Below are 72,089 nucleotides of genomic sequence, written 5' to 3' on the forward strand. Positions count from 1 at the left end.
ATATGCATCTATCAATACATCTTACACATAATACGATCATATCTAATAGCACAATATCGTAGAATAAGGATCCACCACATAAGTATTACAAATATGGCCATAATTATGTGAGACGGCTCATATGGCACTGAGAACTATGAAGAACATGAGAGAAATGGATCAAGCTTCTGCCACAAACCCGTAGTTCATAGGTGGACTACTCTCCCTTGATCATGGTGATGATGATGATGACGAAGACATTGGAGAAGGTGGATATCCCTTGGGCGGTGATCCCGGTGAAGTTCCCCTCTCCAATCTTCTCTGTTGCAGCCTCTGTTTTCGTGTTTCTGTCTTTCTGCGGCGCTCTCCTCCCGAGAACTCTTCGGGGACATATATATAGTGATTTTTAGGTCCAAATACATCGGTGGGCGAAAATATCACGCGATTTTGACGATCGACGGCCGAAAGAGCACAGGTGGCGCACCCTAACTGTTTGGACACGCCACCTGATGTATTTTGGGCCTCAGGCCCATCTAGGTTCGCATCCAGGTCCCAGGGTGCTTCTACCGATGAAAAAATGACGCTCCAAAAATCTTAGGTCAATTTGACTCCGTATAGGTCTTTAAAAATAAAAAATACACAAAACATGATTTTCCTGTTCTGTAGAGTTATAAACTAAATAAAAATGATCATTGGTAGATCCCCGTAAATCAATGTAAAACATGGTATTATCATCATATATGTTGCAAATATGTGGAAATTCAACATGATAAAGGATAAAATTCATGTATGCATTTGAGATGCATTAGCAACAAGCTTCAAGCATAATGTCTCGAGATACCTAACCACATAGACAACACAAACACACATGTATGATGGGTTAGTTCACAAAATATAATTGACAAGGTTTACCCAACCACAAGATCATATGATCCGAAGTGGTACAACATTTATGCTTCATGTGTTAACCAACTTGAATTCATTCTTCACTCTTAGTCTTGGTCAATCTTGTATCTCCTCATGCTCTAACATAACATCTTGAAATACATAAAGAACTCTTTATTTGATTGCATGCTCTAAACCTTAGTCATCCATGAAACTATCATGACACCAGCTTAGAGGCAAATCTTGAATTCTTCTATTGAAACCAAACACTCAAGGTCTTGATCATATAATATTCTTCTAATACCCAAGGTATATCTTTAGCTTCATGGCATCTACACTTGAATCCAACACATGAACTACAAGATATATTTATAGAAAATTCCTTAATATAAACTCAATAAAATATTAGTCCATAAGAATTACCACTAATTACCAAAATCACACATAGGAACAATGTACCTTACAATAGTTGACGTTATTATTTCTAGTCGTGACCAAATTTAATGATATGAATGGTGACTAGATTGACGCATGAGCAATTTCTTATACGTATCAGGTTGATGTGGCCATTTGACAATGGAACCCTGAGCCTGACATACATGACACACTCATGGATGGGACCTACTTTAGGATACTCCTTCCGTCAATAAATAAATGACTTAATTTTATCTACATATAGTTGTATTTAGATATGTTTCAGTATGTAGATACATCTATATCTAAAAAAATTGAATCACTTATTTTTTAACAGAGCGAGTAGTAGTTACTAACGTGTCACTTACATATGACTCATGGACGTGGTTTACTTTAGAGATAGGAGGTATCAAGGGGTCACTTACATGTGAGACCCAGTTCCCGATTAAAAAGTCAAAGTTTTTGTTTCAACAAGACCGCCATGGTCCAAACTTATATTGAAAGCCACTTTATTTTCATTTTAGCACTGGCCACAATATTTTGTTTTATCCGTAAAAATATGTAACGACCATTGAAGACGAGCATATAGATGTGTATTTTTTGACATTTAAGAAATTATATTTTGGCATGCAGGAACATATACTCCAAGCAGACAATCTATATTTTCGAAACAATTATATATATTCAAGAATATAAAAACATCAACCAGACGTCTGCGAAATGGCACTACATCTTTGTTGGGCCAAGGCCTCGTGTATTCTTCTCTACTTTTTTTTTTCTCTCTTACCCTTCCGATGACCCATATAGACCGTATGAGATATGGCATAGAGAGAAAACCGGCGAATCATATACATCAGTTGGTGCTTACCAAGCACCGCACACCCTGGTCGGGTACAGGGCTCAGCCAATTTACATTTTTTTTCTTCTTTTTTTATTGTTTTGTTCTTATTTTTTCCTTTTATTTTAATTTCCCAAATTTGAAAAAAGTTCAAATTTAAAATTATTTAAATTTGAAAAAACTTCAAATTTTAAAAATGTTTTGATTTGATAATTCTGTAAATTAAAAATTCAAATATAAAAATGTTCGGATTTTTATTTTATTTTAAATTTTTAGAAAATTTTAAAATTGTTTAAATATATAAAATTCAATAATGATTTTTTTTTGAAATTATTTAGATTTTTGAATCTTTTAAATTTTCAAATTTTACAAAAGAACAACAAAAAAATGAAAAAATAAATCATTTACCTGATGCTGTTGGGCCGCGGCCTAGCAAGCCATCTTAGTCGTGTGGGGTGTGCGGTGCACGTACGGCACCACACTGATCGGTATATAGGAGCCCCCTTGGGGTCTAAACGGGATATTTCGGATTTTGACGGCTTTTGGAAAATAAAAAAGGAATAAAAACTTAAATAAATTAGCTAATAACACTAGGGGTACATAAAAGGCCACATCGTGTCGCTCTCTTTCCACAAGCCGCCGCTTTCGATGGTTTTGTACTGCCTTTCTTTACCTCAACTCTAGAAATAAAAAATACTCCACCATCCGTTGCCACTTATTACAAGAAAAACAACTGCCCTATCTATGTTATCTATGAAAAAACACTTTGTCTGCCATACTTCTATTTTAGCCGATCGCGCTATCCTCAATCCGAACATTGTAACTGCAGTGTAATGCTATTGCCATATTAACTCTAGAAACAAAAATACTTCCCCATCTCCGCAAATTATAACAGAAAAACAACTACCCTCTCTATAGTATCTATGGAAAAGCTTGGCCATATGTCGCCTCTTACAGCCGACGCTTGTTGTCCTGGCTCGGGGCACCGCAATTGCAGTGTAATGCTATTGCCATATTATTTTATTTTTTCCATCGTCTGACGATCGTCTAGTGATTTTTGTCTATACTACCCACCTTTTCTCGTGCGTGACGATCATCTACGAGCGCATGAATAAAATAATTTCAAACAATAACGCTAGAGTATCGATTCTACGTTAGTTCAACAATGCTTTCGCGCTAGCTTCCATAGTATTTCAACAACCCAGATATCATAGTATTTTCACAATATTTTAGCAAACAATATAACTACCAAGGACGCTACATGTCGCCGCGCTAAGCTTCCTAGCTCAGGTTAAAATCAATGAAAATTCATGCGCGATGAGCCATTTTGGATCTTCACACATTGTCCAAAGTGCAACCTTTTTTCGTGGTACCTTGTATTGTACACATAGAATGACTCCTTGCATTGTTTTGGAGTTTTCGGACCCTTTTACCCCCTCCTTGCATTGCCTAGAGAAAGTAGACAAGGTGAAAAGATGACTACATCTTCAATGGAGCACCATACCACCTCCCTCCTTCCCAGTTGAGGACCAGACGAATTACTCCCGATTTGGAGGCCCAATTGATCAATATTGGGAATTTTCTACTAGATACTAACTCTATTTAAAAGTAAGTGTCTCAGTTTTGTCTAGATTCATGTATCTAGACACATTTTAACTGTATATATATTCTTATCTAGAAAAAAATTAAGACACTTATTTTTAGACGGAAAGAGTAACTAAGAACATAAAGGAAAGTAGCTAGGGTTGCTCATGGCAATAATTCATTCGATGGCCCTTTCTTGCCCCTACATGGGACATTAGTAGCCTCTTATATCTTTAAGCAATTATCAAGGTTTGACGATAACGTGTAATTAAACAATAGTAGCTAATACTAGTGGCGGGCCAGAAATTGAGTTGAGGGAGGACGAATATGTAAAGTCTACCTTTTTTAAGCCACAGAAGGAAGTCTATACATCTCGTATTCATGAAATAAAAGTTCAAAAACAAGAAAAGGCATAGAAACGACTTGAAACCTACTAACATGGACTCCTAGCACTTGGCTTCCGCAACTGGGTGCCACTATATGATCTCTATATACCATGAGTTATCTATAACATGTGACAAATTTAGGATGTAAATCTTAGCACAAATATAATAATAGTTCTAACTTTTCATAAAATAATACCATACCATTAAGTTGTACTTATCCTAGGAAGACGGAACTGTCGAGGTAGATGACCTGTAACATCCCAAAAATTTGTAAAATTTTGGAATGTAAAACTAAATAAATTTAGTTGATTGAATTGTTTGTCTTTGTTGAAATTTCACAAGGAATTAAAACTTTTTAAGTTTAATTTAAAAGCCCTTCCCAAAACAAGTATTCAGAAATGATTTGCTTTCAAAGTATTTCCAAACCAAACATATTTCTATTTCATGGTTCTGAAATCATATAAGATTTTATTTTGAGACAAAAGGGCCAAACCTTATTTTGGAATATCAATGCCCAAGTAGCCATATAAAGCGGTATATTTATAATAACTATTTTTGTAATTTGGTTTTTGACCAAAATTAGTTTTATAAAGTCAATTGAGTCGCTTCGACGTCAATATCAAAATCCACGTTGAAATAAAAGCAGCGAAATGTTTTTAGTTTCAGGAAATACTTTAATTACTTGATTTCATAAAATCCAAAGTACGTCTTTAATTTTCCTAATATTCTATTAGGCCAAATGCATAAAAATATATCTTTGTATTTTTATTTAGACGGAAACAGTATTCCATAATGTCCAGGTACTGTACTAGGAAATGTATGTTTTTTTATGAACTTTGTTTGAATCAATTTAGGGACCTGAATCTAAGACTAGAAAACAAAACAGAAAAGAAATTAAGAGGCAAAAAAAAAAAAAAAGACTGGCCAAGAGTCAATCGGGCAGAGCAACCAGCTTCTTCTCACGTGCGGATACGCGCGCGCGGCCAAGCCAGCCACGTAGTGCTGCAGCACCTGGTCACCACTCACCTCTCTCTTCGTTTTTTTCTGACCCGTGGGGCCCGCGATCGTCATCTACCTCTGGACGTGAGTCCAGGACGCGTACGTTCTTCGATCTGCCCAGGAAAATAGCTCGATTTCGCCAGAATTCGTTGCCCCCTTCCCCGAAAATCCTCCTATAAATACCCACATATCTTCTCTGTTTGTGCCCCTCCGAAACCCTAATTTTTGGTGCCGCCCAATTTAGCCGCCGGAGCCCCGCCTACCGCCGCAGTATTCCGTCGATTCGGACGAAAATTCGTAAGCCCCGCCGCCCAATCTTTGATCCAACTTTCTTCCTGTGAACTCGCGCATCATCTGAACCTCCTGGTTTGTTTTATCGTGCAACAAATCGACGACTCGGTTGATTTCGAAGTTCGCCGCCGTCGGGAGCGCCTCCATTCGCCTTTCGCCGCCGCATGAGACCGCGCCAGGACGCTACGACTACGCAGACGACCTTACCGTGACCCTCTGCATGCCGTTCCCTACCTATACTGGCCGCTGGACCACTCGCAGCGTCGCCGACATCCTCGACCGAGACGGCCGCGCGCCGTGTTTTGCCTGCGAGACTGCGACTAGTCCGACTCCCCACGGTGAGCTGCTGCTACCTTCCACTCTTTATGGTCAGATTGTGATCCAACAGCTAAAAATAGATCAAAGTATCAGCCATGCAACCAACTTACACGTTTCCGATCTATGGATCGTTGCGTTTGGTGCTAGCTCATCAACATAAGAAAATTTGTATATTTCAAATCTCTCAATTTAGAGATCGGTTCTCAATGATTCTTCTTGCATTGAGTTTATAATTAAATTATCTACGATTTTCGTGTAGAGATTTTTTCCATCCGATAAACTTTTCCGGACAACTTTTCGTGCAACATCAAAATTTAACTGCGACATGTTTAATCTTGTAAAATTCATAACTAATGTTTGGAAACTCGGATTCTAACAAATAATATGTCGTTGAACTCACAAAAATGAGGAGAACACAGTGGTGCAATAAAATTTGACTTTTGTACTGTTCTCGAATATTCAAATTTAAATATGCTAGTTTGAGTACTTTAGACATAATTCAAATTCTACAAATTCAAATCAAATGATTCCTCTTGCAAATGGAATTTATTAATGTCCCCTGTCCAGTAACATCATTGCTTAAAACTTTTAAAAGTATTTGCAAGTATTCAAATCTAAATATGAGGATTTGAGTAATTTTGGCATAGCTTAAACTCTATAAATCTTTTTAAGATGATTCCTTTTGCAACTAAATCACATTGGAACTCTCCATCCAGTAGCACACATGTTTAGTTTAGTTGATCATAATCACTTCCCATGGTTTTAGATTTGAAGTAATATCCTTCTATGTGTCATACGACACAATCCATAAACCCTACTTGATCATATCTTTCTTTTGAATATGTGCTACTCATCAATATCCATCGAAACCATTATCATAATTAATTTTTGTAAACCTTGAGGTTGAAGATTAAACTCATAATTCCATTTTGCCAAAGTGAATCATATGATCATACTGAAGGAGATATGCCCTAGAGGCAATAATAAAGTGGTTATTATTTATATCTTAATGTTTATGATAAATGTTTATATATCATGCTAGTATTGTATTAACCGAAACATTAGTACATGTGTGATATGTAGACAAACAAGAAGTCCCTAGTATGCCTCTTAAACTAGCTTGTTGATTAATGGATGATTAGTTTCATAATCATGAACATTGGATGTTATTAATAACAAGGTTATGTCATTGTGTGAATGATGTAATGGACACACCCAATTAAGCGTAGCATAAGATCTCGTCATTAAGTTATTTGCTATAAGCTTTTGATACATAGTTACCTAGTCCTTATGACCATGAGATCATGTAAATCACTTATACCGGAAAGGTACTTTGATTACACCAAACACCACTGCGTAAATGGGTGGCTATAAAGGTGGGATTAAGTATCCGGAAAGTATGAGTTGAGGCATATGGATCAACAGTGGGATTTGTCCATCCCGATGACGGATAGATATACTCTGGGCCCTCTCGGTGGAATGTCGTCTAAATGTCTTGCAAGCATATGAATGAGTTCATAAGAGACCACATACCACGGTACGAGTAAAGAGTACTTGTCAGGAGACGAGGTTGAACAAAGTATAGAGTGATACCGAAGATCAAACCTCGGACAAGTAAAATATCGCGAGACAAAGGGAATTGGTAATATATGTGAATGGTTCATTCGATCACTAAAGTCATCGTTGAATATGTGGGAGCCATTATGGATCTCCAGATCCCGCTATTGGTTATTGGTCGGAGTGAGTACTCAACCATGTCCGCATAGTTCTCGAACCGTAGGGTGACACACTTAAAGTTGGATGTTGAAATGGTAGTACTTGAATATGGAATGGAGTTCGAATATTTGTTCGGAGTCCGGATGAGATCCCGGACATCACGAGGAGTTAGGAATGGTCAGGAGAATAAGATTCATATATAGGATGTCATTTTATGTGAAATAAAATGTCGCGGAAGGTTCTATGGAAGGTTCTAGAAGGTTCTAGAAAAGTCCGGAAGAAACCACCAAGGAAGGTGGAGTCCACATGGGACTCCACCTCCATGGCCGGCCAGCCCTAGATGGGGTGGAGTCCCAAGTGGACTCCACCATAGGGGGCCGGCCACCTCACATGGGAGGTGGAAATCCCACCTTTGGGTGGGAGTCCTAGTTGGGCTAGGTTTCCCCTCTTATGGAAGGTTTTGGTTTCGGTCTTATTCGAAGACTTGGACACCAACACTTGGGATCCACCTATATAATGAGGGGCCAAGGGAGGGGGCGGCCACCCCAAGACCACAAGCTGGCCGCCCCCTTGAGTGGCCGGCCACCCCCTCCCAAACCCTAGCCGCCCTCTCCTCCATAACTCCCGCGTAGCTTTAGCGAAGCTCCGCCGACTTCTCCACCACCACCGAGCACCACGCCGTCGCCGTCGGATTCAAGAGGAGCTACTACTTCCGCTGCCCGCTGGAACGGGGAGGTGGACGTCGTCTGCATAATCAACCGAACGTGTGACCGAGTACGGAGTGGAGGCACGTTCGTGGCGCCGTAACCGATCGTGATCAAGATCTTCTACGCGCTTTTGCAAGCGGCAAGTGATCGTCTACCGCAGCAACAAGAGCCTCCTCTTGTAGGCTTTGGAATCTCTTCAAGGGTGAGACTCGATACCCCCTCGTTGCTACCGTCTTCTAGATTGCATCTTGGCTTGGATTGCGTGTTCGCGGTAGGAAAATTTTTGTTTTCTATGCAACGTTATCCTACAAAGTGGTATCGAGCCGTGTCTATGCATAGATGGTTGCACGAGTAGAACACAATGGTTTGTGGGCGTTGATGCTCTTGTTATCTTTAGTTTGAGTACTTTGCATCTTTGTGGCATAGTGGGATGAAGCGGCTCGGACTAACTTTACATGACCGCGTTCATGAGACTTGTTCCTCGTTCGACATGCAACTTGTATTGCATAAGAGGCTTTGCGGGTGTCTGTCTCTCCTACTATAGTGAAGATTCAATTTACTCTTCTATTGAAAACATTAGTATCAACGTTGTGGTTCATGTTCGTAGGTAGATTAGATCTCTCTCGAAAACCCTAAACCACGTAAAATATGCAAACCAAATTAGAGACGTCTAACTTGTTTTTGCAGGGTTTGGTGATGTGATATGGCCATAATGTGATGATGAATATGTATGAGATGATCATTATTGTATTGTGGCAACCGGCAGGAGCCTTATGGTTGTCTTTAAATTTCATGTTGAGTAGTATTTCAAAGTAGTTGTAATAGTTGCTACATGGAGGACAATCATGAAGACGGCGCCATTGACCTTGACGCTACGCCGACGATGATGGAGATCATGCCCGAAGATGATGGAGATCATGTCCGTGCTTTGGAGATGAAGATCAAAGGCGCAAGAACAAAAGGGCCATATCATATCACATATGAACTGCATGTGATGTTAATCCTTTTATGCATATTATTTTGCTTAGATCGCGACGGTAGCATTATAAGATGATCCCTCACTAAAATCTCAAGATAATAAAGTGTTCATCCTTAGTAGCACCGTTACCAAGTCTTGTCGTTTCGAAGCATCTCGTGATGATCGGGTGTGATAGATTCAATAAGTACATACAACGGGTGCAAGACAGTTTTGCACATGCGGATACTAAGGTGGCCTTGACGAGCCTAGCATGTACAGACATGGTCTCGGAACACGTGATACCGAAAGGTAGAGCATGAATCATATGGTTGATATGATGAACACTTTGAATGTTCGCCATTGAAATCACACCTTTTCTCGTGATGATCGGGTTTAGGTGCGGTGGATTTGGTTCGTGTAATCACTAAGACAATGCGAGGGATATTGTTTTGAGTGGGAGTTCACTTAGTTTTTTAATTATGTTGAATTAAAATTTGAACTCAATTTGTCATAAACTTAGTCTAAACTATTGCAAATATATGTTGTAGAGATGGCGTCCCCAATCAATTTTAATCAGTTCCTAGAGAAAGAGAAACTTAAGAGCAACGGTAGCAACTTCACCGATCGGTTCCGTCATGTGAGGATCTTCCTCTCGGCGGAAATCTGCAATATGTGCTTGATGCACCGCTAGGTGACCCTCTATGAAACCGAAACCGATGAAGTAAAAGGCTGTTTACGAGACTCGGAAAATTAGGTACTCTCAAGTTCGATGTGCCATCCTATGCGATGCAGAATCCGATCTTCAAAAACGTTTTGAGCACCACGATCCTCATGAGTTGATGAAAGAGCTGAAAGCTATTTTTGAGACTCATGCGGCCGTGGAATGCTATGAAGCATCGAAACAATTCTTCAGTTGCATGATGGAAGAAGGCAGCTCCGTTAGTGAGCACATACTCGCCATGACCGGGCATGCGAAGAAACTCGATGACTTGGGAATAGTGATTCCTAACAGATGGGGATTAATCGTGTCCTTCAATCACCGCCACCAAGTTACAAGAACTTTGTGATGAACTACAATATGCGAGAACATGAACAAGGAGTTACTGAACTCTTTGGCATGCTAAAAGCTGCGAGATTGAGATCAAGAAAGAGCACCAAGTGTTGATGGTCAACAAGACCACCAGTTTCAAGAAACAGGGCAAGTCTAAGGGAAAATTCAAGAAGGGTGGCAAGAAAGCTGCCACGCCTCCTATGAAACCTAAGAACGGCCCTAAGCACGATGCTGAGTGCTATTATCGCAAGGAGAAGGGACACCGGAAGCGTAATTGCTCCAAGTATCCGGCTGATACGAAGAGCGGCCTTGTCAAGAAGAAGAAAGAAGGTATATCTGATATACATGTTATAGATGTTCATTTCATCGGTTCTCGTTCTAGTACACGGGTATTTGATCTTGGTTCGGTTGCTCATATTTGTAACTCGAAACAGAACTAAAGAATAAACGACAACCGCTGAAAGATGAAGTGACGATGCGCGTTGGAAACGGATCCAAGGTCAATGTGATCGCAGTCGGCACACTTCCTCTACATCTACCTTCGGGATTAGTTTTAAGCCTAAATAATTGCTATTATGTACTGCGTTGAGCATGAACATTATATCTGGATCTTGTTTAATGCAAGACGGTTATTCATTCAAGTCTGAGAATAATGGTTGTTCTATTTTTATGAATAATATCTTTTATGGTCGAGCACCACAAAAGAATGGCTTATTTGTTAGATCTCGATAGTAGTGATACGCATATACATAACATTGATGCTAAGCGAATTAAACTTAATGATAATTCTACTTATATGTAATCGCTTGTCGTCTTGGTCATATTGGAGTGAAACGCATGAAGAAACTCCATTCTGGTGGATTTCTTGAATCACTTGACTTTGAGTCACTTGATCGATGCGAAGCATGTCTAAGGGGAAAGATGACAAAGACTCCATTTTGGGGTATAATGGAGCGCGCTCCTGAGGTATTGGAAATCATACATACCGATGTATGTGGACCAATGAGCGTAGCATCGCGCGGTGGTTATCGTTATGTTCTAACCTTCACGAGATGATCTGAGTAGATATGGGTATATCTATTTCATGAAACATAAATCCGAAACTTTTGAGAAGTTTAAGGAATTTCAAAGTGAAGTAGAAAATCAACGTAACAAGAAGATTAAATTTCTACGATCTGATCGTGGAGGTGAATATCTGAGTTATGAGTTTGGCATGCATTTAAAGAAATGCGGAATACTTTCACAATTGACACCGCCGGGAACACCTCAACGTAACGGTGTGTCGAACGTCGTAATCGAACTCTCTTAGATATGGTTCGTTCTATGATGTCTCTTGCGATTTGCCGTTATCATTTTGGAGTTATGCATTAGAGACAGCCGCATTCACTTTAAATAGAGCACCATCAAAATCCGTAGTAACGACACCGTATGAATTATGGTTTGATTCGAAACCTTAGCTGACGGTCGTGAAAGTTTGGGGTTGCGAAGCCTATGTAAAGAAGTTACAACCGGACAAGCTAGAACCCAAAGCGGAGAAATGCGTCTTCATAGGATACCCTAAGGAAACTATAGGGTACACTTTCTATCACAGATCCGAAGGCAAAATCTTTGTTGCTAAGAACGGAACCTTTCTTGAGAAAGAATTTCTCACTAAAGAAGTGACTGGAAGAAAAGTAGAACTTCGATGAGATTGATGAATCTATACTCGTTGATCGAGTAGCGCGATCGGAAGTTGTACTGCACCGCCTACACCGGCAACAGAGGAAGCTAATGATAATGATCATGAAACTTCGAACGAGGAAACTACTGAACCTCGCAGATCGACAAGGGAACGTGCCACTCCTGATTGGTATGATCCTTGTCTAAATGTCATGATTGTGGATAACAATGATGAGGATCCTGCGACGTATGAAGAAGCGATGATGAGCCCAGATTCCAACAAATGGCAAGAAGCCATGAAATCCGAAATGGGATCCATGTATGATAACAAAGTATGGACTTTGGTAGACTTACGATAGCCGAAAGGCTGTCGAGAATAAATGGATCTTCAAGAGAAAAACAGATGCTGATGGTAATATTACTGTCTATAAAGCTCGACTTGTCGCAAAGGGTTTCCGACAAATTCAAGGAGTTGACTACGATGAGACTTTCTCACCTGTAGCGAAGCTAAAATCTGTGAAGATTTTGTTAGCAATAGCTGCATTTTTCGATTATGAGATTTGGCAGATGGATGTCAAAACGGCGTTCCTTAATGGAGACATTGAGGAAGAGTTGTATATGGTACAACCCAAAGGTTTTGTCGATCCTAAAAATGTCTTGACAAAGTATGCAAACTTCAGCGTTCAATCTATGGACTGAAGCAAGCATCAAGAAGTTGGAACCGACGCTTTGATAAGGTGATCAAAGACTTCGGGTTTATACAGTGTCATGGAGAGGCCTGTATTTACAAGAAAGTGAGTGGGAGCTCTGTAGCATTCCTGATATTATATGTAGATGACATATTATTGATCGGGAATGATATAGAACTATTAAGCAGTGTTAAGGGTTATTTGAATAATAGTTTTTCAATGAAAGACCTTGGTGAAGCATCATATATATTAGGCATCAAGATTTATAGAGATAGATCAAGACGCCTAATAGGGCTATCACGAGTACATATCTGGACAAGATTCTAAAGAAGTTTAGAATGGACGAAAGTAAGAAAGGGTTCTTACCTATGTTACCAGGCAAGGTATTGAGTAAGACTCAAGGACCGGCTACTACGAGAAGAAAGAGAAAGGATGAGTAACATCCCCTATGCCTCGCGAGGATCTATCATGTATGCCATGCTATGTACTAGACCGGATATAGCACATGCAGTTAGTTTGACTAGCAGATATCAAAGTGATCCAGGAATGGAACAACTGGACAGCGGTCAAAAATATCACGAAGTACTTGAAAAGAACTAAGGATATGTTTCTTTGTTATGGAGGTGACCAAGAGCTCGTTGTAAACGGTTACACCGATGCAAGTTGGAACACCGATCCCGATGACTCTAAGTCACAATGCAGGTACGTGTTTATATTGAATGGTGCTGCGATAAGCTGGGCAAGCTCGAAGCGGTGCACGGTGGCGAAGTCTTCAACAGAATCGAGTACATAGCGGCTTCGGAGGCTTCATCGAAGCGGTATGGATGAAGAGGTTCATTGTAGAGCTCGGTGTGGTTCCTAGTGCATTGGACCCATTAATCATTTCTTGTGATAACATGGGTGCCATCGCCAATGCACAAGAGCCAAGGTCACACAAGAGGCTGAAGCATATCAAGCTGCGTTACCACTCGATTCGCGAGTACATCGAAGATGGAGAAGTAAAGATTTGCAAAGTACACACCGATCCGAATGTAGCAGATCCGTTGACTAAAGCTCTCCCTAGGGCAAAGCATGACCAACACCAGAATACCATGGGTGTTAGGTATATTACAATGTAATCTAGATTATTGACTCTAGTGCAAGTGGGAGATCAAGGAGATATGCCCTAGAGGCAATAATAAAGTGGTTATTATTTATATCTTAATGTTTATGATAAATGTTTATATATCATGCTAGTATTGTATTAACCGAAACATTAGTACATGTGTGATATGTAGACAAACAAGAAGTCCCTAGTATGCCTCTTAAACTAGCTTGTTGATTAATGGATGATTAGTTTCATAATCATGAACATTGGATGTTATTAATAACAAGGTTATGTCATTGTGTGAATGATGTAATGGACACACCCAATTAAGCGTAGCATAAGATCTCGTCATTAAGTTATTTGCTATAAGCTTTTGATACATAGTTACCTAGTCCTTATGACCATGAGATCATGTAAATCACTTATACCGGAAAGGTACTTTGATTACACCAAACACCACTGCGTAAATGGGTGGCTATAAAGGTGGGATTAAGTATCAGGAAAGTATGAGGTGAGGCATATGGATCAACGGTGGGATTTGTCCATCGAGATGACGTATTGATTTTCTCTGGTCCCTCTCGGTGGAATGTCGTCTAAATGTCTTGCAAGCATATGAATGAGTTCATAAGAGACCACATACCACGGTACGAGGAAAGAGTACTTGTCAGGAGACGAGGTTGAACAAAGTATAGAGTGATACCGACGATCAAACCTCGGACAAGTAAAATATCGCGAGACAAAGGGAATTGGTAATATATGTGAATGGTTCATTCGATCACTAAAGTCATCGTTGAATATGTGGGAGCCATTATGGATCTCCAGATCCCGCTATTGGTTATTGGTCGGAGTGAGTACTCAACCATGTCCGCATAGTTCTCGAACCGTAGGGTGACACACTTAAAGTTGGATGTTGAAATGGTAGTACTTGAATATGGAATGGAGTTCGAATATTTGTTCGGAGTCCCGGATGAGATCCGGACATCACGAGGAGTTCCGGAATGGTGGGAGAATAAGATTCATATATAGGATGTCATTTTATGTGAAATAAAATGTCGCGGAAGGTTCTATGGAAGGTTCTAGAAGGTTCTAGAAAAGTCCGGAAGAAACCACCAAGGAAGGTGGAGTCCACATGGGACTCCACCTCCATGGCCGGCCAGCCCTAGATGGGGTGGAGTCCCAAGTGGACTCCACCATAGGGGGCCGGCCACCCCCCACATGGGAGGTGGAAATCCCACCTTTGGGTGGGAGTCCTAGTTGGGCTAGGTTTCCCCCTCTTATGGAAGGTTTTGGTTTCGGGTCTTATTCGAAGACTTGGACACCAACACTTGGGATCCACCTATATAATGAGGGGCCAAGGGAGGGGGCCGGCCACCCCAAGACCACAAGCTGGCCGCCCCCCTTGAGTGGCCGGCCACCCCCTCCCAAACCCTAGCCGCCCCCTCTCCTCCATAACTCCCGCGTAGCTTTAGCGAAGCTCCGCCGGACTTCTCCACCACCACCGACACCACGCCGTCGTACTGTCGGATTCAAGAGGAGCTACTACTTCCGCTGCCCGCTGGAACGGGGAGGTGGACGTCGTCTTCATCAACAACCGAACGTGTGACCGAGTACGGAGGTGCTGCCCGTTCGTGGCGCCGAAACCGATCGTGATCAAGATCTTCTACGCGCTTTTGCAAGCGGCAAGTGATCGTCTACCGCAGCAACAAGAGCCTCCTCTTGTAGGCTTTGGAATCTCTTCAAGGGTGAGACTCGATACCCCCTCGTTGCTACCGTCTTCTAGATTGCATCTTGGCTTGGATTGCGTGTTCGCGGTAGGAATTTTTTTGTTTTCTATGCAACGTTATCCTACACATACTCATTTACCAAAATCATTTAGATATTTTCATCATGCCCAAGATCATATCTATCCTAATTATATTCGACTAGCTCACAATATTCAAACTACACATGAGTTATTTGAGTAAATTGTGACAAATCTTATTTATAAATTTTCCCTTGTGCAAATGTTGTGGAGGCACTCTACTACATAGCACATGTGTTGAAACCTTGACATTCCTTACAATCTTTTATGCGCATCTTGAATACCATTCATGCCTATCCAATCTCATGTCATTCGATCATATTTATTAAGCTTGGACTATTCAAATTACAAATGTGTCATTGGAGTAATTTAATATATCATTAGTCCATACCCAAGCCTTTGTGTAACTTGAGCTATCGTGATAAGTGTTGTCACACTTAAACTTAATAGCATCTAAGTTTTCACCATGTGGAATCTATGTGATTCTTATCACATGGACCATCCCAATTTTGTCTATTCCTTTGTAACCAATATGTCTTTTCCTATTGGTCATTGATGGTACTTCTCCTTCTAAGTAATTGAGCTCATCATTCAATATCTCAAATTCATATCTTGCAAGCCATACCTCTGCCATACCTTCAATTTCACAATTAACCATAAATTTAATAAAAACTAAAATAAAATGAATAACAAGTCTTTCTAATTTGTTGCCTTGCTTGATTTTGTTGTTGTTTGAATGTGTGTTTATGTTCTGTTACTTTTATGTTATAGTTGTACGGAGAGATACGCGTTTTGATTGAGAGAAGAGCAGAATTCTTCAGATACCAAAAAGGCAAGTGTCACACACCGTCTTGTCCTACTATTTTTCTATGCACCTTATAGTTATTTTCAGTAGCTATTCATGTGTAGGATTGTTTTAAATATATATATTGCTATGCTATGATCACCTGTTAGAACAACCACATGTTCAACACTTGTTCTTTGTCGCTACCGTATTGTAGTATGCTTAGCATTGCTATTGTAGATGTGTGGTTGGGATTTCATGATGTGATATGTGGTATTGTGAAAGTATGGTTTTATGTAATAAAACAACCTAAAATAATGAATCATCTGGGTGGAAGTGGTAATGCTTGGTTTATGTTGAGTGGTTGCACCGGGGTCATTTCTATGGCAGCACCGTGTGCATCACACTTGAGGTTGGCCACCCAGGAACAAAGAGATTAGCCAGGTGTTCCTGTTTTAGTAGCTTCCAGTACAACCACATGCTATATGGGCTCTGGCTAGATTGAGTAGGTTGCGAGAACTCGACCCAATGTACAGAGGGTGGTAGGTGTTGATAGGACGGAGCGCGTCCATTGTGGTTGAGGTATTGCTTCTGAAAGGTCTTGTCCTAGTCGACATCTGTCCATTGAGCAAATTGCGCATCATGGAAGAAGAACAGACTAGGTCATGTGGGGAATGTGTACAGCCTCTCGAGAGTGTCAAACTAAGTACTTAGCCGTGTCCCCGGTTATGGACATTATGAGCAACTAGAGTCTGGAACTGTTTGGAGGATCTCATCATTCCAATTTCATAATAAAACTTGATGGGGCAAACAATGGGTTTAGGAGCATGCAAAGCTAGGTTGTCTTGTGTTTACATGGGCCTATGCTAGCATGTCCGTAGATTTTTAGAAGCATATGAAGCTAACCGTCTTGCAACGGCATGGGTTATGCTAATATGTTCCTAGACGATGTTTCTGAAAAATAAAAATTGTTTATAAAAGATAGGGAAACTATTGCTTTTCGCAAAAGATGCTAAACTCCACCTGCCAAATGAGCACGTAGTTGTTAGGCGCCATTTATATATCCACCAAATAGTGACATTTGCTAATACAATTCCAAATGTATTGACCCTGCGTGGCTGCAACGTTTTATGTTGCAGATATTCCGATGAACGAGTGAGGTTCGATGGTTAGGGTTACGAGTCTATACTCGACATGCTCGCCTGTGGCACATGAAGACGAAGGACTCCATGCTGATATGTTTTGTTGTAAACTCTGATATAATGCTAGCTTCGGGCTATGCAATTTATAATGTTTACTTTGTAATTACTGGATCATGCGATGTAATGAAGACCTTTGTTTCTTGGTATTACATCTTAAACTGTGTGTGCTAGCGATTGATCCAGGGACTAGCACTATTATGCACAGAGATTCAATTCTTACCGGGTTGAATCGCTGCAGATGGTATCAGAGCATTGTGTTGACTGTAGGTTCGTGACCCTAGGTTTGGAATAGTAATAGGAAGACCTTAGGATGAATTTTTTTATCTAGTCCAGTTTTTATTAAAAAGGTCTTGCATTTTTGAACTTCTTGTATTCTCATCTACTTCACCTTCAAAGAATTTCCTCTTACCTTAGATGGCCTAACTTTTGAAATCTATCAAGGAAGGACTGATGATGACCACATACCTTAAGTGTGAAGACCGATGCTTCATATGTTATTATTCGACTCAACATGATGCAACTTCATGGAAGGCCAACGAAGAACCTGGAGAATACTTTGATGCATACTTGACAACTCGAAAGATACACCATAATAGTAGAAGAAGTTGAAGCATTGGAGACAAAAATAGAATAGACCACCACTTATTAGACCAACGATATTACAATAACGTTATGATCATACTAACTTGTGGTATGACCATAATAGATTTTGTTTTTGTTTGAACTAGTTTGCTTGATGTGATGAATGCTTGATAGATTTTGTTTGTAAGATGAATTGCGTTGATCTGCTATTTTGCGGGTAGGAATTATCTTTAGATCTTTTCCATCTATTCTCATCTATACTCAACCCAACAAGTGTTTTCTTGACAAATCGTCATGAACACAACCCTAGCAAAAATCAACCTTGATGTTCCCTATCTAGATGAAGAAACAAAGAGTGCGAGATACGCAAAACCCTAGTTAAGGATCGATTGAAATGTTTTCAAAATAGTTTAATAATGGGGATTGAAATATTGATTCGATTCTCCATGGATTTTTTTATCAAACTTGTGAGGTTGACCAAGTGTTAGAATACGAGATTCAATAAATCATATACGGAGTAATGATTTGGGTGCAGGATGGATTGATCACCATTCCTACTACTCTTATTATTCGCTTTCGTAATGCTGACTTTGCGAATCTAGAGAGATATACCTACAAAATAGATGTCGACGAATAAGCCTAAACCCTAGGGTGAATTAATATTATACCCTTATAGTAGGCAAGTGCTGCCAAGCGTAGGACTACAATGAGAATGAACATCCAACTACTAGATGAGGAACAGTGGAAGACCGTCGATGACACCGACAAGTTAAAAATATGAAGGATGCCTTAAATTACTCTCACCTTGATCATCTATTTGACCCAAAGAGTGGCCCCTTAGTAGAAAAAAATAGTTCAACAACCAACCATTTGGATTAGAAGCCTAACCATGAGTAAAAGCCTACTCAAGTCACTTTAAAGAGATATGGTATTCACTATATGTGAATAAACAACAACCTATTGGGTATTAAATTATAAGCCATAGATGTTCCTAAAAATGACCTGGTGTATGTCATATCCTAGGATGTGCCAAGTAATAACCAAGGTAAGCTTAGCCTAAACCCGAGACCTAAGACTAGCTACAAAATTTTCTTTTAAGGGTGGTAGCCCACCTCAACATATCGCAAACCCATCTTTCTTGCTAGCTTTTCTCGAATCTCGAGGACGAGATTCCTTTTAAGGGTGGTAGTCTGTAACATCCCAAAAATTTGTAAAATTTTGGAATGTAAAACTAAATAAATTTAGTTGATTGAATTGTTTGTCTTTGTTGAAATTTCACAAGGAATTAAAACTTTTTAAGTTTAATTTAAAAGCCCTTCCCAAAACAAGTATTCAGAAATGATTTGCTTTCAAAGTATTTCCAAACCAAACATATTTCTATTTCATGGTTCTGAAATCATATAAGATTTTATTTTGAGACAAAAGGGCCAAACCTTATTTTGGAATATCAATGCCCAAGTAGCCATATAAAGCGGTATATTTATAATAACTATTTTTGTAATTTGGTTTTTGACCAAAATTAGTTTTATAAAGTCAATTGAGTCGCTTCGACGTCAATATCAAAATCCACGTTGAAATAAAAGCAGCGAAATGTTTTTAGTTTCAGGAAATACTTTAATTACTTGATTTCATAAAATCCAAAGTACGTCTTTAATTTTCCTAATATTCTATTAGGCCAAATGCATAAAAATATATCTTTGTATTTTTATTTAGACGGAAACAGTATTCCATAATGTCCAGGTACTGTACTAGGAAATGTATGTTTTTTTATGAACTTTGTTTGAATCAATTTAGGGACCTGAATCTAAGACTAGAAAACAAAACAGAAAAGAAATTAAGAGGCAAAAAAAAAAAAAAAGACTGGCCAAGAGTCAATCGGGCAGAGCAACCAGCTTCTTCTCACGTGCGGATACGCGCGCGCGGCCAAGCCAGCCACGTAGTGCTGCAGCACCTGGTCACCACTCACCTCTCTCTTCGTTTTTTTCTGACCCGTGGGGCCCGCGATCGTCATCTACCTCTGGACGTGAGTCCAGGACGCGTACGTTCTTCGATCTGCCCAGGAAAATAGCTCGATTTCGCCAGAATTCGTTGCCCCCTTCCCCGAAAATCCTCCTATAAATACCCACATATCTTCTCTGTTTGTGCCCCTCCGAAACCCTAATTTTTGGTGCCGCCCAATTTAGCCGCCGGAGCCCCGCCTACCGCCGCAGTATTCCGTCGATTCGGACGAAAATTCGTAAGCCCCGCCGCCCAATCTTTGATCCAACTTTCTTCCTGTGAACTCGCGCATCATCTGAACCTCCTGGTTTGTTTTATCGTGCAACAAATCGACGACTCGGTTGATTTCGAAGTTCGCCGCCGTCGGGAGCGCCTCCATTCGCCTTTCGCCGCCGCATGAGACCGCGCCAGGACGCTACGACTACGCAGACGACCTTACCGTGACCCTCTGCATGCCGTTCCCTACCTATACTGGCCGCTGGACCACTCGCAGCGTCGCCGACATCCTCGACCGAGACGGCCGCGCGCCGTGTTTTGCCTGCGAGACTGCGACTAGTCCGACTCCCCACGGTGAGCTGCTGCTACCTTCCACTCTTTATGGTCAGATTGTGATCCAACAGCTAAAAATAGATCAAAGTATCAGCCATGCAACCAACTTACACGTTTCCGATCTATGGATCGTTGCGTTTGGTGCTAGCTCATCAACATAAGAAAATTTGTATATTTCAAATCTCTCAATTTAGAGATCGGTTCTCAATGATTCTTCTTGCATTGAGTTTATAATTAAATTATCTACGATTTTCGTGTAGAGATTTTTTCCATCCGATAAACTTTTCCGGACAACTTTTCGTGCAACATCAAAATTTAACTGCGACATGTTTAATCTTGTAAAATTCATAACTAATGTTTGGAAACTCGGATTCTAACAAATAATATGTCGTTGAACTCACAAAAATGAGGAGAACACAGTGGTGCAATAAAATTTGACTTTTGTACTGTTCTCGAATATTCAAATTTAAATATGCTAGTTTGAGTACTTTAGACATAATTCAAATTCTACAAATTCAAATCAAATGATTCCTCTTGCAAATGGAATTTATTAATGTCCCCTGTCCAGTAACATCATTGCTTAAAACTTTTAAAAGTATTTGCAAGTATTCAAATCTAAATATGAGGATTTGAGTAATTTTGGCATAGCTTAAACTCTATAAATCTTTTTAAGATGATTCCTTTTGCAACTAAATCACATTGGAACTCTCCATCCAGTAGCACACATGTTTAGTTTAGTTGATCATAATCACTTCCCATGGTTTTAGATTTGAAGTAATATCCTTCTATGTGTCATACGACACAATCCATAAACCCTACTTGATCATATCTTTCTTTTGAATATGTGCTACTCATCAATATCCATCGAAACCATTATCATAATTAATTTTTGTAAACCTTGAGGTTGAAGATTAAACTCATAATTCCATTTTGCCAAAGTGAATCATATGATCATACTCATTTACCAAAATCATTTAGATATTTTCATCATGCCCAAGATCATATCTATCCTAATTATATTCGACTAGCTCACAATATTCAAACTACACATGAGTTATTTGAGTAAATTGTGACAAATCTTATTTATAAATTTTCCCTTGTGCAAATGTTGTGGAGGCACTCTACTACATAGCACATGTGTTGAAACCTTGACATTCCTTACAATCTTTTATGCGCATCTTGAATACCATTCATGCCTATCCAATCTCATGTCATTCGATCATATTTATTAAGCTTGGACTATTCAAATTACAAATGTGTCATTGGAGTAATTTAATATATCATTAGTCCATACCCAAGCCTTTGTGTAACTTGAGCTATCGTGATAAGTGTTGTCACACTTAAACTTAATAGCATCTAAGTTTTCACCATGTGGAATCTATGTGATTCTTATCACATGGACCATCCCAATTTTGTCTATTCCTTTGTAACCAATATGTCTTTTCCTATTGGTCATTGATGGTACTTCTCCTTCTAAGTAATTGAGCTCATCATTCAATATCTCAAATTCATATCTTGCAAGCCATACCTCTGCCATACCTTCAATTTCACAATTAACCATAAATTTAATAAAAACTAAAATAAAATGAATAACAAGTCTTTCTAATTTGTTGCCTTGCTTGATTTTGTTGTTGTTTGAATGTGTGTTTATGTTCTGTTACTTTTATGTTATAGTTGTACGGAGAGATACGCGTTTTGATTGAGAGAAGAGCAGAATTCTTCAGATACCAAAAAGGCAAGTGTCATACACCGTCTTGTCCTACTATTTTTCTATGCACCTTGTAGTTATTTTCAGTAGCTATTCATGTGTAGGATTGTTTTAAATATATATATTGCTATGCTATGATCACCTGTTAGAACAACCACATGTTCAACACTTGTTCTTTGTCGCTACCGTATTGTAGTATGCTTAGCATTGCTATTGTAGATGTGTGGTTGGGATTTCATGATGTGATATGTGGTATTGTGAAAGTATGGTTTTATGTAATAAAACAACCTAAAATAATGAATCATCTGGGTGGAAGTGGTAATGCTTGGTTTATGTTGAGTGGTTGCACCGGGGTCATTTCTATGGCAGCACCGTGTGCATCACACTTGAGGTTGGCCACCCAGGAACAAAGAGATTAGCCAGGTGTTCCTGTTTTAGTAGCTTCCAGTACAACCACATGCTATATGGGCTCTGGCTAGATTGAGTAGGTTGCGAGAACTCGACCCAATGTACAGAGGGTGGTAGGTGTTGATAGGACGGAGCGCGTCCATTGTGGTTGAGGTATTGCTTCTGAAAGGTCTTGTCCTAGTCGACATCTGTCCATTGAGCAAATTGCGCATCATGGAAGAAGAACAGACTAGGTCATGTGGGGAATGTGTACAGCCTCTCGAGAGTGTCAAACTAAGTACTTAGCCGTGTCCCCGGTTATGGACATTATGAGCAACTAGAGTCTGGAACTGTTTGGAGGATCTCATCATTCCAATTTCATAATAAAACTTGATGGGGCAAACAATGGGTTTAGGAGCATGCAAAGCTAGGTTGTCTTGTGTTTACATGGGCCTATGCTAGCATGTCCGTAGATTTTTAGAAGCATATGAAGCTAACCGTCTTGCAACGGCATGGGTTATGCTAATATGTTCCTAGACGATGTTTCTGAAAAATAAAAATTGTTTATAAAAGATAGGGAAACTATTGCTTTTCGCAAAAGATGCTAAACTCCACCTGCCAAATGAGCACGTAGTTGTTAGGCGCCATTTATATATCCACCAAATAGTGACATTTGCCAATACAATTCCAAATGTATTGACCCTGCGTGGCTGCAACGTTTTATGTTGCAGATATTCCGATGAACGAGTGAGGTTCGATGGTTAGGGTTACGAGTCTATACTCGACATGCTCGCCTGTGGCACATGAAGACGAAGGACTCCATGCTGATATGTTTTGTTGTAAACTCTGATATAATGCTAGCTTCGGGCTATGCAATTTATAATGTTTACTTTGTAATTACTGGATCATACGATGTAATAAAGACCTTTATTTCTTGGTATTACATCTTAAACTGTGTGTGCTAGCGATTGATCCAGGGACTAGCACTATTATGCACAGAGATTCAATTCTTACCGGGTTGAATCGCTTCATGACCTTGCCGATCTTTGTAGGAAAGAAAACGTAGCATAATATTGTTGTCATCAATTTTTGTAAATGACTCATTCTCAACATAGTAAATCATTAAATCATTGAACCAGTCATCACCTATTTTGTTTCAAAGATCTGTCTTTATGATATTCATGGACGAGAAAACTCTTTTAACTGATGCTTTTACCACCGGTAACATCAATGCAGGTGTAACGAGGCAATATACTAATGGGAAGATCAAATAATTAATGTCCGGTTTGAAGCAAATTTTTTTTTTGCGAATAGGACACTGGCATTAAAAGAAACAGCGAACAGTACAAAGCAGCTCAAGAAAAACGAAAATTACAACGAGATCCTTGAGAAGCCCTTCATCTTCAAACTCCAGACCGTGTCGACGGCGCGCCGCCGCTGCCGCTCCTCCCTGAGCTAGCCTGACGTTGTTGATTGCGGACGGAAAGTCGCCGAACGGGTCGAAAAGACCACATCCGTCCCGGAGACGAAGAAGTAGGATGAACTGCCGATGAAGCTCCTTGACGATCCGAAGATCCCCACAGCCAGACGAAATCCTCGAAGACCACACCATACCCACAAGCTTATCGACGTAGCCGTCGAGATGGGGTTGCCGGGGAAATATTATTGCACGAGGCGCCGCCACCACCACCTGAGCGCCGCCCGTTGAGCGTCCACAGGGTTTGTGTTCCGGTTTGAAGCAATTTGAGAGCAAGACCACTCAAACTACCACAAGCTACAAAATTAGGACTTCTCATATTATGAGTCAAAGTTTGAGGCTATTTTGTTTTTTGAGGCCCGTGTATGGGCAAGAAAGGACCATCGAATGAATTATTGCAATGAGCAACCCTCCCTAGGTACTTCCCATTTTATTTTTTGAGGCAAATTTTGACTAATAATATGATCAATCAAATACAAATCGAGTCATTCAAAATTATATTAACCAATGCACATTTCAATGAACTTTTCAATAGTATATTTTTAAATTAAATATAACTTATATTTAGTTAACGAAATCATCAGTTAAAATTTAACACGGAAAACAATATATTATGGCCTTTTATTAATGAACGGAATGAGCATGCTCTAGGCCGTCCCACGTCACCACAATCCAAGCTGGAGGGGAGAGAAGAAAGGAGAGAAGGGAGGCCCGCTGCGGGCTCTAGCGCCGCGCCGCGCTTCTCTCTTCTCCACCGCGCGCACCTGGCCACAAATGGCTTCTTGCGCACCAAATCGAAGAAGTCTCTAAATCGCCCCCAAATCGTCACCTCCCAAACCCTTGCCGGGGCAGCACCAAGGAGATGGGCAAGCAGTCCTAAAGGACGCGTGCACTAGAGCCTCTGAAGGTCCCTCCGGCGGCACCCCATCTCGTCCCGCCGACTGCACCTCACCTCGTCCTGCCGCTGCCTCATCCTATCCCGTCGTTCTTCCCTTCCAGTCTGCAGCAACCAAGTGCGGCAGGTGCTGCGACTCGAGGCCCTTGCTGGGCACCACCTGCTCTGCATCTACTTGGTTAATGCTTGGGAGTATTGACGACTCCGATCTGGAAGCATGGTACGAGTTCTTAATTGATTATGCATCTACGGTTAGCATGCTAGTTGCTACACTTGTTTCCCTGCTTATCTCAACTCTAAACATAAGATAGCCATGCGTGGTGTCATTTCTGTGTACATTCCGGAGGTGTTGTGCTTTTGTATGATAATATATACTGGCAGCTATTGACATACTGAAATTTGTGAGAATGGTCAGAGGTGGACAAAAGCACAGTTTAAGTACAATGCAGTCCACATTTTAAGTACAATGCAGTCCAGATAACCATGCAGGAAGTGCAAAAAATCATGTAGTCAAAGGTCTCATAGACTCATGTAATGTTTAAGTGTCAATGTGCTGGTTCTATTGTCAACCAGTTTGCTGCTTATCGTTATGAACGGCTTGTTTGCTGGAGATCCTGTTTGTTATGTAATATTTAAGTGTGGGTGAATCAGTTTGTCTTGTTATATGCTGATAGCTGAATGCCATATATATCTACGTTGTTTGAAATGACCACGAGGTTGCAGTTTATGGTGGATCCTAATAGATGATATATACCTGCCAGCATTAACTATTTAAATATTCACTATAGCCAATCTAATAGCCAGCCTATTGTACAAGTGGGCTTTTATGAAGGCTTTAGGTGACATGGCACTAGTGTAGAGGGAGCAGCCGGCTCTTCTATTTACCATGCTCTAACATGTCGGACGGTCAATAGTGATGCCAGCACAGATCTTGGCCGTCCGCTTCGCTTAATCAATCTATATGCCTGTGGACGATGTACTTATTAACTGAAGAATATAACACCAGGCGATGCAGGTATCTAGAGTAGAGATCTGACAACGCCTACCCCTCACGGGGATGGCGGCGATGGTGCGTTTGATCGGCGGCGGCCACAGTTGACTTTCCCCCGCTCAATACTCTCTCGCCGCCGCCCCGACGCCATGGTCACTGGCCCGCCACCTAGACGCCAAGGTAACGCCCTCCCCTCTTCCCTCTCATCTACTGGTTGTGCCAGGATGCATCAGACTTCATCTGTAAGGTCCTCATTTGGATGTGAGAATATTGAATGGCATCATGTAACTTAAGTAGGAAGTGATTTCAGATCTCTTACGTGTTGTGCGTTCAGATTTGCACATGTAAACTAATCCTTTGCATAAATAACAATCAACAACAGAATTTGTCTCATGAGGGTTTTTTTTTCTGATACTGTAAGGGAGCGAGGTATAAGTTGTACCTGACTAATCTCCAACATTATGATCAAGGTTCTCAAAATATAAATGCCATATATTTTTCTTCTGTTAATGAGGGAATTTCTTCCCTTGTTTTAATAATCCTTAACACAACACAACAAGTGCAGATGTCTAAAATGCTGTTATATGCAAACTGATGTCAATATGATAATGTTTTGCTACCTAGTGTTTTTCATACTCGAAGTTGTTACTCCCGAACCATGTATGTAAAATGTAACATGTGAATTGAGAATAGTATGGATCTAAGATGTGGATAAATGCTCTAGTCACCTAATTGATTGAAAAGATGATATGTTCATTGTGCTTCACATTTCACACTACCACATCTCAAGATTTTGATTTGATCAATGCATCCATATTGTAATTAAAGGGCGTTTATAAGAATATTTCCTCCACAGTTTTGGGGGTAGTTCAAGGCCTTAATGTGATGGCTTTTGTTTGTGGTTCTACTGAAAGGTATGCATGTTCTTTAGTCTCTAGCTAATTGAAAAACTTGCATGTGTTGTGCCATATTATCTCCACCGAAGTTTCTGCATGCCAACGTTTGATTTGTTGTTTCCAGATGCTGGACGGGCAAGAGAGAATGCTGGACGTTTCACAGAGTGAGAAGAGACCAAGCCTTTGAAGCAGAATACCCTCCCTCCTACCTGAAGCGGTGCAGCAGTTCCACAGAAACCTAGCCAACATCAGCGACCGCAGCATATTCAGGTTGGACAGAGTCAGCAAATTCAGCGGACGGTGGTTACCCAAGGTCCTTAGGTTCGTCCTCAAAATCCTCATAATCAACACAATGGGGCTTCTACAAGCAGTGAGGCATCATTGATTGAGCAAGTATTGGATCCTAGGTATGCTGGTTTGATCTGTTTCAATTGCGGAGAGCCGGGTCACTTTGTGGGAAATTGTGTTAAGTCTAAAGTCTGTTTCATTTGCAATGTACCTGGCCATCCAGTCAACAATTGTACTGAGTGGGTTAACTTGCCTCCTGCTGCCACTTTTTTTGGTAGCGCTGCTCGCGGTCTAGGATTTTTTCATGTGGAGGTTCCCACCGCATCAGAAATTCTGGCTTGGTTACAATTAAAACCAGAACAGTTTGCTTTATCTGAATTGGAACAGAAATTGTCGGGAATTTTCTGTACACAGAAGCTTTGAAGTGGATCAGAACTCTTTTGTAGTATGGTTTCCACCTTGAAAGAATGTAACAGAGTTGATGTATCTCCCCACCTTTGCTTTGGAAGAGGGATGAGAGACAGTGAAGATAACTCAATGGGAAGGTAACATTGATGCTTTCAGTGATTTGGAACAAGCGTGGGTGCTGATTGAAGGGATCTCTCCTAAATGGTGCTCTTGGGATTATGACTGACGTGGGCTTGGCAAGTTTGTTCAAGAGTTTCTATGAGACCCAACAAAAGTTCCTCTTGAGAGGTTAGTGGAAATGAAGAAAAAGTTATACGTGTTAGCTTTCAAAGTGGAAGGGTTACTCAAACTGGTGAAGACGCCTATTTCGGAGAAGATGAGAAAGATGAAGATGTTACTTTCGATGAGCTGGATGATGGGAATGATCCGAACACGCACAGGAACAGACTGGAAACCAAGGAGATACAACCTATACGTCTTTGGGCATTGGGGAACAATCAAACCGCACCAGTTCTGCTGCCTTGCAATACCACCCAGGGGTTCTGCTGGATGCCTGAACTCAACCAACTTCAGGCGATGGGGTTGTGTCTGCATCCAAGTTGAGGAAGAGGTGGAAATAACTAACTGCTGAGAGCTTGGGGTTGATGTCTGATGAAGCTTTCTCTCATGTTTTTGGAGCCGCTGACATTATGGAGTGTCCCCATGGCTGATGATGTTCACATGCCAAATGAAGATCAGCCTGATACGGAGATAACAAGTGCATGCACCCAAAACCTGGACTCAACTAAAGAAATGTATCCGATGAATTCGACAAGGGTCTTGCCTCAAGTTGAGAACATTGATGCAATTAACGATGGTAATGTCTGTAAGAAGGATTGTGCGATAAGTGGAATGGTTCAGTCTAGCATCCTTGTTGTGACACCAAATGATGGCCTGCAACAGGTGGAGATGGGGGGATTGTTTCCCTGAATTCTTCTGTCGGAATGGTGCCGAGCTATGCTTAGTCTGAAGCACCAAATAAAAAATCCATCAATTACAGCTATTGCTCTGCTCTGTTAGGCGAATTGCAGCAACAAGATTCAGATGAGGATGAGAAGGGCGATGAAGAAATGGAATGCTTAGATGCAGTAACAATTGAAAGGCTTAACCTAGAGGCAGTTAGGGTTAATCTGCTACCTCTACTGCAGAAGGCAATGGAAGACAGTGAAGAAGCAAAGATTAAATCTCCTCCAAAGAAGAAATGGTGGCCTGTTTTGGCCACCAAAAGAAGTTCAAGATTCCAGGGAAATGCTACTATCATGGAGAAAGCTGAGGCTTATTTGATGAAAAAGAATCTGGAAATCTCTCGCACCTTTAAAGGTAATTCGTTTGCAACCCTATCTCATGAATATTTATTTGCAGTTGCTGATGTGGTTAGAGCTGATATTGGTAATGATAATCAGGATAGAAATGCTGTTATTCAAGCCTTCGTTGACCAAGAACTTTCAAATTGTTACGACTTTGCTTCCGATAATCCGTAAATTGTTTTACCTACCAGACATAAACAATGTGAATGATTCTTATACTGCTGCTAATAGCAAAATCAGAACAGACATTTGTGAAGATGAGTCTAATGTACCATGGACTACCGTTACTAGAAAGAAAAATGGCCTTAAGGCAAGAGCAAACGTAATTGGTACTATTATTAAATGATAGGATATATTATAAATGTAAGAGGCATGGGTAAAACTGGTAGTCATTCAAATTGCTGATGCACTTGCAGAACAAAAAGTTGACTTTGTGGGTCTGCAAAAGACTGAAAAAGAAAATATTTCTGATGCATGTTTAAACATGCTGGCTGGTAATACTGAGTTTGTGTGGTCATATCTACCAGCTAATGCAGCAGCTGGGGGATTCTAGTAGGTTTCATAAGTGAAAATTTTGAGGTAATTGGCTTTACAGCTAAGAAATTTTGCCTTATTTCTGTTACTCCCTCCGATCCATATTAGTTGATTCAACTTTGTGTAGATTCGTATGTATCTAGTTAAGTTTGTAGACTACATGCATGTGTATCTAAATAAAGTGGAGTCAACCAATATGGGTCGGAGGGAGTACTAAAAACAAAAGGATTGTTTTGTGTGGTGTCTCATCATAGTCTATGGATCTGCTTATGCAGAACATAAACTAGACTTTATTTCTGTACTTCATGATATCATGGATTTGGATGATTATCCTACTTTAGTAGGAGGGGATTTTAATTTGGTAAGGAATGCTTCAGAGAAGAGTAATGGTAATGTTAATCGCCATTGGTCTTTCCTTTTCAACGACTGGATCAATAAACACGGCCTTATCAACTTTAAAATATGTAATAAGAGTTTTACTTGGGCGAATAATCAAGATACCTTGATTATGGCGGCCATTGATAGGATTTTAGCGTGCACAAATTGGGAGTGTCATTTCCCTTTGACAACTGTGAAGGCCCTTCCGAGAGTGGGCAGTGACCATACTCCTTTGTTGCTATACACCGGGGAAAACTCCCCTCCTTTAGAAAGGATGTTCCGTTTTGAAAAGTGGTGGATTTCTTTTTTTTTGGAATGCTCATTGCCCGCACAATGTTGCCATTGAGGCGTGGCAATTTAAGAGCAGACATCTAAGGAAACATCTTAGGGGCTGGAACTCTAATGAAGAAGCAACCATTAAAAAGAAGAAAAAACAGTTGATTGAGGAGTTTGATATCCTCGATATTTTTTCCGAGAAGAATATGCTATCGACTGCTGAAAAAGAATGACTTGAAGTCATTACTGGCGAGTTGGCTGATATCAGGAAAATGGAAGGAATTAAAATGTGGCAAAGGTCTAGGGAAAGAAATATAGTTGAAGGAGACTGTAATACGATGTTTTTCCATGCAAAAGCAAACCAAAGGCGTAGAAAAACTAATTTGGTAGTATTAGATGGTCCGGATGGTCCAGTTTACACAACGAAAGAGATGTTGGGAATAGCAACTGGGTAATACAAAAAGCTTTTTGGGTTTGAACCCAGGGCCAATATTTCACTATCACATGACTTTTGGGACATACATGATAAGGTTACTCAGGCGGAAAATCAGATTTTAGAAAAAGAGTTTTCTGAGGAAGAGATAAAAGAGGCGGTGTTCGGTTCTTATGCAGCCGGAGCACCGGGCCCTGATGGCTTCTCTTTTTTGTTTTCCAAAAATTCTGGCATGTCATTAAAGATGATGTCATGGCTTTAGCCAGAAATTTCCATAGAGGCACCTTGGATGTAAAGTGTCTGAATTTCTCTATTGTTACTCTTATTCCAAAATAAGCTGAGGTTAAAGATATGAAAAAATTATGTCCTATTAGCCTTGGAAACTGTGTGCTTAAATTTATAGCCTATTAGCCTTTTATCTATTGCCAGATTATGGATTGCTCCTAATAACCATGGTCATATTAACATGATTTCGTCGGCCACCTTGTGGTGCCTTTGGACTTACCGTAATGAGATATGTTTTCAGGGCAGGAGATGGAAAAACATAAGGGATGTATGGGATAGATTGATCTCGACCATACATCGGTGGGCAATACTATGCAAGCCTGCTCTGGAAGACACCCTGAAGTAATGCATCCGGGATATGGAGCGCAAGCGGGAGGAACTCCTTTGGATAGCCTGGTACTAGTTCTCTCAGGAGGCGAGTGGATGATGGCCGAGCTACAGCGCCAACTGCTTCTAACTAACTGGTTCTCCCCTCCAGTCACCTTCTCCAACCCAGTCCAGGCCGGTAGCAGATCCAAGCGCAAGGCGTCCTGATGAAGAGTAAAAGAAACTTGGGCTCTGCTAAGCTTTCTAGTTTATGTTTTGGTTTGTTGTTCCTGGCTCTTTAAGGCAGTAAGCTTGGTTTGTGATAAATGAGAGAGGTAACGGGCTTTGTTCCCTGAACTGTGACAAGCTTTGGTAGTTTTTAGCTGGTACAACTTGTTGTCTACCCACCTTTTTTTCTTCCTTTTCTTTTTGTTCTACTTTCTGCAAAACAGACCTTTGTTACTTCTGTTGATTTCATATAATGGAATCGGGGGGGGGGGGGGGGGGGGAACCCCGATTATTCTAAAAAAAGAAACCTAGCCCAGCCCAAAGAATCGCAGGTTTTGAAGATGGGCTCGACGTATAGCTGCTTCTTTGTGATCTAGGTGATGCTTTTTTCTTTTCTTGTTTCTTTGCTGGAGTGGTCTAGCTGTGTATCGCCGCTCCAAGCGAATGAAGTACTGGATTAGCCTGTGGTAGCACTGCCCAGGATTGGTTGGTGTTACCTTTTGTACTGGTAGTGTATTTACCATGTTAGGACTTGTAATATTCGTGAATATGGGAAGCTATGCACATGGATATTTCTGTACTACTTATACAGATTTAGGCGTGCCTGAAGGCTTGCTTTTCACCGATCGCTTGGGTCTGGATTCCATGCCATGTTAGTTGAATGCGTGTATGTATGTTTCTTGTCGGCCACAGACGCCCAAGGTTACAAAGTGGCAATATGTAGAGGATGGAATATAGTTTCGGTTTGTTCAGTTCTACCGCGTATGTAAATTCGGAAAAGCAGTACAGTTATTTATTAAGTCTCTTTATTACGAAAATTGCAAATGGAGGCCAAGCTACATGTAGCCCTTTATTTTCAAAATTCGGAATCATAGTTTTAAGTTTAAAAAAAATCTGAAAAAACCCTAAATGTAGACAATGATGAAATTTACAAACGTGCAAAATCTCAATGTGAAATTATTTGTATTGTAGACTACACAAAAATGACAAAATTTGACAGGTTTTATAGTTTATAGTTTTAAAATGTGCACTATTTCACTATTCTCATTTGTCATTTTGAAATCTGACATTTGTCATTTTTGTGTAGCCTAAAGTACTAAGAATTTCACATTGAGATTTTGCATGTTTGTAGATTTCATCATCATTGGCTACATCTAGGATTATTTTTTTCAGATTTTTTTGACACTTAAAAATATGATTTCTGAGTTTTTGAAGATAAAAAGCTATATGTAGCTCGGCCTCCAATTGTCCACTCTCTCTTTATTACAATTATTAAAAATGCCTCCATCTTTCCCTTCAAAATTTATTATTCAGTGGCGAGTAAACTTTGTTGCCCTGACTCCTGAGGAAGAATTCACAACAACATGAAACTATAATTCTATTTTTGAGTACAAGAGACTGCAAGAGAATTTATCCCAAAACATGCAAATTTGACATTGCAAATGACCAATAAATTTGACTTCGCAAAGACAAGAATTAGAATGCATCGATTGCAGCTATAAACAGAGACAGTTTGCACAACCACTTTCTCATGTCATCTGCACAGGCACTAGTAGGCATCTTCTCTCGCACACAAGAACCGCCACCATCTTCCAGACCCCTCCGACGAGCTCCACGTCATTGAGCAGGCAAAGCGTGATGGCCGGGAGGAGCAGCATTGAGCACCCGGCGAAGTTGAACACGCCATCTTGGTAAAACCTGCCGGACGCCTTGCTCGTGAGGTTGAATTCAACCGCCTGCCCGCCGGCGCCGACCATGTCTAGGGGCGTCTGCAAGGCAGGCCAAGAGCTGGCCCGTGACGGCGTTGAGCTCCCAGAACATCTGCTCCTTCAACCATGTCCTGGCCACGAGCCGACCCTTGGCGACCGACACTTCAACCAGGTGCTGCAACAGCGACGACAAGAACACGGCGACAGCCCAGGCGAGTGGGGAGTGCTCGGAGCGGCCGAGGCGAGCACGCCGTACATCTACCGGCTTGTTCTGCAGTCTGCACCAGCACGTCGTTGAGTTTCGGGGGGCACTTGGAACAGGCGCTCGTCCAAGTGGCCAGGGGCGAGCTAGAGCTCTCTGTAGGCGCCGGAGGAGCAGAGGAACAGTGGACGGCGGCCGCAGAGGCAGGACCGGCGGGCGCGGCCAGGGAGGCGCGCGGGGATGGGCGGGCTTCTTGTCACCTGGCGGCATAGTTGCGGCGGTGAGCGCGGTCGAGAGACACACATCTGCACCACCAAATTACCTTTCTACCCTTTTAATAAATAAAATAAATCCATCTCATTAAACTTGTCTAAGATTTGAAAAAATTTAGACGTATATTAGATAATACCTACATACATTTAAATTTTGACAAATTTCACATAAATTTGGTGGAACGGAGGAAGTAGTACTTTTCAGTACTTTCTTTTTAATATTTTCTAGTACTTCTTATTTTTCCACTATTGGATTAGCTGGGTTGAACGGTTCCAAAATTTGTCAATCATTTCTCCTAACGTCATACACCTGAGTGCTTCTCTTGAATCATCTCACATGCTCTATCACCTTCCCCATTTTCTTTCTTCTGTCCGTACCGAAGAAAGAAAGAGATCTTGCTCCATGCCACATCAGCAATTTTAGAATCCATTATGCCCTGTCATCAAATGCGAACCCCAAACACGATTTTTGACCACTAACGACCGGCACTGCTAAGTTCACGGTGCCGAATTAAAAGATTAGAAGTTTAGTTGCAGTTCCGCAACGCACTTGTAAATAAAAGTTTTTTTTAAGTCAAAATTTTCAATTTTTTTTTGAGAATGACGGTGCTCATCGCTTATTTATATTACTCGAAACAACTTGGCAATCAGTGAGATACATGATCTCGGATAAGCAAGAGGGGGTTAGGGGGGGGGGGGGACAACAAGAGAATCACATAATAGAGAGGAAGAGAGACCGGAGCGAAAGAGGGGGTTAGGGGGGGGGGGGGGGGGGGGGGGCAACAAGAGAATCACATAATAGAGAGGAAGAGAGACCGGAGCGAGTCTACGGTGGCCCTGTCTCCCACCGCGAAGCGCCATCTCCAAACGAGCAGGTCATCAGCAGCACGACGAAGAACAATCTGAGGAGTGCAAGTGTTGTTGTTGAAGACCAGATCGTTCCGGGCCTTCCAGATATGCCAAAGAAACACCTCACACCCGGCCTGACAGGCACTCTCAGCAGCCGCCGGAGGACGGGGGAGCTTCCAGATGGAGAAGCTGCCGGCAGGGATGGACACCCTCATTGCGGCCCAAACCGAAGAAGAGTTGGCGACCAGTCTCCACAACCGGGCAAGCCGCGCAAGTCGAAGTAGGAGCGCAACTCTTCCGGAAGAGGTTGGCACGTGTGCTCAACCTGTCGATGTCGGCGAGGTAGGCGAAAATCTTCACCTTCAAAATTTGATCAACTTTATAGAGAAAAAAATAGCAAAATATATGAAACTACATTTCAAAACGAATCTAATGGTACTAAACTAGTGTCATAACTATTATTACATTTTCCTATTAAGTTGGTCAACCTTTGACAAGTTTGACTTATGATAATTCTAGATGTATACTTATTTGCGAATGGATGGAGTATGCTGTTTGCATGACACAACAGTGCACGAGGGATACATATTACTCATTCTGTTCCAAAAATATAAGGCGTAAAAGTTTAGTTAAAAATCAAACCCTACTATGTTTGACCATTATTTACGGAGAAAATATCAATATCTACAATATTAAATAGACATAGTGAGAAACTATAATTTATAGAGAATCTATTGATGTCAATTTAGTATTCTAGATATTTCACGATGTCGCTACAGTGAGGTCTTCGATGGTCATTACTTCATATAAGTTGGAGTCGTTGTAGAGTGATGATAATGACGTAAGTGGACAATCTCGAGGCATTCTCGCTTCGTTGGTGTTTGTGCAGCTCCTAGGGTGGTTGTATGTGTCCTTGCTGTTAGAAATAATTAATAACATATTAATTAGGAGTTAATCCCCACTTTCCCGGCAGTTGTAATCCCACGTCCGTGGGAACCGTCGTTAGCAGTTAGTCCTGGAGCGTCGCCTCCAGGAACCGACTCTTGTAAACAGACGCGCCTGTTGGTGGCGTCCCCTCATGTACTATATAAGGATTCAATCCCTGATCAATAAAGCAGTTGATTCAATCATTTGTTCAATCTCTCGTTCTATCGATTTCTACTCTTAACACGTTATCAGCACGCTCTCAATTCTGAGCGATTTCGAGATCGGAAGAGACAAGAACAAGAAGAAAAGGTGAGAAACAATGCCTGCAGGAGGTTTCCTTGGATTCCTCCTTCGTCTTCTTCGCCAGGAAAGTCGCCGGAGCCGCCTCATCGCGCGCCGCCGCCATGGTGCTGGTGGACTTCGCCGCCACAACCGCCATGTGCAGCGCCTTCGACATCTTGGTGGCCGTCGCCAAGTCTTCCGCCGGAACGAACGCCATCGCTATGGCTTCCACTGGTATGGAGGTCGCCACCATGGCCCTCGCCGCCGTGGCCCTCGTCGTGGTCGTGGAGGTGGTGATGGCGCAGGGCCATCAAACGCCCAAGTCGTCCCATCCACATCCACCCCACTGGAGATGCCGGAGGCACAGCCGCTGCCGGCGTGGATTCTCGCCGGACCAGCCGTGCCAAACCTCTACGCCGACGAGGAGATGGAACCGGCGGACGACGACGTTGACGTCGACGACTCGGCCCTCGCCGCTCCGCCCCCACCCCTGCCTTGCCCGGTGCACGGCTGGGCCTGCCCGAGGCTTGCACAGGGAATCCATGTCCAGGAGGAGGCCGAGCCCGTGGTGCCTGAGGCGGCGTCGCCGGACCTGCCGTCCCCAACTCCGGCGCACGAGCCCGGCCCGTCAAGCGTCGAGTCCGCCACGCCGAGCGCTGGACTCGCACCGATGGCCGTGCGTGACGCCGTCCTCGACAACGACGCGGGAGGCTCTGCCGCCGCTGCACAGCCTCCTCAGCGCCGCCTCCGCTTCATCGTGCCGCGCGCCGTGCTGCAGGCCAGCCGCGCCGGCCGGCGGCCGGGGGAGTGGAGCCCGGCGAGGCTCTCCAACGGCCACTCCAACGGCGTCGCCCCGGGGACCCAGCTCCCTGGGGGATCCTCCGACGAGGATGAGGGCGGCTGGAGCGTCAATCGCCGCCGGTGAGCGACGCTGCATCGGCCTGGAACGAGCTCGTGGTGGTCGCCGCTGTACTAATGGTGGAATCGTGGATTGGGGATTTGTTTCCTTATCCTGTCCATGCCGCTGCTAGGCTACCTAAAGTAGCTTATTTATCCTGTACACGCGGTGGAGCCATCGAGACGTTTCTACACGTTTTAGTTCTCGTTCTGTTTCCACACGTATTAGTTCTGATTTCAGATTTTTAACAAATCAGTTTATCAACAGTAGCTTTAGCAGTAGTTTCTTTGCTGTTCTAAGATCTGTTAAATTCAGTACATCTATTTTAGTACTGTTTACTGTAGAGTACCATGTATTCCAGAACAAAAGTGTGGTGTAATATATTTCCATGTGTGCGCATGTTGAGATTAATTATACCCATTGCAATTGAGATTTAATTTCTTGCAAATAAAACATCAATTCATCGTCTTAATTGAGTCCTTTGGCTCAATACGAGCACGAATTGACATGCAAAATTTCAAGTGATTTCTTCAAAATTGATGTTTTGGGATCACAAGGTGGTGTGTAGATCTACTGCATTGCAGATTATCTCCACTACTAATTAAGCCTACATTTTGTCATGATTGACATTTTGATTGCTTAAAGTGCTCTTCCATACATTTTATTAAGTTATGACACAAGGTACTAGAAATATGAGTATCTACTGATTTTATCAGATTATACTCTCTAGTGCTGAGAGATGGACCCCGAAATTTTCTTTGGGAAGTATCTACAGCGTGTCGTACTTAACAATTTGAAGTTCACACTAATGGTTTCAAGCCCACTTCTTGAAATCATCATTAATTTTGCAACATTCATTACAACATAACCATGATGGTTTTTGGTTTACCAAGTGTAAATTAATAATCTCTGGTTTACCCATGTAGGTAACCGATGGCTCGAGAATTTGAGGCACTCGCCCTCAATGGCCACAACTACCCTACTTGGGCCATGGACACGAAGATCGCTCTTGCATCTCGTGGGATAGTGCGTGCAATCCAGACTGAGCAGGATCCACTGCCCGCTGGAGTCACGCCACTAACAGATGAACAGAAGTATACCGCCTTATACATTATAAGGCACCATATTCACCCAGATCTCAAGTCTGAGTACTTGGAGGAGGAATCCCCTAGTACCCTGTTTCAGGCCCTCAAAACGAGGTATGAACAATGAGAAGGCGGTTGTCTGCCGGAAGCACTCCATGATTGGACTCACCTCCGTCTTCGGGACTTCAAGTCCATCGGAGAGTACAATCACGAGGTTCATAAGATCAGTTCCAAGCTGCGCTTTGCGGGAAGGAACCTGCGATGCGGAGAAGATAGAGAACACTACGTCGACTATGCTCCCATCTGAGAATCCTCCAGCAGCGATGCGTGCTCGCGACTACCAAGTCTATTCCGATCTTATTCATATCTTACTTCAGGCTGAAAAGCATGATGAGCTACTCGCTAAGAATGGCTCTCAGCGTCCGGTTGGTTCTCAACCTCTACCTGAAGTTCATATGAATGTCGCGAACGGACGAAAGTTTGATGGTGGTTTCAAAGGAAAGCCCTCGAACTTCAATGGTAAGCAAAAGCGCAACCGGAACAGGAAGCCCAGAAGCTCAGACCGTGGGAAAGGCACCGCAAAGTCCAAGTTTGACAAATCTAAGCTTTGCGACAAGTGTGGATGCTACACGCACCCCACTGACAAGTGCAAGACCCCAAAGCATCTGGCCATTCTGTACCAGCAATCCCATGGACGCACCGCACCTCGAGGGAAAAGGTTTGAAGCCAACTTCAACCTTCATCCAGATGGCACCGATGGAGCTGGGTGTTTGCAAGACGTTCCCTCGGGACCGAGCAACGCCGTTACTCTCCTTCCATCAGAGGACCCTACAGGAACGGAGGACATGATGGTTGAGTACACCTCAACCGACGTGTTTGGAGACTTCGACTAGTCCCGCTACCTCCTTAGTGACTAATATATTCATGTCCATTTGTGATGTTGTAATAGAACATAAGTATTGTTGTCATTTATATTGTATCAGCACTTTGATATAGTAAGATTGTGATCTATGTATTTAAATAAAGGATTCTTATTGAAAATTCTTCATTTTTATATATAGTTCTCTACGGGGACAATCCGATGGAAGAGGAATTATGCCTTGTGGACAGTGCTACCACAAACTCCATACTGAGGGAGTTAAAATATTTTCAGACTCTGAAAAAGATGAATGGAGATATTTTAACTATCGTTGGACGCGATACGGTAATTGTTGGCACCGGACGTGCCATATTTACCCTCCCAAACGGTACACAAGTGATACTTGAGGATGCCTTGTTGTATCCCGATTCTTCACGTACCTTAATCAGTTATCGAGATATTCGTAAGAATGGATTTCACATCGAAACCCATGAAGACAACAAAGAGGAGTATCTACTCTTCACAAAAGATTACGGATATGGCAAGCAAGTACTTGAAAAAATTCCTTCACTGTCGTCCGGATTGTACTATACGTACATCAAGCCCGTAGAACATGTTGCTTACAAGGTAATTTTCCAGAATGTTGACGCATTCCAAACCTGGCATGATCGCCTAGGCCATCCCGGCATCGGGATGATGAGGAAGATTACTAGCAATTCCATTGGTCATAATTTGCTTGAGTCCAAATTTCCTCAGTCTTCAGATTTTGTGTGCACATCATGTGCCACGGGAAAGCTTATTTTGAGGCCTTCGCACCTCAAGATACAAGCTGAACCACTTCAATTTCTTGAACGAATTCAAGGAGACATTTGTGGTCCCATCCAACCATTATCTGGACCGTTTAGGTATTTCATGATTCTTATTGACGCATCTACACGATGGTCACATGTGTGCCTTCTTTCCACACGGAACCATGCATTTGCCAAGATAATGAGGGAAGTAATTAAGTTACAGGCCCATTATCCGGAAAATCGAATTAAATCAATTCGCATGGACAATGCTGCAGAATTCTCTTCACGTGCCTTCAATGACTATTGCATGGCCCTGGGGATTGAAGTTCAGGACTCTGTTCCATATGTCCATACTCAAAATGGTTTGGCTGAATCCCTTATTAAGAGGATTAAACTCATTGCAAGACCTTTGTTAATGAATTGCAGCTTGCCAACCTCGTGTTGGGGTCACGCAGTTTTACACGCTGCTGACTTAATCCAATTGCGACCTACTGCATATCACAGTACTTCCCCTCTGCAATTGGTACGTGGAAATCCACCTAGCATTTCCCATCTGCGTAAGTTCGGATGTGCTACATACATCCCGATCTCACCACCTCAGCGGACATCCATGGGTCCACATAGGAAACTGGGGATCTATGTGGGGTACAAATCGCCGTCGATTATTAAGTACCTGGAACCCCTTACTGGGGATCTATTCACAGCCCGTCACGCTGATTGTATATTTGACGAGGAACATTTCCCGGCATTAGGGGGAGATTTCAAGTACCAGAAAGAATGCCCGGAAATTGATTGGAATGCTCTTGCCATTTCAGCCTCCGATCCACGTACCCAAGAGACCGAACTACAAGTTCGGAAAATCATAAATTTGCAACATCTTGCAAAAAATCTGCCAGATTCATTTACTGATTTAAAAGGTGTCACAAAATCCTTGAATCCGGCCAGAAATGCGCCCGAAAGAGTGGAGGTACCAACTAAAACCACTCAACTACCCGTTCCCAAAAAGAGGGGGAGTAGTACGGCCTCTGACCAGGATCCTGCTTCTCGCAAGCAGCAAAGGAGAGTGAGGAGAAACTCCTCAAAGTCAGTAGATGCAAGTCAACTCAACGTTGACAAACACCTTATGGGTAGTATACACCCAGTGGAAGGGCAACCTCCACAACCCAGCTCCAGCTTGCACACACTGGCTGGGACATCGGAACACCTAGACTCACGCGTATTGGGAAATCACGAAGAGTTATCAACGGTGCACGAGATATCCATCAACTATATCGATTCTGGGGAATCATTCAACCGTAAGTCTACGATTGTCGACACTTATTTTTCTGCTACAATTGCAAATACCCTTCTTAATGATCATGATCCAAGGACTATCGTTGAGTGTGAAAAACGCTCCGACTGGCCTCAATGGAAGGATGCAATACAAGCAGAATTAGCCTCGCTTAATAAAAGGAAGGTATTCACAGAAGCAATACCTACACCTCCCAATGTTTTCCCTGTGGGATTCAAATGGGTTTTCCTCCGGAAACGGAATGAGAACAATGAGGTGGTGAGATACAAAGCAAGGCTCGTAGCACAGGGTTTCACGCAGAGACCCGGCATTGATTTCAATGAGACATATTCTCCAGTGATGAGTGGTATCACTTTCCGATATCTAATATCTTTGGCAGTGCAAAATCTTCTATCTATGCAGTTGATGGACGTCGTGACCGCATATCTTTATGGGTCACTAGATTCGGACATTTACATGAAGGTTCCAGAAGGAATCTCTGTTCCGGATGCAAGCACAAAACGCAACATGTACTGTGTAAAACTGAACAAGTCTCTATACGGCTTGAAACAGTCGGGACGGATGTGGTACAACCGACTTAGTGAGTTCCTTCTTCGCAAGGGTTACTCCAACAGTGATGACTGCCCATGTGTCTTCATCAAGAAGTCCTCTTCAGGATTTTGCATCATTTCCGTGTACGTCGATGATCTCAATATAATTGGCAACGCACAAGATATTGATGAAGCACGCAATCATCTAAAGACAGAATTTGAGATGAAGGATTTGGGTCAAACCAAATTTTGCTTGGGTCTCCAACTCGAGCACCTTCCCTCAGGAATAATGGTACACCAAGCTGCCTATATCCAGAAAATATTGGAGAAATTCAATATGGACAAATCCTATCCGTCTAAAACTCCCATGGTGGTTCGATCTCTAGACGTAGAGAAAGATCCGTTCAGGCCGAGGGATGATGGAGAAGAGATGTTGGGACCCGAGGTTCCATATCTCAGTGCCATTGGAGCGCTTATGTATCTTGCAAATTGTACGAGACCTGACCTCGCATTTGCAGTGAATCTACTTGCTAGACACAGCGCAGCTCCTACCAAACGCCATTGGTCGGGAGTAAAGAATGTCTTTAGATATCTCCAAGGCACAAAGGATCTTGGCCTATTCTTTCAGTTTCAGAGAAATCTGGACACCAATATGATTGGATACACAGATGCTGACTATTTATCTGATCCCCATAATGCCAGATCACAAACCGGCTTTGTGTTCCTACATGGTGGAACTGCAATATCATGGAAGTCTTCGAAACAGACTCTAGTTGCAACATCCACCAATCATTCTGAAATAATCGCATTATATGAGGCATCACGCGAATGTGTGTGGCTTCGCAGGATGATAAACCACATACAACAATCATGTGGAATTGGTTCTATCGAATCACCTACCATTATCTACGAAGATAATGCAGCTTGTGTTGCACAGATGCAAACAGGATACGTCAAGAGCAATATCACTAAGCATATTGCCCCTAAGTTGTTTTATCCCCATGAACTCCAAAAGAGCGGGGAAATAAACATCTTGCAAGTCAAATCATGCGATAACCTCGCTGATCTATTCACAAAGTCTCTACCAACTTCAACATTTCAGAAATATATTCATGGAATTGGTATGCGACGACTCCGAGATTTGCAAGATTCAGGGGGAGTATCTTCCTGAACTACTCCTGTTCAAAGCATCATATTATACTCTTTTTCCCTTAGTGAGTTTACTTTACAGGTTCTCATAAAGGTTTTTAATGAGGTAATATCAACATAAGATCATATGTCATACTATCCCTTTTCCCCACCGGGGTTTTTAGGAAAGTATTCACGACATATTTATTGACCTCTATATTCTATGGATATACTTCATATTGAGTTAACAGAGGCAATAACCATAATATGTTGTACCATTTTCTCCTTATTTTCCCACTGGGTTTGAAGGAGTTTTAACAACATATACTACACTACTCCTCACATTTTTCCCACAGGGTTTTTGGAGGACTCCTCATATTTTTCCCACGAGGTTTTTGGAGGAGATTTGATCAAGGCGATGGATCCTTATGAAGTGAAGCGGTGATTAGGGGGAGTGTTAGAAATAATTAATAACATATTAATTAGGAGTTAATCCCCACTTTCCCGGCAGTTGTAATCCCACGTCCGTGGGAACCGTCGTTAGCAGTTAGTCCTGGAGCGTCGCCTCCAGGAACCGACTCTTGTAAACAGACGCGCCTGTTGGTGGCGTCCCCTCATGTACTATATAAGGATTCAATCCCTGATCAATAAAGCAGTTGATTCAATCATTTGTTCAATCTCTCGTTCTATCGATTTCTACTCTTAACACTTGCGTCACTCATGTTTCCCGAAGGCCGGCGAGGCCACGAGGGTGCTTGTACTGGGTTTTTGGCCGATCTTTCGCTAATAAATCAGCCACTCTATCCTTCTTTTTTTAATAACAAAAACGTAAGTCTTTTGCCTCTTTTTAAAAAAAAGACAGTGTGGGTGAAGTGCGGACATGTGGTGTGCACGTGAGAACGAACGGACAGGAGTTTGGCCGAGTGATTCGGTCATAGAGCGGTCAGCATTGGGGTCAAGGCTCGTCGACTCGACTGATTAGTTTGGTTAGCGGAGTAAATCCTGGAGCAAATGGCGAGGCCAGCGAGCAGGCTGGCATTCGACCCTTCGTCAGGCCAGATAAGTGGCCAACAAACAGCCGCCGCCATCGCCGCGTGCACCACCCACGTGTCCGGCATCCAGAACGCGCGTCCGGCTGCCCGCCAAGTTCAAAGTTCCGCGGGAGGGGCGCGCGGCGCTGCCCACGGTGAGAGTAGGATCAGTGCCGGAACTCGCCGAGTTCTCGCCACGACACGGCGTGCGTTAACTCGGTCCGCTGGATGTGCACACGACGTCTCACCGCGGACATGTGCAACTCGGTCCGTTCCATGATGCCGCGCATGCTCGATCGCTCTGCCGAGCATGCCAGCCAAGGCCCTCGACCAGGCGTCCGAGCTCGACCGGTGGCACACGCGCGCGCGGGCGGCGGACCAAGTTCCCCACCCCCGGTACCTTGAGCTCGGCCGGGGTAATGGCCACCGCGTCGAGCGTGGCCGGTTGGGTGAACACAACTAGTGTTGGCTAGGCGAGGAGCTCGGACGGTGCCAATGCTGTTGGCGAGGAGCTCGGGCCGCAGAGACAGCCTTGACATGCCACCGGTGCGCGGCAGGCCCGTCCAGCACCTACTCCGGGCGCGCCCCGAGATCGAGCTAGAGCGAGAGGGCGCCGTTGTCTCTTGCCGACGCGGACAACATCAGACACTCGACGCCAGCGTTGGCGAGAGCGACACCCCGGCTCAGTGATGTCTTGAGCTCCCGTGATTCAGATGGGAAGCAAGCTCAATGACATCAAAGGTTTAACCATGAACTGCCATTAGTATTTCTCATAATTAATCAGTACATTGTCAAATATTGCTCCACACCTTGGATTGTTGCAGGCAATTCTGGATGGGTGAACGCTAGTGTTGTGTGTTGGCGAGGAGCTCGGATGGGTGACCGGCGACAGTCTTGAGTCTTGACATGCCCGTCCGGCATTGCCAGTGCACGTGCATCACTAGCAGCCACTGAATGGGCTGTCCCTTGTCATCGTCACCGTCGGATAACGGAAGGACAAGTACTTGGTCAGAGCAAGGACGGGAGTTGACACCCGCCACGGCGCCCGCGCACCCCCGACAAGGGTGTGTTTGGTTCTTGAACAAAGTGGAATGGAAGTAGTAGAACCGTTCCACACTTATCGCCAATTTAAATATTTGGTTAGGGAGGAAAAGTGGAAACTCCTTTTCCAAAAGGGAATATATCCCTTTTTATTCAGAATTAACCCGTTTCACCGAATCGACGGACCGTGGTGGAACGGCTCGAACCATCATGCCATTGTTAAAGGGAAAAAGAAACCCATTGACAACTAGCAACCGAAGGCTCTCTTCTCTCTACCAACTACGACGCGCCTGTGGTGGCCGGTAGGCTAGCAGGCATTACAACGACAATTGGCATGCTAGCAAACGCGATCGGTGCTAGGCGCGACGGCGGTAGCCAGGGATATGGCAGGCTGGTGCCATGTGCTGTGGTGGAGGGAGCCCAGCTCGGCGGTGGTGGGTGCTAGGCTTGGTGGTGCCAAGTGCCAAGTGCGGTGGCGGGAGGCTTGGTTGTGGCTTTCTTGACCTCCGACCTTCAATTTGACTTCCTCCCTTTGATTTTGCTCTTTGGCTTAAAATATGCTCCTCCGTTTATAGATATAACGTGTATAATATTTTTTTAGAAAAAGTCTAGAATATAAGGTCTATTGCCTTGCATAACTTGTCTGGACAATTCTTTTAGAGATTTGATTGTGCTTTCTTATCTTTTGCAAACTTCTCTATTTTCTCACATCAATTTTCCACGAGTAATTATGTATGCTCAAACCTGGTATAATTTTTCCTCAACCTGCATTCTTTAATATTCGTGCCAAAAACTGTACACCTTATATCTAGAAAATGGTGAAAGTAATAAAAAGAGCATGAGCTGTTTTTTCTTTGATTTTCCCCCGTCAACTCCGATTTAGGACTAATAATCAGGATTAGGCTCAATAAATACCATGAATTTTCTTAGCAGTATATGAGGTTACATTGTACTGTCAAAAAAAAAAATCACACACCGTAACAGAATTCTGGAACTTACAGCTGTCACTAACCCAGCCCGTAACGGCCATGTAAAAAAAAACTCGTACCGGAATTGCCCTCCTTCTTCCCCAAATTCCCCTCCCTCCGAAAATTGAAACAGCCCATTCTCTTCTCTCTCCTGCCCCGTCTCCTCCTCTCACACCGGCGCGCCCACTCCTCTCCCCTCGTCTCCGGCGAAGCCGCCGCCATGGAGGTGGTCGCCCCGAGCGACGTCACGCCCGCGCCCTTCGCGCTCTGCCCCAGGTTCCACCTGCTCGCTGTGGGGATGGCCTCGTCGTCGGCGTCCGCCGAGACCGTGGCGTCGCGGGTCGACGTCCTCCGACTCCTCCGACCCACCGGAGACCACGACCTCGGGCGCGAGCTGCAGGTCGACTGCTTCGTGCGAGCCCCAGGACTCAGGAGGGTGGCATGGTCATCTACCCCGAACATGCCCGACGACAGCCCTCTCGTGCCCATCGAGCAAGTGGCCTACCCGGCCGGCCTCATCGCCGGCGGCTTCGACGACGGTTCTGTTCGTATTTGGAGCCCGGACCCCGCCCTACTGTAAGTACACCCTGTCTCGATGAAAGGTCTAGCGTGCACACCGAAATTAGCGATGTTTGGTTGTACTAGATGGTCGTGATATTAGTGAAGTCAAGGAACCATGCATGCAACACTTAGATGTTACATACATGATGTTCCCGAGTTCAACTCAAAATCTGGATCATGATTTAGTTAATTATTTGTGCTACCACCACGACTGGTCCAAATAAGTTTTGAATCCCCAGAAAATTGTAACATATATCTTTATAATAAACATTTGTACTTATTTGCATTAAACTATAGTCCAAACAAGTATGAACTTCTATTATTTGGATGCCATAGTTAACCCATCACAATGTATCAGAATATTAGTTATAGTGTTATTTGTTATTCATTTTTATGTAGATCACTGAAGTTTGGTGGTGTTATGTTTGAATTATATATTGTAATTAAATTTTCCTTGAGATGATTTTTAATGGTTGCATAAATAATAGTATAGATGTATTTGCGTACATGTATGTTTGTTCGTGCATATATTTTTAATATCCTCAAATATTATATAGAGATTATTACACCATACACTAGACCAAATATCTTTGTGGTGATTATTGTGTATAATTATAGAAAATTCTAGAATATAATTTCAACTGTTGGCAAATAATCAATGTGTCTTGAAGGCCTGCTCAGTAATAAGTTCAAAGCATGTGCATCCCTTGCACTTTGGTACTGAAATATCATGTCGCATATAATAATTTATGACGAACATAAAATTTCCATAGATCCTACTTAGCACACATACGTTCTGCTTATTTGGTATCCTTACATCAATGCACTTAGTTTCATGTGATGTATACAAGAGGGCATGCCAATTTCTCAAATTAAAATTTGTGCTTACAATTAAATATTACTTATTAATTTCAGGGAATTCATTAGAGAGCGCATCCTAACCAAATTTTAAATAGCCAACTATAGCCTCACATGATGTTTTGGCTCATAGGTCCAAATGCACGTATTATGAAAAATGCACTTTAAATATATTTCAACATGTAAAAACATTCTAAATAATATCCTGGGTGTCCATCCGAACATACTATGTTTGTACAACAAAAAATTCGAGGAAAGAACATTTTTTCTGGGTTATGTAAAAATGACAAATAAATATCTCGTGAGAAGCTAGTTTGGAGGGCAAAAAATTGTCTTTTTTACACAAGTCACAAAAAAATGTCATTCTTTCGCGATTTGTTTTGTGCGGACATAGAATGTGTGGATTTACAGCTAGAATACGTTTTCAGATTTGTTTGACATTTAGAAATATTTTCGTTAATAATGGGTGTATGTACACCTATGTGCCAAAATGCATATCCCACTATAGCCCATATATAGTCTTTTGGGATACCTCCTGCTACGTCGTCTACGCCATTTATAGGCTAAACGAGAAAACCTGATATCTGCCTATAGCCCTATTTAGCCTCTAGTTTAGCCGCTGAAATCCCTTTTTTCTTAGTGTCCCTTCTCTTCTCCTTTTATATTTTTTGTTTTCTGAATTTCCTTTCAATTTGGTTCGATAGAATTTGTGAGTTGAATAGTTTAATATTTATTCGTGCTGAAAAGTTGAATGAGTTGTACCTTGAATCATTGAATCATGTTTGAGTCATATTTTTCCTTTTTATTTTGGCAAGATGACAGAAAATTTCACTATTTTCGAAAGAAAGTTAAATGGATTAGCCCGCTATAGTTGGGCTACAACCATTTTTATCTTCTGAAAATGTTGCGGCTAAATGCAACAGCCCACTGTTATAAGCTACTGATGACCTGTTGCGCCCCGGCGCAAAGACAAAAGGGAGACAGTACTCTAACCATTATGATAGGTCCCCTGGTAGCCACCCATAGTATAGATTCCACCATAGGTAGATAGAAACAGTATTCTTCATCTAATAATAATATTGAGTTCAACATTACATTAGTACAGCCATGAGCCTCTCGAAGTCGGTTATCTGCAATACCAAATTAAACTCATTTCACCTCATACATCATTTGGATATTTCACTGTCAACTGCACTAAAGACGCCATGTTACAACCAATAGACCGAACTGGACCCCAACGCAGTGAGGGAAAATGGAGGCTACACCTCCGTGTGGAACATGTGTGATGCTGAGTGCAATCTTCACCCTCCTGGGCCAAGCAGAGATAGCCAACACCATTCCTGAAATCAAAATTTCAGAGATTTTTAACATATGGACACTCTACTACTATGGTTGCAAAACAGAGGCTAAATGCGTAGATAATTAATATGCTTTTTTGACACTTCCAACAAACATTTTTTAGTCGAAACATAAGAATGTTCTCGTAGAGGATAGTATGATTTTAGAACCAAAAAGAGTATACACCAAGACTTGAGTGGAGGAAGGTCTCAACCTGTCGTCGTGGCGAACGAGCAGATGCCATAGGATGGCTTAGATTGGGGCCGAATGGACGCTAGAGGATTCGGGGGAGGGTTTGCGACTAGATGGGATGAACTTCCGGATGCTTTCCTCAAGAACACAACCAAAGGCCGGTATGCAAGAAGAGAGACAAGAGGAAGAACTCTTTACTAGTTCGCAAGCTTCATTGATCTCAACATGGTTACAGGTGCTTGAATACAAGTTCTATCGTCTAATCCCTTCTGTGGACACGCGCCTGTATGAGGCAGTACCCCCTCTCCTTATATAGGGGAGAGGGTGGCTTACAGAACAAGGAACCCTAATGGCATCTTTGACTGGACAAACTACTTTACAAAGCTACTTTAACCACAGATGACGCCGGGGTCCTCTTTAATCAGGAACGCTGACGTCCTCCGGCTTTTTTCAGCGTCATCTCTCTCTCTTTGGCGCCAGGGCTCTGATTAAAGCCACTTTGCTTAGCTCATCCTTGTCTTCTTGCTCTGAAGAGAATCTTTGACCAGTCCTGCCGACAGGCCCTTCTCTCCGGTATCTTCTTTACCGGGTTCCGGCATACCCCCTTGGGGATACCGGCTTAGCTTCACTTAGCCCAAACTCCTACCTTTGTTTCCGGTAAGAACATTAAACTGGTATCTCGATGGCTCAAACCATCCGGTTTGGCATGCCTTTGGCATACCGGGGGTTATCCCCCCAACATTAGTCCCCGAAGCTGGTATAGTCTGGCGGATTCTATCCTACAGACCATGCCAGGTTTTCATCTTTTTAGGATACCGGTTTAATCTCTCCGGCCTGAGCTTGGATCCGGCATCTTTGCCCTTTTTGTCTTTTCTCTCTTTGCGGGGCATCTTCCGGCATCTCTTTTCTCCGGTATCATTCGTATTTACTCTTTCCTCGGCGAAGTCGAGAATATTTCGGGCCCCGCGCCTGTCAGTGACATGCGCACTGTTAACTGTCGCGCCAGTGTCAGTTGTCAGTTCGCTTCGACTCCCGCGCGCTCATTAAATGCACCACTGCGGATTCCACTAGCCACTTGGGATCCTGTGTGTGCCCCCGTGTGGCTTCCCATTTTCTCGCGTGTACTTCCTCGCCACGTGGCAGCCCGTGGTGCGAACCGTCGCGGGCCGCGAGGCGAACCGCCGCGGCCCGGCTGTTTTCGGCCCACCTCCTCTCTTCTTTATAAGGACAACTGCCCTTTCTTCTTCCTCTTCTCGTGTTCCCCAACCTTCGCGCACAGTGCTCCTTGCCCCTGCGCCCTCGCCGCTCTTCGTCCGCCGTCGTTTGCTCGAGCTCCGTCGCCCGGCGAACTCACGCCGTGCTTCCGCCGGACCTTGTTGTGCGGGAATCTTCTGCAGCACCTTCGTCGCGCCCGCTGCACTCTTGCTTCTTCGTGACCTTCTTCGCCTCGCCGTCGACGGTGCTCGTCGGCGACCGTAGGTCCGCTCGTTCACTTTGCTTGCTCGAGGTTAGTGCCAATCTCACTTTGCTTGCCATCTGCTTGCTTTCTAGATCTTGGGTCGATGGTGTTCTTATTTCCTCTTTTCCTTTGATTTTCTTCTTACTCGTAGATCTTCGCGCGGGGTTCAAGTGTGGGATTTCTGTTTTTTCGCCTCCCAAACCAATGTCTGGCGAGGAATCTTCCTCTGCTTCTTCTTCTTCCCTTTCCATTAGCCATCGTAGACAATCTCCCGGCGAATCTACAGCTTCAGATCCGATGGATACCGATTCCGGCAACCAGCAGGGATCCGGTAGCCGCCAAGAGTCCGGTGGCCATCTAGAATCCGGTAGCTCTAGCCAAGCATCCGGTAGCCACCTAGAAGCGAGTAGCTCTGGCCAAGCATCTGGTAGCTCTAGCCAATCATCCGGCGCGGAGCCTTCCCCAATCACTCGTGGAGCCTGGATGGGCTCCAATGTAACTGAATACGAGATCGATTGGTTATACCGGTCCCGCAGGATTCCGGAAGGGGTAACCTGCCGGCTTCCTGGTGATGAAATTGTACCGGAGCCCCAGCCCGGTGAACACGTTATTTTTCTTGCTCATTTTGAGCGTGGCTTCGGCCTTCCTGCCTCTCCTTTTTTCCGGGAGTTCTTAAATTTCTATGAACTCCAGCCTCATCACCTTCCTGGCAACGCCATTTTCTACCTTTCCTGCTACGCCACCTTCATGGAGGCCTACATCGGTATTCGTCCCACTCGTGAGACGTTTGCCCGCTTCTTTTCTCTGCGGATTAATTCCGTTCAGGGCAAAGAAATTCCTAAGCCCAAGCCGCCCGTGGAGTGCGGCTCCTGCATCGTTGGCTCCCGCCAGGGGAGTCCTTTCTTTAAGTTTACCGGCCTCGAGTCTTGCCGCGCCTGGCAAGGAACTTTCTTCTACGTGAAGAACAATGGTCGTGCAAATCTCATTGATCTTCCGCCGTTCCAAGTGGGGCCTCCCAGTAGAGCCAATTGGAGTTACAACCCGAAGACGGATCATGCCGAAACCAACCGGGTTGTACGCTTCATGGCCTCTTTGAAGAAAGGGACCAACATCTGCTCGGATGATATCATCCGTACTTTTATTTCGCGCCGGGTGCTTCCTCTTAAGCGCCGGGTGCATAGGATGAGCGAGATGTACGGTCCTGGCGATCCCACCAAGATCACAGGCCGTCCCCTTAGCAAGAAGGACGTCGTCCGCAAGGCTAAGCAGATCTGCCAAACTGCTATGCCATTTGAATGGGAATGGGGCCTCCTTCCCCTCAGCACTACTAACCCTCCGACCCAAGAAGTAAGAGATTACGCAACTAGGGCTAGTTTTGCCGGTAACTTTTTGCTCTTCTTAACCTTCTTTTTTCGTGTTTCAGGCCAAGGACCGCTTCCCCCTTATCAAAGCAGAGCGGCGCGGAATCTGCGTGAAGCGCGCCCTTGACTCCTTCGACCCAGATCCCTACATCTTTTGGAAAGATCTGAAGATGGGCAAGACTCCGGCTGCGCGCCTTGGCCGGTCTCCACCGAAACCAACCGGGTCCTCCGATGACCTGACCATGCTTGAGGTATTTTCTTTTCCGGTTTCTTATACTTTTCCGTTATCGCCTTCTTGCGAATTTTTCCTTAGCTATGTTTAACTTATAGATCCACGAGCACGCGCCGCCCCTGCGCGCTGAGGCCGGCCATGAGTTTGTGGACAAACTCATGGCCCAAGGCCAAAAGAACAAGCTGCCGGCATCTGATGCCGGTCCCAGCCAGGCCCCTCCCTCCAAGCGCTTCCGGACTGAGCCCTTGGGGGAGAAGGAAGTGGGCGTGCGCCGCTACGGGCGCAAGCAGATGCCGACTGCCTCCGGGTGAGTTTCTTACTTTCTTGCCTCTTTTCGCCAAGTTCTTTTTCCGGTTGCTTTTTTACAACTATCCTTCTTTCTTTCTTTCAGCCCCGCGCTCAAGCTTGGCTCAAGGCATCGGGCTCTGAAGGTTCCGCAAGGACCTCAACCCCTCCTCCTCGCTCAAGCCCGGCACCATCTGGTGCCGGCAACACCTCTGCCTCCCTTTCGGGGGGCACAACAAGTTCGGGGCGTGCGGCCCCTTCATCATCAGATCACCGCACGGAGGAGGATCTTTCCTTCCTCCCAGAGAACCAGGATACCGGCGCCAGTAACATCGGCGCCGAGGAAGAAGCTGCCGGGCGGGCGGAGCCTTCGGCTCCTCCCGTCCTCGAAAAGAAGACAACTTCCGCGCCGGAAACTTCCGCGCCGGAAAGTTCCAACCCGGGTGACGCGCCCAGCGCTCCCCCTTCTCCACGAACCATCCTAATGCCACCGCCAGATTCTTCTCGCACCAAGCCCTCCAGGGCTGCTCCAACCGCGCCGCCGCCCAAGATCTCCAAGCTCATCAAGGGGAAGGCGACGGCCTCCAGCGCCCCTTCCGGCGGCCAGCAGCCCCTGGTGCTGCACGTCTCCAAGGCCGCCAGGGATACCGCCACGAAGGACACCGGCCTTCTTGGCCGTATCACTGAGTTTCAGCGCATGGGCCGGGACCTGGGGCATCTTCTGCCCTACGCCCAGAAGTGGAACGCCGCGGACATGACTCCGGCGACCCGCGGTTTGGGCAAGGACAGGCTGCCGGCACGACCTGTTGGGGACCGGTCTTCCGAGGAGCACTTCATGCGGCTTCGCAGCGCCGTGAAGGAGCTCGACAGCGCGTGGTACGATGCCACGAACAACTTGATGGTACGCTTTACTGACTCTTTTCAACTTTTACCGGTTTCCTTGCTTCTGGATTTTTTCTTTAGTTTCATGCCGGTTTCTCTCTTGTCTATCTTCCCAGTCCCCGAGTTTTGTGGTGAGAGCGCAGCTTTTAGCACAAAACTTTAACTTAAAAACTTAGCGTGAAACCGGCCTTTGCCCGATCCCCGAGTTTCGGGTTAAGAACTCTGTTCTTAGCGCAAAACTTAACTTAGAAACGAGCGAAACCGGCACTGCCAGTCCCCGAGTTTCGGGTTAAGAACTCTGTTCTTAGCGCAAAACTTAACTTAGAAACGCGCGAAACCGGCACTGCCAGTCCCCGAGTTTCGGGTTAAGAACTCTGTTCTTAGCGCAAAACTTAACTTAGAAACGCGCGAAACCGGCACTGCCAGTCCCCGAGTTTCGGGTTAAGAACTCTGTTCTTAGCGCAAAACTTAACTTACCTCTTTTTCTTGAACAGCTCACGGCTGACGCTCGGAAGGCCCTCTTTGAGGAGCTCCTATGGGAACACCGGGACCTCGCTGAGGCACACGACAAGTGCCAAGGTAATTTTGTACCACCGGCATCTTTTTACCGGAAACCTTTTTTCCTTCTAACATTTATAACTTTTGCTTAACAGTGATCCCGGAAGCTTCCATTGAGGCTCTCAAGGAGCAGCTCGCTGCCGCCCAACGTACAATTTTTTCTTTTCTCCTGTTAACTTGGTTTCCTTTTCATTTTTACCAGCACAATCTTGTTAACACCTTCTTTTCCGGGTCGCAGGGGAGAAGGACCAGCTTATCCGGCGGCATCAGGAGGAGCTGAGCGCCCAGAAAACCAGCTACCAGGAGCTCAAGTCCCAGCTCATCCAGCTGGGGCTTGATCATGCCAAGGCCCTCAAAGCTGCCGAAACTGATGCAGCGGCCAAGCTGGATGAAGCTCTTGAAGATGCCGGCAACGCCAACTCGGTGTTGCTAGCTGAGCTGGAGGAGCTGGCCAAAGCCCAGAAGGTTGCCGAGGAGAAAGCTGCGCGGCTGGAGGAGGAGCAGAAGGAGTGCAACAGGCTGGTGTTGCAACCGACACACTTGCCTATCGTAAGTCCTTTCCCTTTGCGCTTTCTGACTACTGCCCGCAAGCCTTTTTTCTTCCGATCGCATTTTCTTCTCGCTATCTTTCCTTCCGGTTGCATTTTCTTCCAGATTCCCTTCCTTAGCCTTTTTCTTTCTTTGCACAGGCCTCTTTCCGGACTCTCAGAAGTATGCTGTCAAGAAGGTTGACAAGCGCCGTACTGCCCAGGGCCAAGCGAATCTTGCCGTGCCATGGACCCCCTATGACCATCTGGTCGCGCTGAACGCGCGGGTGTCTCACATGCGCGCCATAGATCGCAACTTATCTGACATTCCTGATGTAGCTACCCAGCTCTTCAGGACTCTGTGGCCTGGCGAGGAGGTGCCGGATACTTTCTCCCTCATCAGCGACCGTCTCAAGGGCGCCGGCAAGAGGATCCGCGAGTGGCAGTATTCTGCTGCCCGCGCTGGAGCAGACTCTGCCCTCCGCGTCGCTTGCTCCTGGTACCCGGAGCTGAACCTGGATGCCCTTACCGGAGTGCGCGAAGGCGCGGAAACCGATCTGGACCCGATTCTCACCGCTAAGCGGCAGGATCGCGCGTACCACATCGCGGAGTACGCCGACATGCGCACCTTCATCACTCCCCCTCCTGACGTCAAAGATTATCTCGACGAGGAGGAGGATGAAGCCGAGGAGGAGCCTCTGGGCGACGCTGGTGCTGGCGATGCCCCTCCTGAAGCCCCCGCTGCCTGATTATTTACCTGCCTGAAGATTTACCTTTGTCATGCTGTTTAGTCCTGCGTGTCTTAAAACAATGTCCTGTTAAATTCTGCCCCGGTATGCCGGGGCTTATGATGTAAAACTTTAAGTCCGCTTTTGGTTTCCGCACAACATTTTATGCCGGTAAGTTATACTGGTAGTTAATTATCTTAAGCTTGTCTTAGCATATTTGCTTTTGGTTTTGCTTTTATCCTGCACTGCAAAGATTTCCAAATTGTTTCCGCATCCAATTCGATGCACACTTGGTTCTTTTGCCTTGGCTCTGCCTGCCTTCTCTGGGCGTTCTTTGGCGTATGAGCACAAGGTTCTTTCACCAAACAAGCATTTTCTTGAACTTAGAAATAACTTCGAAATTTTGCAAAAAACCGGTTAAACCGGGGTTAGTTAAATTTTTCGGATTGTTCTTTCTTGCTCTCCCTCTTCGCAGTTCATGTGCTTATCCCCTACCGGTTTATCTTGCTTGCCATGAAGCCGGGTTGCGGACAGCAGCAGAGTCGAAGACTCCGGTAGGATTTAGCACACTACTAAACCGGAAAGAAAAAACATTCAATAAGCAACCGGTAAACTGAAAAAATAAACAAGTTACATGCAACTTAAGTTGGGGTAGTCCCCGAGATTCATTCAAGGTTCCGACATCTTTTATTTATAGCATGTAAGGTACAAAAAGGAACTTCTTACACCACAACTTCAAGAGTAGAAAGGACGCAACAGAGCTACGTTCCATGGACGCTTGCTTTCCTCTCCGGACCTGTCCGCCTTTCCTTTTTTCCACTCTTGTGCATCGATCAAGTAGTATGCATCATTGTGAAGCACTTTGCTCACAATGAAGGGACCTTCCCATGGTGGTAAGAGCTTATGCCGGCCTTCAGTGCGCTGCACTAGGCGTAGCACCAGATCTCCTTCCCGGAAAACTCTCGGGTTAACCTTCCGGCTGTGATAGCGTCCGAGGTTTCTTTGGTAAATGGCTGTTCTTGCCAAAGCCAGCTCTCTTGCTTCTTCTAGCAAGTCCACATCATTTTCTCTGGCCTCTTTGACCTCTTGCTCCGTATAGAGCTGTACCCTTGGTGAATCATGAATGATGTCAGTTGGTATGACCGCTTCTGCTCCATAAACCATGAAGAACGGAGTGTATCCGGTAGACCGGTTTGGAGTTGTTCTTATACTCCACAGTACGGATGGTAGCTCATCGAGCCAACATCCCGGCGATTTTTCCACCGCATCAATGAGTCTTGGCTTGATACCGGAAAGTACCAAAGCGTTCATTCTTTCCACTTGGCCATTGCCTTGTGGGTGTGCCACTGAGCACAAATCCAACCGGATGTTGTTGTCCTCACAGAACCTTTTGAACTCACCTTGAGCAAAGTTGGTTCCATTGTCAGTGATGATCTTTGTGCGGGTATCCATACCGCAAAATGACATCTTTCAAGAACTTCACCGCTGTGCGCCCATCACATTTTGCGATAGGTTTCACTTCTAGCCATTTGGTGAATTTATCCACCATAACCAAGATGTGAGTCATGCTGCTCCTTGCCGTTTTGAATGGGCCAACCATATCGAGGCACCAAACGGCAAACGGCCATGTTAATGGTATTGTTTTTAAACCGGACGCTGGGGTATGATTTTGCTTGGCGTACCTCTGGCACCCGTTGCATTTTCTTACCAAATCCTCAGCGTTTTCCAAAGCAGTGGGCCAATAAAACCCATGCCGGAATACTTTTGCTACCAGCGCCCTTGATGAAGCATGATGCCCACATTCTCCTTGGTGAATCTCCTCAAGCATTTCTTTCCCTTCTTCCGGTTCCACACATCTTTGAAGGACACCGGTAACGCTTCTCTTGTACACCTCACCATTGATGAATGTATATGCTTTGGACCTTCTTTGTATTCTCCTTGATTCATTTTCGTCATCCGGCAAGGTGCCGTTGATCAGGAATTCCTTAATAGGTTTAACCCACGATGGTGTCTCTCGAACTAAAAACACCGGTGCATCTATCTCCATGCTATCTACCAGCATCGTTTCTTCCGGTATGGGTACAGCAGTCCCCGAGCTTGCCGGAGCAGTCCCCGAGTTTACCGGTGCAGTCCCCGGGTTTCCTTCATCAATATCCATGGGTACTACATGCGATTCCAGTACAAAAAATTGATTCCGATTCCGGGCTTGGTTTGATCGATGGTGCTCTTAAGTGAGCTAGAGCTATTCCGGGAGGAATTTCTTGCCTGGATGAGCCCAGCTTGGACAAGGCATCCGCGGCTTCATTTTCTGCGCGCGGCACATGGTGAAACTCACACCCTTCGAAGAATCCGGCAATCTTTTGCACGTGAAACCGGTACGAGGCCATGTTGGCATCTTTCGCATCCCAATCCCCGGAACACTGCTGTACCACAAGATCTGAATCTCCATAACAAATGATCCGGTGTGCACCGATTTCTTTTGCGACCTTAAGCCCATGGATCAAAGCTTCGTATTCTGCGACATTATTCGATGCCCTGAAATGTACCTGCAAAACGTACCGGAGGTAATCTCCTTTTGGTGAGGTGAGCACCACACCGGCACCTAGACCCTCTTTGAGTTTGGATCCATCAAAGTGCATTTTCCAGTATTCTATCCTCTGATCTGGCGGTTTGTATTGCATCTCCGCCCAATCAACGAGGAAATCAGCCAAAGCCTGTAATTTTATGGCATCCCTTCTTTCGTACGCTGGTACATATGGTGATATCTGGATTGCCCATTTTGCAATCCTTCCGCTAGCGTCCTTGTTGCACATGATATCGGAGATTGGTGCTTCACTCACCACCTTCATAGGATGTTCTTCAAAGTAGTGCTTGAGTTTTGTGGCGGCCATGTACACGCCATAAGTCATCTTTTGGAAATGAGGGTAGTTTTGTTTTGAGAGGGAGAGCACCTCGCTCAGGTAGTATACCGGCCTCTGGACGGTTTTTCCTTCCTCTTCTCTTTCAACCACAACCACTACGCTCACAACCCGGTTTGTTGCTGCTATGTACAATAGCATAGGCTCTCTTTCTAGAGGTGAAGCCAGTATGGGTGCTGTGGCCAGCATTGTTTTCAGTTCTTTAAACGCTACGTCTGCCTGAGGGGTCCAGACGAACGTGTCAGATTTTTTCATCAGAGCATAGAGTGGCAGAGCTTTTTCTCCCAACCTGCTCACGAACCGGCTTAGCGATGCCAAGCTTCCGGTAAACTTTTGCACATCTTTTAGCTCTCGAGGGACGGTCATTCTTTCTATTGCCCGGATTTTTACCGGATTGACTTCAATGCCCCGGCTTGACACAAGGAAACCGAGCAACTTGCCGGCAGGGACACCGAAAGTACATTTTGCCGGATTAAGATTCATCCGGAACCGTCTTAGGTTATCGAATGTTTGCCGGATGTCATCGATTAAGGTGTTCTTTACCTTAGTTTTTATCACAATGTCGTCTACATAGACTTGCACATTCTTTCCAATTTGATCGAACAACATTTTTGCATACAGCGCTGGTACGTTGCACCAGCGTTGCGCAAACCAAAAGGCATAGTGACATAGCAATAAGCCCCGTGCGGGGTAATGAACGCAGTTTTTATTTGATCTTCCTTTTTCAAGGGAATTTGGTGGAAACCGGAATACGCATCCAGGAAGGACAACAACTCACACCCAGCAGTTGAATCAATCACTTGATCGATCCGTGGTAAAGGAAAAGGGTCTCTTGGGCAAGCCTTGTTTAGGTTGGTATAGTCGATGCACATGCGCCACACCTTTGGAGCTTTTGCCTCCAGGTTCTCATCTTTTTTCTTTTCGACCATTACCGGATTGGCCAGCCACTCTGTGTGCGTGACCTCCACAATGAATCCGGCAACAAGCAGTTTGGTTACCTCTTCTCCAATAATCTTCCTCCTATCCTCAGCGAACCGGCGCAAGGGTTGCCGCACCGGCTTGGCGTCTTTCCGGACATTCAAGGAGTGCTCAGCCAGCTCCCTCGGAACACCTATCAAGTCATCAGTTGACCAGGCAAAGATATTCCGATTCTCACGGAGGAAGCTGACGAGCGCGCTTTCCTATGCTTGATCGAGTCCGGCATCGATGCGAACGGTGCGCTCTGGGTAAGCCGGATCCAGCACAATGTCCTTTGTTTCATTGGTCGGCTTGAATGCCGGTGAGCCCAAGCTTCCACTCATTGCCGCTAAACTCAACTGTGAGGATTGAGCCAGCGCAACCGCAGTTTGCATTCTTCTTTTTTCCTCCGCGATCACCAGCGATTCCGCTAGGTTTGACCCGGCAGATGCAGTTTCCAGTGAGACTTTATAGTTCCCCACCACAGTCAATGGTCCACGAGGTGCCGGCATCTTCATCTTGAGGTAAGCCGTATGAGTGGTAGCCATGAAAGCTGCCAACGCTGGTCTTCCCAGCAACGCATGGTAAGGACTGTCTAGGTCTACCACCTCAAATTCAACATTTTCAACCCGGCAATTGTCACGTCCTCCAAATGCTACGTCCACCCGAACTTTTCCTACCGGGGCACAGGACAAGCCCGGAACGATTCCGTGGAACGTCGTACGCGTGGGCTGAAGCATGTTTTCTGTTATGCCCAGCGTATGCATGGTGTGCTTGTACATGATGTTTATGCTGCTGCCGTTGTCTATCAGCACCTTGCTGAATTTTACTCGAGTTTGCGGCCCTTTCATGATTGGGTCCACAACAAGAGCGTATCCCCCCGGATTCGGCATGATCTTAGGGTGATCCTTGAATGACCAGGTAATTTCCTGATCTGACCACAGCATGTATTTGGGGACTGCCGGCATCACAGCATTGACCACCATGGAGCGGCGGTGCACACTTTGCCTGTCTGTTGGCTCAGTGACAAAGACAACACAGCACATATGCGGGCCCTCGTAAACATTCCGGCCTAAAGGTGCCGGTGGAGGTGGTTGATCATCGTTTTGCTCCACCCGGTTAACTTACTGGTACTGCTGCCTATTTGGTTGCTGCTGTACCGGTAAAGCATTTGCTCCGGTGAGTGGTGGCGGTGGTGGTAATTGTTGTTGACGCAGCATATCTTGCGATGGTGGCAACACTGTTGAGCACCCTTGTGCCTGCGCGTCCTTTACCGCTCCCTTTTGCATCAAGTACTTAGTCCAAGAACAATCCTTCGTCAGGTGGTTTGACGGGTGATCCGGGTTCGGCGTGTGCCACCGGCAAGGTTGATCCATGGCGGCTTCCATGGTGTATTTTACGGGTTCCTGCCAATTCTTTTTCTGGCCCCAGGGTTTCTTTTCGACCCATTGCTTTTTTGGACCCGCCCATGGCTGCGATCCGGTTTTTTGCCTTTGGCTGCCGCCGGCATCATAATTTTCCTGCACGGCAACAACGTGCTGCGGAGCGTACCTTCGATCCGGGAAATCTTCCCTTCTTTTGTTGTTCCGGTTGTCCCGGTATTGTTCCTATCGCTGCTCCGGCTCAGCTTGTTCTGCTGGTTGCAATGGGTCTCCCAATGCATAGCTGTCCGCCACACGTATCATCTCTGCCAAGGTTGTTGGCATGCTTCTCTGCAGCTTTTGCCACAGCGGTGATCCTCTCCGGCATCCTTGACTGAACCAAGCAATCGCTTGTGCTTCAATCACTCCTTCACACGTGTTTCTTGTTGAGTTCCACCGGGTAAGATAATCTCTGTCTGTCTCTCCGGCACGTTGCTGGCATAAAGCGAGCTGCTGGGGCCGGTTTGGCCTCTTGTAAGTGCTACTGAAGTTATTTACGAAGGCTTCCTCAAAGTCCAGCCATCCGTTGATGCTTCCTGCCGGCAAGTTGTTAAGCCAAATCCGTGCAGGGCCCACCAGGTAGGACGGTATGATTCTCACTGCCCAACGCCGGTTTACTCCACCACCAGCTACATAAACAGCTGTGACATAGTCTGCCAGCCAATCTTCCGGCTTGGTCGTGCCATCATATGTTTTTGTGTCTCGAGGCAGCTGGAAATTGCGTACCGGTGGCTCCTCTCCCATGATCCGTGGGCCAAAACATTTTGGGCCAGGAGGACCCTCAGATTCGATCATTTCGGAAATATGTACTCTGTCCAGCCTGTGCCTCGCATCACAGTGCGGCAAACATCTTTCCCCCAGGCGATCTCCCAAGGGGTTCCGGTAGACTCTTGTTCGCTCTACCTCGGAATCTCCCTCTCCGTATCTTTTCGGTTCCGCGGCTCTTGCCTGCCGGTACCTTGGTGGAGGCATCTCCTCATACGCTGCCCTTGCAGCTCTATAATTTTGCCCGGTCTCATATCTACCGGCATGATTGTTTCCGGCATAGCCTCCTCTGGCGTAGCCTCGTTCTGCCCCTTGGCTTTTTCTACCGGCATCGTGTTGCCCGGCTTGTTGTTTTCCGGCAAGAACCGGATCGTACACAGTCATCTGTTGTGCGTTCATCTCTTTTTCTCTTCTTCTGTCCGGATGAGGGGACGATGCCTGCCCATGGGACTTGCTTCCGGCATTCTTTGTTGAACGCGCGGATTTTGAGGCCGCGGCCTTGTTCAGCTTAGCCAGTTGCTCAGCATTCTGCTGCTCAATAGTTTCTAGCAGCTCTCTAACACGCTCTTGCTGTTTTGCCAAAGCATCTCCGGAAAGCGATTCACACAGCTCTACTGCAGCTTTAGCAGCTTTTATAGTTTTATCCGGGCTGCTGTACTTAGGTTTTTCCACGATGCTAACAGATGCAGAGGTACTCTTGCCGGCAAGAATTTCTTTGCGCAAATCCTGATCTAGGTTGCGAGCTTTTAGCCGGTTCTCCGGTATCCTAGCAGCATGCGCGCTAACAGAAGCAAAGCCATGGGCAGCGTTATACTCACGTAGGGTTAGGTTCAGCTCGCGCTGCGCCCGGAGGATGTCCTTGCCGCTCTCGAGCACCTTCTGGCGCTGCGCCTCCAGTTCCGCCTGAGCCGCTGCCGGGTCGATGTTCTGCGCGATGGGGGTAGCGAGGACGTTCATCGCCGCTTGGAGCGGTGTTTCCGGTGGCGCGGACGACGCTCCCGCTGCGCATGCGTCGCGCTCCAGCGGTGGCTTGGCCGCACGGGTCGAAGCCGCACGACCAGCACCTTCACCCACAGCTTCTTTTCCTGCACCAACCACGCCGGTCATCATTACCTCGACGCTGCCGGCGGCGCGGCCAGCACAGAGCCATCTTGGCGGGTCCGGTGCCACCAGCACCGGCGAGAGGCGCTGGCGCACAGGGACGGTGCCGAAGTAGACGCAGTGGCTGCCAAACTCGATGATGCGGCCGTTCTTGGGGAAGATGCCGCCGTTGGCGAAGCAGCCCGCGTTGTCGTTGATGAAGTCCATGGCGTAGATGCGCTTCACGAGCGCAGACACCGTACGCTCGCCGGAGATCTCGAGGATGCCCGCCCGAATGTGAACTCCTTCAAGCGCCACTTCAGGCCCCACGGTGGGTGCCAACTGTCGTCGTGGCGAACGAGCAGATGCCATAGGATGGCTTAGATTGGGGCCGAATGGACGCTAGAGGATTCGGGGGAGGGTTTGCGACTAGATGGGATGAACTTCCGGATGCTTTCCTCAAGAACACAACCAAAGGCCGGTATGCAAGAAGAGAGACAAGAGGAAGAACTCTTTACTAGTTCGCAAGCTTCATTGATCTCAACATGGTTACAGGTGCTTGAATACAAGTTCTATCGTCTAATCCCTTCTGTGGACACGCGCCTGTATGAGGCAGTACCCCCTCTCCTTATATAGGGGAGAGGGTGGCTTACAGAACAAGGAACCCTAATGGCATCTTTGACTGGACAAACTACTTTACAAAGCTACTTTAACCACAGATGACGCCGGGGTCCTCTTTAATCAGGAACGCTGACGTCCTCCGGCTTCTTTCAGCGTCATCTCTCTCTTTGGCGCCAGGGCTCTGATTAAAGCCACTTTGCTTAGCTCATCCTTGTCTTCTTGCTCTGAAGAGAATCTTTGACCAGTCCTGCCGACAGGCCCTTCTCTCCGGTATCTTCTTTACCGGGTTCCGGCATACCCCCTTGGGGATACCGGCTTAGCTTCACTTAGCCCAAACTCCTACCTTTGTTTCCGGTAAGAACATTAAACCGGTATCTCGATGGCTCAAACCATCCGGTTTGGCATGCCTTTGGCATACCGGGGGTTATCCCCCCAACACAACCTTCGAGCTCAACCAGAGCATGCCATTGACGAAAAGCTAAGCCACATATCCAGCACTCCGCTCTAGCTTCACTGGCCTCCCGGTGATAGAGAATCCTGGTTGGGAGGCCAGGAGCGCCGGCGGACCAGTTTGCATTCAAAGAAGAGCACAACAGCCTGCATTAGCGAGAGGGACAGTACCCTGACAACCATAATTTTCGGTACACCTGCACCTGCCTCTGTGGCAATATAACAAACAACAACAAAACAAGAACACATTTTATTTGGATTTTCCCATGGTAATTAATCACTACTTGTACTGCATATTGAACATTTTCTTTAGGAGTACTCAGCAAATCCTTTATGTTTCTCTATTAGAGAAGTAAACATCTACTATGTCAGTGAAATGGAGGAGAGGTGCCTATTTGCAACTTAAAAGACAGGGAAGTAACTCAAGTAAGCAGTTACAACGCAGAGGTTCGGTTATATTCAGAAAAGCAAATGTTCAAACAGTAACAGAAAAATAGGACCTTACCTTGCGTCAACAGAACATGTAGTGGTCCATACACTGCATCGCAGGGAGGTTGAGGAAGCGGTCGTCCTTGATCCATCAACAAAAACACCGCACCTCTGCCTCCACCACGGCCTCCTCAACGCGATAACAAAACGAGCTGTGAGGCTGCATTCGTCCACCAACTGCGGTCGTCCGGCAGCCGCCGTTGTCCACCAGCCGTGACCACCATAAACCACCTATTGTACTCCTCCCGTGGATTCTTAGTGGAGAGGCTATCGCGAGAAAGTGTGATGAGGGCGGGCCCTGCCCCGAGGTCACCTCCTTCCTCATCTCCGGCCATGGCCGGGTGGGCGAGCTCCGGCGAGGGCGAGTTCCACCAGTAGCCGTTCGAACGAGCTCCGGCGCAGACTCCCTCCGCCAGGCCCAGGCGGGCGAGCTCTGGCAGCGGACGGCCGAGCTGCAGCGCGGGCGAGCTCCGCCAGGGGCCGGCCGGGCTCCCTCGGGCGGTGGCGAAGGAGGTGTGACGAGGGAGACCCCGGCCGGACGAGTTGCGGCGCGGGCTCCCTCTGTCAGTACCAGGCGGGCGACCTCCGGCGCGGGCTCACTCTGCTAGGGAACGGGCAGGCGACCTCCGTCGCGGGCGAGCTCCGCCAGGGGCCGGCTGTGGATGGGCTTCTCAAGGCAAAGCGCCGCCCGCCTCCGTGCCACGGCGGCCGTCCCGTTCGGCTCCTTCCCAGGAAGAGGCGACGCGCATCATTGGGAAGGGGGAGAGAGGAGAAACGAGGCTTGTGGAAGGAAAGGAGGGCTGGGGATTGGAGGGGCGATCTAGGGTTTCACTTTCACCCTTGCCCTGTGGAAAGGAGAAAGAAGGCGACCAAACCGTGTGGTGCGTGCCTGCCTCTCGCCGCACGTCATGGACTATTTCTAAAGCTGGCCGAGTGAGAAAGGTTTTTACTGCATCTAACGGCTGGAGTGAAAAGCAGGAGGAAAATTTTACTGTGTAACTGAATTGAACGGGCCAGATGAATGTGCCCCTCAGAGTGGCATCAGCGCCCGAGTAGTCTCGCGACCTTTATAAGTAGAACGAGGGTTTTGCGGAATTAGCGTCTCGTGCAGCGGATGCGATCATGGGTAGGCCTGTCGTTGTTCCGTTGTTCCTAGCTGATTCATGCTCCAATCGTCGTGAGTTTTGGGCTTTACCCGTTGGAGGCCAGCGAGAGATATTTTCTAGGATTTGGCCGTGATTGTTCAGTTGTGAGTTTCTGATGAAACATAAGGTTCAGTCATTGCCTAGTGAATTTGAGTTGCCGAGATTCTGTTGAAAACTGTAAGAGTTTAGGAACCACACATTGTGGTGTCTTGTATTGATCTATATATAGGGGGAATACAAGACAGAGTCCTTGTCACATACGACACGGACACATACAGGATTACACATATACAACCGTATCTCTATACAAATACATATACGGTTCATATTCTAACACCCTCCCTCAGTCGAAAATGGGCGTCCTACGAATGTTGAGACTGTCCCGAAAATCCAAAAAGAGAGGAGATGGTAATCCTTTAGTGAAGATGTCCGCAAACTGTGAAGAACTCGGCACATGAAGTACCCTAACATCACCTGTGGTGACTCGATCCCGTACGAAATGAAGATCAATCTCCACATGCTTGGTGCGCTGATGGTGCACTGGATTCTGTGTCATGTAGACTGAACTGACATTATCACAGAACACAATAGTTGCACCCGAGACTGGCCGATGAAGCTCCTGCAGAAGCTGGCGAAGCCAACAAGTCTCGGCCACCACATTTGCAACCGCCCGGTATTCAGCCTCAGCACTAGAACGGGACACCGTGTGTTGACGCTTGGCAGACCATGACACGAGATTGGAACTAAGGAACACGCAGTAGCCAGAGGTAGATCGTCGAGTGTCAGGACATCCTGCCCAATCAGCATCTGAATAGGCCGTCAGTTTACTTGAGCTCCGGCGAAACAAGGTCAGTCCATAGTCTATGGTGCCGCGAATGTAGCGCAGAACACGCTTGACAAGGAGCACGTGATTTGCTCGAGGATCATGCATGTGTAAACATATTTGCTGCACCGCATAGGAGATGTCTGGCCGGGTAAATGTCAAGTATTGGAGACCTCCTGCAAGACTCCGATACTCTGTAGGATCTGCCACTGGTTCACTGGATTTGGCTGATAACTTGGAGGCGGTATCAACAGGTGTGGTGATGGACTTGCACTGCGACATACCAGCACGCTCAAGAAGCTCTAACGCATACTTCTCTTGGGAGAGAAACAAACAATCCTTGCTGCGCTTGACGGAGACGCCGAGGAAGTAGTGAAGATCTCCCATATCTGTCATACGGAACTCTGACCGAAGCGAGGCAATTAAGCTAGCCAGCAGAGCTGAGGAGGAGGCCGTCAATACTATGTCGTCCACATAGAGCAAAAGATATGCTGTGTCTGGTCCACGCCAATAGATGAACAAGCTACTGTCGGACTTGGAGCCAATGAACCCAAGAGATGTGATGTAGGTGGCAAACCGCTGAAACCATGCCTGAGGTGCTTGCTTTAATCCGTATAAGGACTTGTTGAGACGACACACTTTGTCAGGAAAGTTGGGATCAACAAACCCTGACGGCTGACGAGCATATACTGTTTCCACTAGAGTGCCATTGAGAAAAGCGTTCTTGACATCGAGCTGATGTATGGGCCAGTTGCTAGACAGGGCAATAGACAACACTGTGCGGATGGTGGCTGGTTTCACAACAGGGCTGAAAGTTTCATCGAAATCAATCCCTTCATGTTGGGTGAATCCTCGCAGAACCCAACGAGCTTTGTATCGATCCAAGGAACCATCAGACTTGAGCTTGTGACGATAGATCCACTTGCCGGTGACAATGTTTGCATTGCGAGGAGGATCAACAAGCTCCCAAGTATTGTTTGAGAGCAGAGCACCGTACTCATCAGTCATAGCTGAGCACCAGTTAGGGTCCTTGAGTGCACCACGATATGTCTTCGGAATGGGAGATAAACCTTCGACGTGAAGATAAAAAATCTTCTTGGGCTGCACAACCCCTGACTTGGCGCGAGTGACCATGGTATGAGAGGGCGGTGGCGGTGGTGCACGCGGTCGTCGAACCGGTGCAGTTGCAGCCGGCTCGGGCGGCGAGGCTGCAGTGGAGGGTGCTGCCGCGACAGAGAGACGAAGCGCGGCAGGCTGCCGGGCAGCCGAGGGCGAAGCCAGGGCAGGTGAGGGCGCGGCAGGCTCATCTGCCGCGGCAGAGAAACTAGGCGCGACAGGTTGCCGGACCGCAGACGCCCGATCCGTCGCAGGGGGCGCCGCAGGAGGCACAGCTGGAGCGACCGTGGCAGGCACGGTATACGGTGTCGGCACCATCGTTTGGTCAGGAACCTGCAAAAACTCATAGGTATGCAAGGAAGGAGTGGACGATGGAGAGGACACAGTGTTAGCGAAGGGAAAGCTCGTCTCATCGAAAACAACGTGACGAGATATGATGATCTTCTGGGTAGACCTGTCGAGGCAGCGATAGCCAATATGATGGGACAGATATCCGAGAAACACACAAGGCACGGAGCGGGGAGCAAGTTTATGCGGTGCAACAACCGAGGTGTTGGGGTAACACAGACATCCGAAAACCCTAAGACCAGCATAGGAGGGGTCCTTACCAAGATGGGCGCGGAAGGGGGCGCGCCCCGCAATGGCTTTGGATGGAAGCCGATTGTGAAGAAGAACGGTTGTATGGAGAGCTTCGACCCAGAAACGAGGTGACATGCTAGCTTGTAGAAGGAGAGTGCGTGTGATGTCGTTAAGAGTGAGAATAATCCTTTCTGCTTTACCGTTTTGTTGAGATGTATATGGACATGAAAAGCGGAGTGCTATTCCATGGTTTTTGGCAAACGTGTGAAGGAGAGAATTATCGAACTCACGACCATTGTCGCATTGAATAGCTTGTAGGCGTGCTTGAAACTGGGTATGAGCCAAGGCATGCAGGGACGCTAAGTGAGAGAAAACTTCAGACTTTGCTCGTAGAGGATAGACCCAATACTGAGTGAAATCATCAAGACAAACAAGGTAGTACTTAAAACCAGAAATACTCTCAACAGGAGACGTCCACAAATCACAGTGTATTATTTGAAAAGGGGCGACAGTTACACGATTGGTGGAGTAAAAAGGAAGACGAACATGGACAGGCATTGCACAAGCTAGTCTTATCTTTATTCTTTTCCCTAGGTATAACAGAAGAGCGAACTAAGGAGTCCATGACAGGCCAGCCTGGATGTCCGAGTCGACGGTGCCATAGCGCAGAATCGGCAACGAGGAAGGCAGTGGGTGGGCTGGTGGAAGAAGCTTGGACCGGGTAGAGAGCTCCGAAGCTATTGCATCTGAGAATCTCGGTCCTGGTACGCAGATCCTTCACAGAGAAACCAATAGGGTCAAATTCAACAGAGACACGATTATCAGTAGTGAATTGACGCACTGACAGAAGGTTTTTGACAATGTGAGGAGCTACTAAGACATTACGAAGGTAAAGTGGGCGAGTGGAGGAGGAAAGGGGACGTGTGTGGCTGGTAGCAGTGATCGGAAGAGAGGAACCATTACTGACAATAACCGCACGAGAGGAAGGTGAAGGGGGGGACACGGATGTGAGCATACCGGGGTCGGACGCGAAGTGGGAGGATGCGCCAGTATCCATTACCCATTCACGAGGAGGAGCTTGCAGTCCCATGGTCTGGAACTGATTGAGCAGAGCCTGCTGGTCCCAGGAGGCCATCGATGGTGCCGGAGATGGAGGTGCAGCGATGGGAGCGGTGTTGCCGTAGCCGTGGGGCAATGGTGGAGTGCCATAGCCGTAGGAGGGAACCGCACCATATGGGTTGTGCGCGTAGTAGGCATGAGAGGGCGGCGTGGGGCGGGGCACGTAGCGCTGCCGACCAAGCAAGCCGGCCTGGCCGTAGGGCCACATCTGGAAGGCGCCGTTCCAGGGAAGCTGCATTGGCGTCCAGGATGGGGCGGCTGGGGTCGGAGCCGTAGCGGGCGCGCCCTCTTTATCCTGCTTCTCCTTGTCCTGTTTCTTTTTCTTTTTCTTTCCCTTGCCGTCAGCCTTGCCAGGATTAGGGTTTGGGTTGGGCGTGGTGGAGTAGAGAGCCGTGTCACCAGAGCGGGATCGACGGTTCTTCTTCTTCATGTCCTGAAGCTCAAGGAGAGACCGGCATTTGTCGAAGTTCATCCCGGGCATGAGGGAGATGAGATCGGCGGCCGAGTCGTATTGCTCGGGGAGGCCGTTGAGGCACTGGATGACAAGCTTGGCGTCGTCGACCGGAGCGCCTAGATCAGTAAGGCCATCAGAAAGGCTCTTAACCTTGGTCAAGTAGTCCTTCATCGTCAGCTCGCCCATGTCGAGCCCGTCGAGCTCGGTGGAGAGATGAAGCTGGCGGTTGATCTTGTGATCGGTGAAGAGGCCGTTGATGCTGGTCCAAAGCTCGACGGCTATGGGATCATCGCCCGGTTTCATGACTGCGTCGAGGAGGCCAAGGGAGACGGACCCATAGAGCCACGAGACGACCGTGGCGTCGAGGAGAGTCCACTCTGGCGTCGGATCGGACGGAGCAGCCGCGTCGATGTGATCCAGCAGGGCGTACTTGCGAAGGGCGGCGCGAAAGAACGTGCGCCATTGGCGGTGAACGCCGGTGTCGAGGGCGAGCTCGACGGGAACATGGCCCTTGATGGAGGAGAGGCCGACGGCTTGGGCGTGCAAGGAGGAGATGGAGAAGAGTCCCGCGCTGGAGTTCGCGGGGTTGGCGATGGCAAGCTTGCTGGTTGCCTCGCGTTCCTGCTTCTCCTTGAGCTCCCTCGCAGCGCGCTCGCTGTCGTCGCCCATGGCTGCCAAGAAGGGATCTAGGGTTTAGGAGGTGGGTGGCTCCCAGAGGTGGCGGCGGAAGAGAAGGGCGACGCGGTCCGGGTTAGGGTTTTGCGTCTGATACCATGTAAGAGTTTAGGAACCACACATTGTGGTGTCTTGTATTGATCTATATATAGGGGGAATACAAGACAGAGTCCTTGTCACATACGACACGGACACATACAGGATTACACATACAGGATTACACATACAGGATTACACATATACAACCGTATCTCTATACAAATACATATAGGGTTCATATTCTAACAAAAACTAGTGAAATCTGAAGATTCAGTCATGATTGTCTAGCAATATTATTCAATTGCGAACTATAATAAAATCTGAAGTTTCAGTCATTGCCTAAGTAATTATTGCCTAGTGAATTTGACTTTCTGTAAATCATTGTGTGTTATGTGTCCAACCTCCTGGATATATGAATTGTGTGCTATGTGTCTCGCGCGCACAGCGGAATTAACTCTTCTTTGGTTTCATGAGTGTTTGTGGAATTAGCGTCTCGTGAAGCGGATGTTCAGTTGATTGATCTCGTTTGTTACTTTACTGGTAGCTGCTTCATGCTCCAGTCATCGGGAGATTTGGGCTTTACCGTTGGAGGCTAGGGAGAGAAATTTTCTAGGATTTGGCATGTTCATGATTCTTCAGTTGTGACTTTCTGATGAAAGCTGAGGTTCAGTCATTGCCTAGTGAATTTGAGTTGCCGAGATTCTGTTCAAAACTAGTGAAACGAGGTTTAAAAACATGTAAAAACATTATGTGTTTTGTGCCCAAGCTCCTGGAAATATGAATTCATATGTACAAAACTGTGCGGATTTGGAGCCTGAACCTGCCCTAATGTAAGTACACCTTGTCTCGATGAAATGATTGCGTAAGTAATTGCCTAGTAATGAAATCTCAAGTTTCAGTCCTTGCCTAAGTAATTGCCTAGTGAATTTGACTTGCTGTAAATCATTGTGTGTTATGTGTCCAGGCTCCTGGAAATATGAATTCGTCTATATAAGAGGTTTGTTAGACAAGTGGTATAATGCATTTAATACTTGCGTTACATATGTGCTGGTTATTTTCCTACTCATTTCGTAAGGTGTACATACAGCAAGGTCTGATGCATGCTGTAGAAAAAGAAACTAGCAATGATTCATTTCTGACAATTGGTTTTGTGCAGCTGCGACCTCAAGAGCTTATCTGTTGCTGCCAAACCGAAACCTGAGATACTGAATCCAGACCTGAATCAACCTGAGATCGATCAAGCCGGAATGTATGTTTGTTTCCGATACAGTGTATATTCCGCATCTGATATTCTCTGTTGCAGTGATGTTGCTGTCTCCAACATGTACTCTGAGATGAAACAAGACAACACCATCTGCTGGACTTACTCTGGACATAAAGACTATTTCCAGATTAAAGAAGAAACTGAGGATGAAAGGTCTGAAAGGGAATTGATCTTGAAAAAGGAACGTGTGGTGAATCATCAGGTGATGACGCAAATGACGCTTGTGACAGAAGCCTGTAACTTGCAAGGACCGGTAAGGGTTATCTCTTAAATGGGTTAACCATCACATATAAATGGAAGTTTCAGCTTTTTAAAATATGAAAACTGCTGCAGGTTCTGGGGTTGTCCTTCAATGAATTACACCCACACTGGATTGGCACCGCCGCCTTGGGTGAGCAGATATGCGTTCATGATTTATACCACCCAATTCAGCTCTCCAGGAAGAAACTTGAGGTAGTATGTTGCATTCATCCCTTGTATGATTTTTTTTTTTTTTTGAACAAGCCTTGTATGATTTCTTGTTCAGTTCGTTAGAGTTACTTGTGCTTTTTGGTTGTCCCATTCACTGAACTTGGTGTGGTTGTCTTATTACCAAATGCTGACTTGTCGCTGTTTCGAACCGAGAATAGATACCACATCTTGCTTTGTTACATCAGTACTGTATTCTTTTGTAAGTCATCCAGACTACTGAATCACATTTTTTTTCAACATTTCTATACTAGCAGATCAAATCTTAATGTGTTGATATAGCTTTTACCTGACGAGTTGGTTGTAAGCTGGTAGTTTTTCATGTTCAGTTGGATAATTTCTGCTATCAGATGGCCCTGGCTGTTGGATTTTTACCCTGTGCTGCTATGTTTTTCAGGTCTGTGACAATGAATCAAAAGTAAACACTCAAATTACATGCTTAAAGTGGAGTAAGATACATCCTTGCATTTTGGCTACGGCGGGTGACGCAGGATTCCTAAGTAATCACCCTCACTCTCTCTCTCTCTCTCTCTCTCTCTCTCTCTCTCTCTCTCTCTCTCTCTCGCTCTCTCTTTCTCACACACAAGAATTATTTTTCAGAACTTTGGGATGTTAGAACTTCGAGACCCGCAACAACATTCAGGGCTGAAGATTTGAACTCTTCGGATCTTGAATTCAGTTGGAACAATCCAATGCACATTGCAGTTTCATTTCTGAACAATGAAAGAGCAGCACCAATTAAGGTAGTAAAATATCATCGTTGGCCCTTATTCATCATTTAGCAGTTGATGATGTCTCATTTGTGCTTTCCCTAGGTCTGGGACATGAGGAATACAATGAATCCTCATGATGCATATGGTTCTTCTGGAGTAGTGTCCTTGTCCTGGAATCGCTCTGGTCTACTCCTTGCGTCCCACCAAAATGGTTCACTGACCTGCTACGATGTGTATCAGAAGAAGGTAATAGTTATGCATAGTTTATGATTAGCTTTGGTCTGGTTAATTCACTGTCTTCCTAGCTATACTACTGCCATTTCTGCACATCATCATGTTCACCAAGATGTGCCTAAATTGTAAAAGATAATAACACATGACACACTATTGAGTGTGGTATCACTGAAGAGGAACTATCATCTGATTGCAAACTCTTATCACATTGCAGATGCTTGAGGAGAAGAAATTCGTCCATTCCGACCTTGGATCAATTTGGAGTCACTCAGATGATGTAGCTGCCTCATTATCGTCAAAGACTGGAGTAAAGCTGTATGAAATCGGAGGGTGAACTTGAGGTTTCTTGTGGGAAAGGCACAGAAACGTTTATACCATCTCGTCACTGACTAGTGTAGCTTCTGGGAAATACATACAAAAGTTTATACCATGCCTTTGTTCAAAGCTTGTGGGAAGATAAATACACCATGTAGGCTTTACACAAGATACGATGATACAATGCATCCGTTTGATGCTTTTTTGTACCAAGGCAATACACATTTTCTTTTGTTGCATGTCACAGAAAAAGAAAAGAAGGAAAAGAGGGTTGATATGTACATGTG

General features: G+C 45.2%; 2 protein-coding genes and 3 long non-coding RNA genes across 7 annotated transcripts; 4 read left to right on the plus strand and 1 right to left on the minus strand.

Annotated features, from left to right (window-relative positions):
• Window positions 1-5,148: 5,148 nt before the first annotated feature.
• LOC127296819 (uncharacterized) lies at window positions 5,149-17,641 on the plus strand. Its single transcript, XR_007848719.2, has 4 exons — window positions 5,149-5,382; window positions 5,498-5,714; window positions 16,134-16,194; window positions 17,286-17,641. It is a non-coding gene; the product is annotated as an uncharacterized lncRNA (long non-coding RNA).
• A 2,291-nt stretch (window positions 17,642-19,932) lies between these two features.
• On the plus strand, window positions 19,933-23,594 carry LOC139830709 (uncharacterized). The gene is made up of 4 exons (XR_011743991.1): window positions 19,933-20,166; window positions 20,282-20,498; window positions 22,152-22,212; window positions 23,304-23,594. It is a non-coding gene; the product is annotated as an uncharacterized lncRNA (long non-coding RNA).
• Window positions 23,595-24,713: 1,119 nt separating this feature from the next.
• LOC127296818 (uncharacterized) lies at window positions 24,714-31,547 on the plus strand. 3 transcript variants are annotated; one of them, XR_007848718.2, is made up of 5 exons: window positions 24,714-25,164; window positions 25,951-26,115; window positions 26,792-26,849; window positions 26,956-28,886; window positions 31,021-31,547. It is a non-coding gene; the product is annotated as an uncharacterized lncRNA (long non-coding RNA). The 3 variants fall into 3 exon arrangements; XR_007848716.2 differs by lacking the exon at window positions 26,792-26,849; XR_007848717.2 differs by lacking the exon at window positions 26,792-26,849 and having other exon boundaries at window positions 25,960-26,115.
• A 35,711-nt stretch (window positions 31,548-67,258) lies between these two features.
• Window positions 67,259-68,763, minus strand: LOC127347949 (uncharacterized). The gene is made up of 2 exons (XM_051374078.1): window positions 67,539-68,763; window positions 67,259-67,296 (listed from the first exon to the last, which is right to left on the minus strand). Exons 1-2 carry the CDS (start codon window positions 68,761-68,763, stop codon window positions 67,259-67,261), a joined length of 1,263 nt encoding a protein of 420 aa, XP_051230038.1.
• An 893-nt stretch (window positions 68,764-69,656) lies between these two features.
• Window positions 69,657-72,083, plus strand: LOC127296817 (protein transport protein SEC31). Its single transcript, XM_051327045.1, has 7 exons — window positions 69,657-70,057; window positions 70,112-70,325; window positions 70,406-70,525; window positions 70,938-71,040; window positions 71,141-71,283; window positions 71,356-71,499; window positions 71,702-72,083. Exons 2-7 carry the CDS (start codon window positions 70,131-70,133, stop codon window positions 71,819-71,821), a joined length of 825 nt encoding a protein of 274 aa, XP_051183005.1. The 5' UTR covers window positions 69,657-70,057; window positions 70,112-70,130; the 3' UTR covers window positions 71,822-72,083.
• The last annotated feature ends 6 nt before the right edge of the window (window positions 72,084-72,089 follow it).

Source organism: Lolium perenne, chromosome 4 (genome assembly GCF_019359855.2).
Source record: "Lolium perenne isolate Kyuss_39 chromosome 4, Kyuss_2.0, whole genome shotgun sequence".
Lineage (NCBI taxonomy): Eukaryota > Viridiplantae > Streptophyta > Magnoliopsida > Poales > Poaceae > Lolium > Lolium perenne.

Excerpts from the sequence above, each read along its gene's own strand:
- LOC127296817 (XM_051327045.1), top strand. The coding sequence starts at position 70,131 with ATGTACTCTGAGATGAAACAAGACAACACCATCTGCTGGACTTACTCT. Across the intron at positions 70,526-70,937 it reads TCTCCAGGAAGAAACTTGAG|GTCTGTGACAATGAATCAAA; the intron begins GTAGTATGTTGC and ends TATGTTTTTCAG. Across the intron at positions 71,500-71,701 it reads ACGATGTGTATCAGAAGAAG|ATGCTTGAGGAGAAGAAATT; the intron begins GTAATAGTTATG and ends ATCACATTGCAG.
- LOC127347949 (XM_051374078.1), bottom strand. The coding sequence starts at position 68,763 with ATGGGCGACGACAGCGAGCGCGCTGCGAGGGAGCTCAAGGAGAAGCAG. Across the intron at positions 67,297-67,538 it reads CCACTTCGCGTCCGACCCCG|GATCTGCGTACCAGGACCGA; the intron begins GTATGCTCACAT and ends TTCTCTGTGAAG.